Genomic DNA, 71,808 nt, shown 5'->3' on the forward strand with positions numbered 1-71,808 from the left:
TGATGATGATGATGAATTACTATGTGAAGGTGACTCGGACTAGATGAACGTGTTGATTTAGCTGGATCATGTTTCTCTTTAGTTGTAAAAACTATGTTCATTTATGAGATAACTATGTTTATGTTTATTGTGAGAACTACGATTAGTTGTGAAAAACTATTTTCATTTGTGAGAGAACTATGTTTATTGTGACAATTATGATTCTTTGTTAACAAAACATGTACTATGTTATTTTCATTGAGTTTGCGTGCATGGTTGCGGTCAATGTTTGCATTTTCAGTTGGAGTCTGAGGGACAGCATTCTCGAAAAAGAATACAATAGATTAGAAAATAGATTCAATTCGAAATTTCCAATTTTGTAATGGATTCAGTCATGGTCACCTTGACGTGGTGGAAGTAACGAGTCCTTTTCCTTTAGGTTCTCTCCCAAATAGTCCGAATTTTCCTCCACGGACCTAAAAGATCGATCATACGAAAAAAGAGGAAGTTTGGAAGAAAAACTGCCGCGCCACTCCGCGTGGCGCGGTAGTAGTTAGCTGCCGCGCCAAACGCAAACAACTTTCAGTAGGTTCTCAGGGTCTGGGCAGGGGGCTGCTGCGCCCGGCGGAGTGGCGCGGCAGGGGTGAGCTGCCGCGCCACACATATACAAGTTTCAGTAGGTTTCGGGCTGTGGGCGGGGGGCTGCCGCGCCAGGCGGAGTGGCGCGGTAGGGGTGAGCTGCCGCGCCACACGCGTACAATTTTTAGTAGGTTTCGGGGTCTGGGTGGGGTGCTGTCGCGCTAGGCAGAGTGGCGCGGCAGGGGTGGTCTATCGCGCCAAATGCCTACAAATTTCAGTAGGTTCCGTATGCTGGGGGCTGCCATGCCTGTCCGCTTGGCGCGGCAGCGGTGAGGTGCCGCGCCAAAACCGCCCAACTTTCAGTAGGTTTTTTGGGTTGCTGACTCTTGCTGAGTTAGCTGACGTGGCAAGCACTTTCAATAGGTTTGCACAATCCAGCTAATGAAACTAAAATAGCCTTTTTTGTTGTGATTTTTCTGAAACTAGTTTGAATCATGAAATTATTCCCTCTCTCCCCTAGTATGCGGTAGCCGACCAGTACGAACATTTACGAAAAAGTACACGAAGCACAAGTATGTCACGAAGCAAACATATACCATTGTACGGATAGAAATGAAACTAACATCTAACTTAGTCTTTTACACACGTGACAGTTCCAATAGTCTTGCACACATAGATAGCATAAATTGCAATATAGTTATGCAGTATTGCACACCTAGTGCATCAGACTTGAGACATGCAACATTCATTGTCGTCGCCGCCGCTGAACTGGAGGGCTAAAAGGATCTCTTAGGAGACGCTCCCTCCTTGGATGCGTGGGCAGCACATTGGCGCTGCCAACGTCGGTGTGATCCCGGGAACGACGCCGGCATGGCATCCGGGTACGAGGTGCAGGTTCCTATGGAATAATTGGGCAGAAAGCATGCCGGTGTATGACACTTGAGAATTGAACTTAACAATCCAGAATTGAATTTGGGGAAACTAGTGAATGTACCTGGCTGGACTCTCCCTGCGTCTGAGTCACAGGTGGAGCATCGATCATGCTGGAAATCTCCACTTCCTCACCATATGTAGGGTCGTCATCCTCGGACTGGTTACCTTCAGAGTCCTCGCTTGCCTAAGGGGATGCAGGTGCCTTGCCTCGTGACCTCCTGCTAGGACCTGCAGAAGTGGATGGTGTTGCAGCCCTGGGGGGAGTCGCCAGTGGAGTCGGACGTGATCCTGAAGAAGTACCCTGGCCATTGCCCCCGTGGTGCACATCTGTGGACGACATGCAGTTCATCCTCATGACCATTCACCTGCAGCTTTTCCGAACCCTTTGCAACATGTAAGCAGCATATATTCACGACTATGATATTGATAGGGTTATGAAGGTAGTATGGGTATCAGTGGAAATTAGGTTGGGCTTGTACCTCTGTGAACTGACGAAGCACACCATCACCGGATCCGACTGCGCGCTCCATGACCACGCCCGCCTCGTTTGCAAGCCTTGCAAGCTGCTGTCCTTGTACGCATAGTTTTCATCCCATTAATGATCAATGTTACGATACTATGATTACAAACTAAAATCTTACCATGTAGTCGTGTAGAGGTGCACGCTCAGGCTATGTCCCATAGTGTGTCATCGTGTCATACACGTCAACTATGTCATCGGACGAGTCAGACGGTGCATCCTCAATGGGCACATTACTCCAAAATGGTTTCACTTTAGTTCTTGTCGAAGCACAGTACTATCGTATGTACTCATTGTTTGGTCCTGCTCGCCAGTACGGCCCATCTTCAGGATCGCATCTTTGCCTATTCTTCCACTGGATGAGGTACTGAGCATGCTTCACCCTCCAATCATTCTCCTTATACCTCTTCCTGCGATCGATCCTGCATCACAAATTAGTGAAGTATTAGTATAACATCTTAAGTACGTGTATCGAATGACCTCCAGTAGTTATTGATTCCTGCATACCTGTGCAGCTGCTGCGAAGTTGATAATTCCAAAGGAGGGTACGGTTGCATCCTCCCAAACTGCCGCATCACCCTATGCGACATATGGAACTCTACGACGTAATACAAGATCATTGGAGTCGTGCACCTCCACAACTCTCTATCTCTGTAGCACATCGGTGAAAATACGATCTAGCTTAGCTGCTGATGGTCGTACGGTTTCTATTCAACCTTTAAAAATTTGTACGCAATACTTATTTCATATGTCATTATACGAATAGAGCTTAAAAAACTCTGGTGAGCAAATTACCTAGTGCTGCTGTGGCGGATCCACTTCGGATTAGCTTGATTAAACAGGGTTAAGTCGCCTAACATGCGGCACCCATGCCTAAGCCAAGTTAACACAAAGTGCCGTCGGATTTCATCCGATTTAACCACTTTGAACAGGATCGAGTTTAGCAAACTCACACGAGGGTGAGTGGTTCCAGAGAGTACAACAAGTCCACCCATGTTAACAGATTAACCACTGGATTTAATTGTGAAAAGATCATCAGAGTTTTTACAAGATTTCTGAAAACAACATAGAGTAAAACACTAGCGGAAGCAATCGTCGGGGTCGGATGTCCTGGTGGGGCCAGCCGGGACATCACTGATCCCTCTCCTGGCCGTCCGAGGAGGGATCCCACTCGACCGTCCAGCCTGGTGGGAGCTGGGGCGGCCAAGCGCCAGCAAGAGAGGGGTCGGGAGCAGCAACTTCACCTGAAAAAAAGGAGCCACAACAAGGCTGAGCTACTAAGCTCAACGAGACTTAACCGATAGGAGTAAACTACTCCTCACTTCTAGACATGCAGGGCTTTCTGGCTGAGGGGTTTGGTTGCCAAAAGCACTAAGTAAAAACCTATTTTCAAGTTTTAGCTCCGGTTCTACGTTCATTTACCAGTCTAGGTTTTGCAACCTATTCTAAGCAATCATAGAGCCAAACAAGATGAATATATATCAACAAAACCATGTCATCATCAGAATCCTTATTTACTCAGGGTGATATAGCGATCAAGCAATCTCAAACTGTGAGAGGCAGACGAATCGATTCGAGTTCTTTAACCATGCATGGTGAACCTAGCCTCACGACATCCACGTACCCGGAGGTCGCTTCCTATGTCGGCCTTCCCCATCAATCCCCTAACCCGTGTCAGGCCCATTTCCTTTGGTGCAAGGTTCCACAGACCCGGTCTCTGCCGTTCTGGGGCCACGCATGCCACCACGTGCGACATCCAGCAGGGGAAACTCCGTTCCAAGAACAATGGGGCAACCGCTCACGTCTAGGTTCAATCCGGTACTAGGCTTCCTCATCCCATACTAAGTATGAGGCTAGTACTTTCAAACACTTGATCACGAACACCACCACTGTCGGTCCTTAGCAAGTTCTCATAGACCGACGGGGCAACCATCCGACCACCAAAGAGTTACCAAAACCCTGCCCCGTCCATCGTCCTTATAGTTATAACAGAAAGGTAGACATCCAACTCCTACAACTCGCGAGTGACAGGAAATCACTCGGCTTTTACCGTTTCCTAGTTAAGCAATGCAACTACTCGGTCCAACAGCTAGTGTTCAGATCATGGGGATAACTAAGTCATGCATCTAGGGTTTCAAACAACTCCTATACGTAAATGCACAAACATGTTACCGAAGGCATGCGCAAGTTTGGAAAACAACGCAGGGTTTTCATGCAACCGGGGCTTGCCTACAAACAAGGAGGAGGGAAACTGCTCTTCTGCTTGGACGGCTTCGACTTCTGGAAGCGGAAGCTCTGCTGCTGCTTCGTCTTCTAGCGCCGGGTACAACTCGTAGAAGCCATCGGCGAGGCGCAGCTCTACACGAATGCAATGCAAGAGTTAGCTTAGATGGTTATTTCAACAGCAACACTGGCTCGCCTGAGCCCAGAAACTCGCGACGAAGAGCAGGAGGGTGGGGAGGTTCGAGAGAGCTGGTGAAGATCAAAAGGCAAGGGTCGGAAAGGAACTTATGACCTGATCCTCGAACTAGAGGACGTGGTATACTAGGGGTCCTCAGACGCAAGCGCTGAAGGGTTCCTAAGTTTTACACATACACCCTCGGGTTAAAGAAAAGATCACAGCCGAGCCCTCGGGCGAGGCGGATAAGGGTCGACGGAACAGACAGGGTCGGGCGAGACGGAACCGGGGTCGGGCGGATAAGAGGGGTCGGGCGAGGCGGACTGGGGTCGGCAGCTTACCTTCTTCCTAAAAGGAAAGCTTGGGGTTGGGAAGAAGCAGACTTGGGCGAAGGGACTAAGGCTTTGAGCAACGGCTAAGACCGGCAGTGCTCCGGCGGCGGCGGTGCTTCTTGCAGATCACGAGAGAGCTTTTGCGCAGCACGGAGGAGCAAGCGGCTGGGTGACTTGGGGAAACTGAGGGGAGCTGAGGGGAGAGTTCCCCAAGAACTTGGCGTGTGGCGCTAGAAGCTTGAGCAGGGAGCAAGAGAATGGCTGAAGGCAACAATGGCGGAGGGAACTCCGGCGGTTGGTGCATTCCCTTTTATAGCTGCTGGAATGGGGAAGGGAAGCGGCGCGAAGGCCGGGGAGAAGCAATGGAGTGCTCTGCTGGGGCGGCGATTGAGCGAAGAGGGCGGTGGTGCAGGACTCAGGGATGACGCCAGCGGTCATTGGGTTCTGCCGTCAGGGCGGCGCAGGAGCGGGTATGCCGGTGGTTGAGATTTGGCGGAGGCGGGCGTCGTCGTGCGGAAGATTTGATAGAAGCGACTGGTTTAACGGCGCTAGAATCGTGGGCGCATAGGTGAAAAGACATGCAGCCGCGGGCGCGCGGGCGAGCGCGGAGCAACAGATTGTCGGGAGGCTTCTGACAGGGCGGGGAAAGGAGCTGTCGCTGCCGTGATCGGGGTTGGCGATGGAGGAATCGTCGTGTAGCGGAGACCAGGCGGCGCGACTAGGTTCGAAGTGACGGAAAAGACGGGTGACATCGGGCTCTGCGGCCGGGATCTGGCGGTGTGATGATGGGCGCGGGAGGCGAGGCGCTGCAGAAAGGTTGCAGAGGGGCTTCCGCCGCCATTGGGGAAGGGGGCGCAAGGATCCATTCGGTCGCGAGCCAGGGACAAAACTGAGCGGCGGGCGTCAGAGAAGATGAGCCACGTGGCGGGGAGATTCTGAAGCGGGCATGCAACTCGAGTGCGTCTGTCGCGGAAGATCTGGGGGAAAAGATCTCGCGGGTCCACCGGGCGGATAGAACGGACGTTTGAGGAAGACTTAGAAGGATCCGACGGTGAGCTGAGTTTGTCGGGGTCGGGATCGAAGCGAAGCGGGGAGGGGTTGGGTCTCAGGGGTCGGGATCGGGTGGAAGGCTGAGCACTCAGGCGCGGCAAAACAAGGCAGATGATCAGGGCTAGGATTTAAGGTTAACCCGGAAGATTAAGGGTCGGTCGCCACAGCTGCGTGACAACATCCAACTCATTTGTGTAGGCCCTGTAGCGCCTATCAGGATTGTCATGAACGGGCTGCACATGCTTCCACACATGATAGAATGTGGTATGAGCATCATTTTGATGCCTTGGCTGCAATTGCAAGTAAGTCCAATTGGTCATATGATACAATAGTTTTGCGAACATTAAAGCAGAAAAAGGAATTCGCCGTTGTGACTTACATCGACGCGAAGACGGCAAGGTTGACCCACGGGTATTCGCTCCCAAATCTAGATCTGCAGCATATAGGTGCACCCTCCAACATTTGAATCCCTCGCAGTGCGCCTGCAAGCCTCACATAGCTGCTTGTTCAGCCAGGCGAGAACCGCTGAGCCCCAACTGTAAAGGGCTATGTTGTCCCAATGCTGACCCAAAATTGGGAGAACCATCCAAGATACCGTGTTCCCGGCTGCATCAGGAAGGAGGAATGTGCTCACAAAGTGCCATAGCCAAACACGAGCGTATCGCTGCACAACCTCATCATTTGCTCCCCGCGGGCAAACATTGAAGTGCTCCCTCAACCATGCGGAGCTCACACCGGAGGTCTTCTTGGAGTTGTCTCCATCCTCTGACTCTGGCAGCCTAATCCCAATATGCATTGCTACCATGTCACGCCAATTCTTGTTCTGTATAATTCCCATCACTGGATGCCCCTCAAGTGAAAGACCGAGTATCATAGCAATGTCTTGCATCGTGATGGTCATCTCTCCGAACGGGAGGTGGAAAGTGTGAGTCTCCGGATGCCACCTGTCGACCATAGCGGTCAACAACGGTCCGTCCATTGGAGGGACACCTGCGACAACCTGAACCGCAATATCCAAAAATCCTGGTCTCTGCAGGTACTCCGCATCACACTTATCCCACCTAAGTAGTGAGTGCACTCTAGCCCTGAGTGGTTTCAAATCCTGCAAACATTATAAGATTATTACTTACTTACAAGGAAATAGACATTGATGAAAAAGGTGGTTTCGAACAAAAATGAGAAGTCAATGCATTTGAGAATAAGGTGCTCATCAACTATATGAATAAAGGGCTACTAAAATGGTAAGTAACACAAATATGATATAAATGACATTTTTAGTATGAAATTGTTTACATTGTACACAACAAACTGCAATGGTGTTTATCATCACTGTTTTGTAGTTGAAACTTAATGTCAGCTGAGAATTACACAAGCAAATATTAAGGACATTCTTAGCATCAATTTATAATAATTTCGTAACGACTATTTTCAAAATGCAAGTGAAAACGTATGTTAAGCACTATTGCAACAAAAAAAGTATGTTAAGCACTATTGCGACAAATTAGCAAGCATTGATAAGAACAGTTCATATGAAAATCTTGCAATTCTCATCCTAAGGTATACATTCATCAGCATAAATTAGCAAGAATTGTTAAGACCTGATGTAGTACCTCCTGTAGGTCGGCGAGGTGGTGGGCACGGTACTGCAAGTCGTACGTGGACTCAAGAAGTGGGTACGCTGGGGCCGCCATCCTAAAGAAACAACAAACAAGATCGTTAGTAAAAAGCTTCATTATATGGTAAGTACAGTAACAATGATAATTTACTACAATAAAAAATATATAATGATAACCGTGCAAAATACGAGCAACGCGTCTACCCTATTGTTCGAAGAACGCGGCCTATTACTGTTCGCCCTAGATTTCGTGGCCTTAGAATTTCTATTGCGGCATGTGCAATTCCTAATGATCTTGTGGCACTTCGAGCAACGATTTTCTGACTTGTCCACATCAAAATCACCAATGCCATAATCTACAGAAAGCCTCCCTTGCAACACGTCCATGTCGCCTGTCAAACGCTTCTTCTGCCTCCTTCCTACTTTATTTCTTATCAAATTAGGGTTGGGCACGTACCCAACCCCTTCATATGCCGGCCATTGTGACGAATCAAGGTAAGGTTGAAAGCTTGATTCCCAGTGCTCCCTAGAGTACAACAGTGACATGTACAAGGGACTTTCATAGTTAAGACCTCTTGCCTTACAAGCTGTAATGAAGTGTGAACATGGAAGGTGCAACAATTGAGGAACGTTGCAGGTGCACGAAACTTCGTTCAGATCCACTCTGTAGTGTCGGAATCCATGACTCTCACCCCCAACGTTAGTACTACCGCAACTTCTTATAGAATACACCATCCTTTCTGGCCCGTACGGTTTTGCTAAGTAGTGCATGGATCTAAGCTCAGCCTGTGATAAATATTCATCTGCAACCTTCCCAATTCTATGACCTTCATCCAACATTGCACTTGCCTTTTTCCATCGGTCCACAAAGTAGGCGTTGCATTTTTCGAATGAGTATTCAATAATTCCAGAGACGGGCCTACTTTGGATGCCTTTGAAAACAGCGTTTAGTAATTCTGAGTAGTTCGTGGTCATAATACCCCAACGCATCCCTCCCTCATCGAAAGCCTACGCCCATTTATCCTTATCCTCCATTTCACCCTTCAACCATTCTTTTGCGTCATCGTTCAAGTCCTTCACTAGATCTTCTAACTTCTCACTAAATTCTCTCTCCATATGAATCTTGCATAAAGTCTTCAATTTTCCAATCACGTGGTCGCTCTTCTGCCGACGCGACATGTTGGCAGCAAAGTGCCTCGTGCACCACCTATGCACAAGCGGTGGAAAACCATCCATGTGGTCCTTCGCACAATTTAGGAGCCCATGGTGCCTATCCGATATCATACACACTAGCCGTGAAGGTCCAAATACATGTCGCCGAACAAGTTTCATAAACCATGACCAATTCTCATTATTCTCACTCTCGGCCAAGGCAAAAGCAAGAGGCACAAGCTGCTGTTCTGGATCTACACCAACTGCCATCATTAATGTACCCTTATGCTTTCCAGTCAAGAATGTACCATCCACAAGTATCACAGGACGATAATGTTGAAATGCCTCACTACATTGAGGGAAGCACCAAAATACCCTTTGGAGTATATGCTTGAAAACTCCATTGTCAGGATGCATCATGCCACATGAGTCAATGAACCATTTAACCCTGGGATTATAGTAGGCTATAGCTGTGAGTACCCTACGAATCATGCTATACGACTCCTTCTAGTCCCCCCAAAGCAGGGCAACGGCGTGTTGCTTTGCCCACCAAGCCTTTGAATACTTGACACGGTACCCACTAAAGGCAAAGATGAACTCCATGAGGGATGGCACCGATAATGCCTAGGATATGCTGCCCAAGGTACTTTGCTGTGCACTGGACGTGCACTCGCTTTGGCTGTGACGAACGACAAGTATGCGGTTGCACAACATTTGAAATTTTCCATTGTCCGGTGCTTGATATTAGCCGAGACCATACATGCCAATGGAATCCTTGCTTGCACATCACATTGTACCTTAAGTTCTTGTCAGAGTGAACTACGCTAAAAGGTCTATGTAACCTCACTGCGTAGTCAGCTAAGAAAAAACTTCAGCTTCTCAAGACTATTGAACTTCATTCCCTTCTTAATCACTGGACTCTCACCAAAGGGCATCCCTTCGGAATTCACCATACTAGATTCACATATGGCTTTGTGGACCATACTGATATCCTTATCATTAGAAACGGATGGCAGTTCGACATCACGTTCTTTTAACAACCGCAACTCGTTCTGGGTGTAAGAAAAACAATCATCCATACGACCAATACCTTCTACATCATGCACGGTTGCGGTGTCAAACTGCAGTCCATCCTCTTCATATTCTACCTCCTCGTCCTCATTTTCATGCCCACCACTCTGAGATAGTGACTCCTCCTCTGCCTCGACACCTACTACCCCATCTTCCTTGAATTCACTATTTTTGGAACCCATAGAGACATTATCATCATCTATATTTGCTTCATCCCTCTCAAAAATGTTATTGGGAAAATCATCATTAGCAATAGCCAAGTCAAAAGCACATTCTGTTTCACCTAACATGTGATGCAACATTTCTGACTCCTGGGTACCATTACGATTCACTACCGCCACTTCCTCCCTCAAGACGACATTTGGCCCAGGCATACGAACAATTTCAACTATAACCTCCAAACATGCAACATTTGCTTCGTGAACTACATCCTCATAGTGCTTCCAATTTGAATCGGATGCCAAGTTCATGAGAACATAATGAGCTCTAGCTTTCCCACCATCAAAACGACCTCTCAAACTCATCTCATCCACTCTACATCCATACTTCCTCATTGCACGATCAACTAAATTAGTAAAACTTGGAGGACCCTCGAAGAATTCAAATTACTCATTCATATTCTCTAACTCCCCATTTTGTTTTACAATACCACCATAAAAAATCGAACTAAACGATCCATCTACAAAATACAAACATTTCACCATGTCATATACACTACACATTGCACATATTCGACATATCAACTCGACACATTCCACATATTGGACAAATTGCAAATAAAAAAAATATACATGCCATGTAAACTACACAATTGGATGAATACATACCTAAATCGAAGCATTCAACAAGTTCTACACGTCAATATCGCGGGCAGAGACTCAATTGCGTCTGAACTACGCATCATCTAACACAAAACACCATTGCATTTCATTCAAAATTGAAATCATCAACCTAACCCTAAGTCACCTAAACATCCTCCGATCTACCAAATGCAACAGTAAAATACGAGAAAATTAGGGGGATACCTTCCACACGAAGTAGGGATCAATTTCCTCAACTTTCCCCCACCGAAATCGTTGGATTTTGGGTGGATTTGGGGGTGGGGCGGCAGGCGGCGGCAGCAAGAAACTCGGGCGCGGGTGTCTGGAGGAAGAAGAAAGGAGGGAGGAAGGAAGGAAAGAGCCGGCACGCGTGTGTAGGTGGGGCGCTGCCGCGCCAGGCGCGGCAAGCGCCCGCCCACGTCAGCGCCCAGCTGGCGGCGCGCGGCGCCGCGCCAACGTGGCAGGGGATCCGCCGCGCCAGTGCATGTGGCGCGGCAGAGGCTTCCTGCCGGGTCTGGCGGTCTGGCGTGGGCAAAAGGGTTATGCGCCGCAAATAAAGTTCGGCTGAGGTTATTTTTAAAAATAAATTTAAAAAAGTTATAAAAAATTCTCAGGCTCGGCCGCTCGGCTTTTGCTTCTGAGTTTTTTTTTGAGAGGTTTTCCTTCTGAGTTTTGACGGGGGTGGCTTGATGGGCTGGCATTGTTCAAATTACTTGTGCTACATTGAGTCTGGGTCTGGCTGGGCCCAATATTTCCGTTCTTCTTGAGCCGTAGAAAAACATTTCTTGGGTCTGCCGGGCCTTTCAGTTTGGCAGCGTAAAAACTTTGAAAACCCTCCCAACAGGAAAACATTCAGAAGCTGATGCCAATTGTTTGGTACGAAATTTAGCGTGCATCCAAAGATTCTTCTTATTTCGGTTGAATTTGTAACCACCGAAATAATTGGATTAGAGCGCCGTCTGTCTCAAACGCTTCTAGAAAATGATCAGGGCAGATGCCAATTAGGTGTCTGAGACTCCGATTCATCAGTTTTAAGTGAACAATATCAGATTGCTGATACCTCCTTAAGCGCAACATAACAGAGATAAAACCACAATTAGCACGTTGTTAAGTAACCTCCTTAAGCACAATGTACCGACAGATAAATTTCACCTAAGTTTCATCAACTTTTCTGTAAAATTATTAGGGATGATATGATTGATTTGTTTCATGAATTCCATAACAGTATATCACCTCTCCATGCTTTAAACTTCGGAACAATAATTCTATTACCAAAAAGCAGTGAAGTGAGAGAAATTCAACAAAACAGACTAATATGTTTTCTAAACGTTAGATTCAAAGCTTTTATAAAGGTTGCCACAAATTGACCTACCTTTGTAGCCCAACAATACATGATTGCAGCGAATGAGAGAAAATGGTGGTGATCCTAAAAAATGGAGGATCATCAAAATGAGAATTGAGAACAGATGGGTGGAAAGGAAAGCATTTATTGGTGACAAGCTAGCAGAGTCTAGAGTGCCATAACTTACTAGTTGCTGTTGGAATATTTGGGATGGTCAATATAATAATTCTCGAATTCCAAATAAATACCAAGGCCGTGTATGAAAAAAGGTTTGACAGAAGAGGTGGAACCTTTTGTTCGACCTAAGGTGGAGGATGAGTGGATGACCTTTAGTCTCAAGGCCATATATGGCCTTATCTCGCCTGAGCTTGGGCGAAGGGCGCGAGCATATATGTGAATAGTCTATCGAAATCCGATCCTTACCTTAGGGGGAAGTGCAACTTGTTAGATGCGAGCCTAGAATCTCTAGATGCATATCTAGTCGGCATCACGATAAACATGAAGTTCTTGGGATTTCTGGTGTGAACCGAGAGCGAGAGAGAGAGAGATAGGAATACCTTCACCCCTAGGGGTGGTAGCAGCGGAGCTGCTGGCCATCTCTCATTCGCGTGATGGAGTCTGCGCAAGGCAGCGACGCGCAGTGCAGTTGCGTCACCGGCGCGGCGACGGTGGTGCTTCCCGTCGCTACTGCGCAAAACCTAGATCGGTAGGTGTGTCAGTGGGGCGGCTGGCAGCGGCGAACCTCGTGAGCCGAGCTGTGGTCTCCACCCTGTTTATATAGCACAGCGCGACAGGGGCCCACCACCCAATGCTAGGGTGGGCGCCCCCGATCAGGGCGCGGATCAGGGTCCTGATGGGCCTTTGGGCCCATTGGGGAGGAGATCAATCTAACATTCTCCCCCTTGATCTCATCATTTACTTTTAACTTTACACTTTTCGCTTTTATTAGTTTCATCATAGATTAATGTGTAGAGCATACCTCATCGTCACAGCTTAATTGCTGATAGAATCAACAGCTACAACACACCTCTCTATTTTGAGACAATTCTGTTTCTTTTGGGCCCTTTACAATCTAGGAATCATAAGCTTTTCTTTAAACCCATGCCGGCTAAATGTTCTCTGAGCACATTGGGTGGTAAGCCTTTCGTAAGCGGATCCGCAAGCATATCCTTTGTTCTTATGTGCTCGAGACTTATAGTGCGATCCTGAATTTTGTCTTTCACAACATAAAACTTTATCTTAATAGTTTTGGAAGCATTGCTTGATTTGTTGTTGTGAGCATAGAATACTGCTGGCTCATTGTCGCGGTACATTTTTAATGGTCTATGAATACAATCGACCACTCTCAATCCGGGTATAAATTTCTTTAACCACATCGCCTGCCCCGTGGCCTCATGACATGCTATAAATTCTGCATGCATCGTGGATGACGCAGTTACTTTCTGTTTTGAGCTTCTCCATGAAATAGCTCCTCCTGCGAGAGTGAACACATAACCAGACATGGATTTTCTATCATCTCTATCTCCCGCAAAGTCTGCATCTGAATACCCTTTTATCTCTAGGGAATCAGATCTCTTATATGTAAGCATGAGTTCTTTTGTGCCTTGCGCATAACGCAATGCTTTCTTTACCATCTTCCAGTGTTCTACACCTGGATTACTTTGATATCTTCCAAGAACCCCGGTGACAAAAGCTAAGTCAGGGCGAGTGCATACTATAGGCTTCCGACAGCTGAAGCATATGGAACTGCTTTCATTTGATCGATCTCGTATTGGTTCCTGGGACATTGAAAATTCCCAAAACTGTCGCCCTTGACTATGGGAGCAGGTGTGGCCTTACTCGCATGCATATTATACTTCTTTAGAATCTTTCCTAAATATGCCCTTTGCGATAATCCAAGAACCCCATTCTTTCTGTCTCGGTGAATTTCTATACCCAAAACATATGATGCTTCACCGAGATCCTTCATATCGAAGTTTGAGGACAAAAACTTCTTTGCCTCTTGTAGTAGACTGATATCGCTGCTCGCAAGTAAGATATCATCCACATACAGAATTAGGAAAATGTATTTTCCATTTTTGAACTTTGCATAGACGCAATTGTCCTCTATGTTCTCTTGAAACACAAATTTCTTAATTATATCATTAAACTTTAGATACCACTGTCTAGAGGCTTGCTTTAATCCATAAATGAATTTCTTTAGACAACATCTTGGTCAAGTAAACTGATATTGGCCTACGCCTTCACGGCCTCGGCGACATTATCATCAAGAACAAGATAGAGAGATACGTAATCGGTGTCCTCCGATTTCCAACCGTTGGGGTTGTACTGCACATGCCAGTTACGGTCTGCCACAGAGAACCTGCAAGACTTGATGCTCCGGCCATTGACAACACTCTGCTTGGAGCGCGAGTAGCAGACGATCTTGAGCACGTGGCTTCCACTCATGGAGCCGAAGATGATGGTGGAGGAGGAGGAGGCTGAGGTCGGTGGGGCGCCATCGCCGGTGGTTGGCGAGGATGTCGGCATAGAGTAACGTATGCGGCGTAGTGAGCGGTTGGGTGGGTGCGGAGGCGGCGGCGTCAGAGGTGGTCGAGGGTTTTGCGTGGGATCTCCCGGGGCAAAGAAGGAAAGTATGGAGTTAGGAACAGAGGAAGCAAGTTTGACTCCCATCCACGGTCGAATGTATGATGTGAGATGCAGATGCGACGGCTAGGTGCTGCGTAAGATTTGGTAGGATTGATTTTTCACTGATTTTTTTTTTGTTCTGTTCTTTCTCAAACAAATGTAAAGTGGTATTTCTTTTTAATAAATCTCATTGATATGTCATTATTCAGGTCTCTGCATAAGGACAAGAAATTATCATAGGAAACGGATACAATCTACTTCTTATCATACTTTTCCTATTTTCTTATCATCCATCCAGACATGAATCAACCTAGTGGTAGGCAACAAGCAGCAGAGTAGAGCTGAGACTTGGGCCACACCATGTCCGGCCCTCTCGTGCCTCGTGTCGCATCATGCCTAGACTTCTAGGCACGCACGCTAGACATGTCGTGCGGTACCAGCATGGCATGTCAAACCTCTTACTAGGTCCAAGAACGGTCCTCGCAAGTCGCAATACATATGTTTATTTTTTATTGGTGCTCATTTGTCTAAAATTAATAAAGGAAACAAAGCATATTATATAAATGTTGTAGATAAATGTCATGACTACCAATGGCTACAGATGTCCATGCAGCCCGTGGCCTGCTCGCTCAGCATGAAGACTGAAATTTTTGGCCTGGCCCGGCACGAAGGGCTCCGTGCCCATGCCAGCTCGCCCTAGTAGCTTGTGCCGGGCGTGGACCACCACCCAACACGACAGGCGGCCTGACCTGGCACGGTTTTAGGTGGCCGGCCCGAGGAGGCCTATTAACTCCACCATAGCCCACGTATAGCCACCCAGTTCTCCTATCTGATCCTCATTTCCTCATCCAATTCCTCTCGCTCCTTCATACCTTCTCCAGCCGACAGCCGCTCCTCATCCTCCTCCATTTGTCTCTCATCCCTCCCGGTGGCCTCCCCATCCCCCTTCCCTCCGGCTAATCCTCTCGTTTGGCCTCCGCCACCCTCAATGCTCCCCACCTCCCCGACAGTAGGTGGCAGCAACGACGAGCAGGTTGGTCGAGGTGCGGCACACAGAGGGCTACTACGGCCGCAGGGGGCTGCCAGGAGCAGCGATGTGCAAGATGGTAGGTGGCGGGAGCGGCACACTAGGGCAGTGACGGGGCACGGGGGCATCAGTGGTGGTGGCGGCGTACTAAGGGTAGCGACAGCAAGCCGAGGTGGTGGCGCACAGGGCAACAGTGGAGAGCTAGTAGGCAGTGCACGGGGCGGTGGCACCGATGCAGGCCGTGTGGGCCGCGTCGTGCCCTAGGCGGCCCAGTAGACTACCATGCCTCGGGCCGCCCGACAACCTATCGTGCCCATACTTGGTGTCGGTGTTTAGACTCAGCAACCTACCGAGGGGGTACCCGAGGTAGTGTTTTGTGCATGGGGCTTACCGAAGATCAGGAACTTGAAGGTGAACTCGAACACACAATTTAGGTAGGTTCGGGTCGCTTATGTCGCGTAATACCCTACATCCTGTGTGTTGGTTGGTTTGTATTGATTGATGAGATGTTTGGAGGGGGTCCCTGCCTTGCCTTATATTGCTGGGGGCAGGGTTACAGGTCAGTTGTTGTACAAGGGTACTAGTAAGATTCGACTAGAGAGTCCTACTCTAATTGCTACGAGTAGTTTCCTAATCTTTGAGTAGTCCTTATCCGCCACATGGACCACGCCGTCTTGCATCGTAGTCTCCATGTCTGATATGTCTTGGTGTACATCCCTATATTGTATGACTGCCGAAGCCTCCCGGTGGGCCTATAGATGTATGGCCGACAAGCCCGAGTACTTTTTAGTCAAATGCAGCAGTCCCGAGTATTTCTGTAGACGTCGCCAATTAGTTTGTGGTGCTCCTTTTGAGTACTCCATTGGATTGAGTATTCAAATGTGCTCGAGTACATGGTATTCAAGTATCCAAGTCATGGTATTCGAATATCCAAGCTATGGTATTTAAGTGACCAAGCCATGATATCTAGGATTGTTCTATGGTATTGAAGCATCCAAATGATAGAAAAAATCTAGAGAGAATAATTCTAGACCATCCAAGTGACGGTATATTTGGTGCTTGCTTTGGATGAGTTAGAAGGAAAAATGCACCATCGGATGTTCTGATGGCCCACCAAACCAAGTGTTGGACTAACCATCAAAGCAATTGGTACAACGGGAAAAATAGGGAAAAATCTTGAGTGCACCAGATGATCCGATGGGGGTCATTTTACAAGCGTCGAAGCAATTTGCTGAGGAGGCAGAGGAAACCATATAGCACTGGATGTTCCGATGCTCTATGTAGTTAACCATCGGATGAAGCATATTTACTTTGAAATCACACAGAACGTTTTTGGCCAGAATGCCTTCAGCACCGGATGATCCGATGGCACCATCAGAGAAAGTGTCGGATCAATGATGTCAGGGGGATCCAATGGCTATGTGACGTGAATAGTCGCACCAGATGATCCGATAGGGCACTGGATAAAGTGTTGGATAAATTTCTAAGGAATTTGGGCACGGGGAGTCCAACGGCTAGTTGCACCGGATGTTCCGATGCAAGCTAAAAAATAGACCATCGGAACATCTGATGGTATCCTTTTTACTAGCCAGTGGAGCAATGGCTCTTTGAGCCCTTAGGGCTATTTATACCCCACCACTCACCCATTTGGAGTTGCTAGAGTGTCTAGGGATGCTTTGAAGACCAAGACTCATCAAGAACACATCCAAGCCACCAAAAGTGCTTAAGTAATTCATCAAAGGCTTACCATAAGCTTAGGAGAGGGATTAGTTCTTGTATAGGCCTAGAGAGGAGTGAGTGCAAGGTGTGCCAACCTTATGATCAGGTTCTAGAGTGAACCATCGTTGTACAAGAGGTGTGCTGGTGCCTTGAAGCCTTGGTGGCTCACCAGCAAGTCTTCGACCCTCTGGCTTGGTATGAAGCGGCGTCGACAACCTTGTGTGGGGGACGTGGAGACCTCCTTCCTTCGTGAAGAAGCTCCTTAGTGGAAACAGCATCAAAGTGATCGAGGAACTTGGGCGTGTGCCTTAGTGGCCGAGCCTTTGTGGCAAGTCAATGGGTGCCTTGGGAGAGACTTGGTGACCGAGAAGCAATACTCTTATGTGAGTGCTTCAACAACCTGGACTACTGGTGGCTTAGTGCCTACCGATACCACGGGAAAAATCCTTGTGTCAAGAGTTTGCTTCCTCTCATCCCCTCCTTACATTTTCACATTTCATACTTGCAACTTGTGTGCCTTTACTTTCCTAGAGTAATATCTTGATAGGATTGGTTATAGGTTGCAAAACTTATTTTGGGATGAGAGTTTCATACTAGATCAACTATAGATTGCACATCTAGATAGCTTGATCTAGTTTATGTTTTGATGCAACTAGTGGAAGCCATAGGTTAAGGTTTTTAAGTTGCCTAATTCACCCCCTCCTCCTCTTAGACTACAAGCACCAATTCCTTACAGAGTCGCAAGGAGCAGGGGAAGAACTGCAAGCGTGCCTCCTAAAGCCCAAGTTGTGGTGCTTGTCTGCTGAAGCACCTAGGCGTCATCTAGGCCCTTTCGTACCTTTATTAAGGGTGTGTTTTGGTGATAAATGACAACCTTATGCTTGTGACTAACCCGTGTGTTTTGAAGCGGATATATCATTGGTTATCTCGTCACGAGTATAGTAGAATGTGGACCCCTAATTTGAATTGCAATAACGGACATGGAGCTAATGCGACAAGGCTAAGGATCTTTCTAGAACTAAGTGTCACAAAGAGATGAAGGACACTTAGTGTAGCTCATGGACCATACTATTAAGAGGGGTTTCGATGATAGTAGCTTGATCATGTAAAGCTAGCCATGAAAATGATGCACACTCAATACTCTTTGGCACTTGGTAGCTTAAACAACTCATGGAAGAACTCAAAAAGTGAAGAAATCGTTGAAGAACTCAAAGGAGATTGAATTGGATGAGTTATACAGATAAAGGCACCGCCGGATGATCCGACACCCTGTTTTTTAGTTGCATTGGATAAATTTTCTGGGATTGGAATTCCTGAAGGAAGGCATCCTTTGTTTCGATGCTACCATCAGATGAATTGGTACAGAGCATCGGACAAAACATATTTTCAATTCCAGCTGATAGAAGATTTTTGAGTTTTGGGCCTTCAGCACCGGATGATCCAACGTCCTGTGGACGACCGTCGGATGAATGCATCGAAGGAAGCATATTTTCAATTGAAGCTGACAGAAGGTTTTGAGCCAAACTCCCTTCAGCACCGGATGAGCTCAAAAACAATGAAGCAAACACCGGAAGAACTTTTCACTGTTACTTTTCTAACGGCTAGAATTTGGTCATGTGAGTGACTGGATGTTCCGACACCCCGAGGATGGAGACCGGAACATCCGACGAGTAGCAATAACAGCAAATTCTTGTCTCATGGAAACCATGGACCTATAAAAAGTTTAAACACCAACATGACATGTATATATTTATTTGCTAGAGAAAACTAATAGTATATCAGGACATGAACAGGTGTGAGGTGCTAGGATTATAGAGAAAATTCAACTTAATTGTGTATAACGATCAATTCATACAAGTGTGAACAATTTCCCAAATCTTTCATACATAAGCCCATCAGAAGTGAGCAGTGAATGAAACGAAGTCCTACTACCTGAAACTGCTTGAACCTTTGCACTGAACAGAAGATGTCTTAAAGGAGCTAAAAGTAAAATTAATCTCTGTAACCTGAAATTGAATTAGCTCCAGCATCTTACGAATGAATGATTACAAAAACTTCGATGTTACTGTGCATGCTCTGCATATGACATTACAATAAGTCCTTATTGCACTATTGTTAAAAGTAGAAGTATTTGATACTGCTAACGAACAATAACCAACAGAGGTACATCGCATACTTCTGAGACCAAGACTACAGGCATAACTACTAAAACTAATACTTGAAAGGACTGCACTATCCCGCGACCCCAGCTTCCGCCACTCTACTGCCGTGCTGGGTCCAGATGATGTCAGTGATATATCAGTTATGGGGAATGCTAGTACATTTTCTTTAAATAAGCATAACTCGCTCATCAAGTGTCCGTTTAATTCCGTTTGTGTCATTGTGTTCCTAATGATGAGATCTACAAAAAACAAGATCGATATATTTTGATGCTGTTTTATACACGATTGGCAACTTATGGACAAACTGTATAACAACTTATAAATAAAATATGGTATTATCAGTCAACTTATATGGAGTAACTTATATAGAGAACATGTTATAACTTACATATGGTATTAATTATAACTCACATAAAGTCAAGCTTCTTCGGAGTTAATGTATCCATATATACAGAGACAAATGAGATCCTCAAATACGTAACTATATTGGATGAAAAAAATGTAGCAAGTTATGTATATAATATGTTGATAGATTTATACATAAATTGCTACACACTTCATATATAACCAGCTATTATGTACCCAATATAAGTTGCTAGAATATAAAAAATATATTAAAAACATATTCATCATGGATCTAGTTTTATAGACGTCATCAAAATGAACGCTGTGGTGCAAATGGAATCGAAAATAGACACTTGAGAAGAAAGTTATCATGCTTTAAAAGGGGAAAGGAAAATAAAAAGTACGTGAGCCAGCTGCAGCGAAACAAATGGGCCGCAGTAGGCCGCGCAGGCCGCGCACTCTGGAGCAAGCGCGATCGAGCACGCGCTAGCTTTTTCCTACTTGAAAACTTAGGCATGGCCACTATAGTTTCCTTTCTGGGTAGCTGTAATTGTCTTCACTAAAACCTTGTGCTCATGTCCCTAATTTTCTTCTCTTGTATCAAGGGTAGCAAGCTCGGATATTAACTCCTTGACAAGAGCAGGGCAGGTTTGGGTTAGATGGTCAAAGCCATAGGTCGCCATGACATCTTCCAGTGTGCCAGGGGATTTCAGAAACTCAATGCAAGCATCCTTTAGTCCCTGTCAGTTGTGTTGTTCAGCCAACACCAGTGTGGTTTTGCGGCCATGCTCACTTCTAGGTAGTTGCACAACGTCTCCTCGCAAATCAGCTTGAGCCTCTGCATGTCATACCTGTCCGCTACTTCAAGCAAATGCTGAGCCATCGCAGCCTCCTCTTGCACCTCCATCTCCGGCAACGAGTCATTGTATATGAAATGAAGCAGAATCTTGAACACCTCAGGCAAGAGATCATCAATCCGGATGCAATCCCCTGTGGCGGTGCCCTCTCTCATGGCACCAAGGAGCTCTGCCTTGAAGACCGGCGACCGCGCAGCAAGAATATGTCTCTGCCTTCGTGATGAAGTTATACACGCCCAATGCTCTGCCTTGGACCCGAAACTCGTACAGGTTTGTGGATACCGAGTGCGACAGCACCGGCTCGTCGTTCTGATCCATCAGGCTGAACTTGGCTCGCGCCTTGACTGGCTTTGTAGCACTCTCTACAAGGGAGATGAATATGGCTATGTAATCGGCGTACTGGGAACGCTCGCCATCGGGGAAGTAACAGATGTGCCAGGAGCGACCTCCAACCCTGAAAGGGCAAGACTTGATGCACTTGCCATTGGGGGTGTCCTCCTTGGTGCGGGAGTATCCCTCCACGTGGAGCAGGTGGTGCTCTGTCACCGTGCCCGCGATGATGTCCGAGGCAGAGCAGGGCTCGTCGACGTCAACCGTTGCGGATCCTGGCGCCGGCATGATGCAGGAGGTGGAGCAGTGGCTGGTGGCGAGGGTTTTGCAGCTGGTGGTGGTTTCAGGTAATTTGGGGGCAACAATTATATCCAGATATGCAGGTGGGTCTTTGTGGCGGAGCCACTTCGGATTAGCTTGGTTAGGGTAGGAGTGTCGCATGTTAGGCGGCTTAACCCTGTTCAACCAAGCTAATCCGAAGTGGCTCCGCCACAGCTGGTATCAGAGCGGTGTTTAGCATTACAGAGAACACAACAAGCCCTACACACTTTTTCTGAAAAGATAAAAGTTGCCAGAAACTTTTGAAAAATCTCGTACGATCGTTAAGGATGGCTTTAGTACGAGAGGCCCTAGGGGATTTTGGGGTTGTTTTAGGTGACTAATAATTACTTGGTTATCTTGCTAACCCCTCCAGCACTTCGCCACGTCTATCATACGTGTGCCGAGTTCCGCATCACGAGCATGCGAAGGTTGATAGGGAGTTCTATTCAAAGGACCCTATCCTCGTGGTTGTTTTCGCCCACGTCTATCATACGTGCGCAGGTTCCGTATGTGCTTCATACGAAGGTTGGTACGGTTCGATTCCAACGAACCTATCAGCACGGTTGGTTCGCCACGTTTGTCATACGTGTGCCGATTCCGCATCACGAGTATGCGAAGGGTTGTATGGTTCCATTCAAAGGGAACCTATGTCCACGGTTGAGTGCGGTCCATGCAGCCTTAAACGCATGGGTGCCGTTCCTATAGTGAACGGTAATGTTTGGGAACGCTTTCGTGGGTGCTGGCACGGAAGGTTCGTGTGTTGGTGTTTTTCTGCAGGTACGCTAACCGCGATCTTTAGGAGACGTTGTTAGAACCGACTAGTTATTATAGGGAGAGACGTAATGGTTGCCTTGTCACCAGGCACTGACCGCGTAAGACCCGAGTTTCGGGCAGTTGTTTTTGGTTAAGAGTAAGGTAGGCCGTGCATGCGTCATACCTAAAAAAGTTGTACGGTTCTTTTCTCAACAGCAACCTTGTTCGGAAGAGTTCTTTTAGATCTAAGGATTTCTAGTTTCTTTTGGTTGCTCTCGGTCAAAACCGTATGCTTCTTTATCCGACCCCTGATCCTTGGAGTCTATCTCACGTGGTTTCGGTTTTCTTGGTTCCAGATGGCTATTCCCGGGCATGTTCTTTTTGGAGCGGACGGTACTTTCCAATCAACGTGTCTGCATTTCGAGGGATTCCCTGCGATTCTATGGGATACGTTGAAGTGGTTTGGGTACCAGTCCCCACCCTTATACGCCGGACGGTTATATCTGGAACAGGGTATCCAGACGTGCCAAGTGCAGGCGGTGGTACCTCCTCCCCCTGCGCGGCCCGACTGGCCCTCTTTCGGCATCATAGCCTATGGCCTTGGTCCTGAGGATACATGGGAGTCTGCCGCCCTCCAGCTTCTCACGCAGTTCTGCCAGCTGCATCCCTTGGAGATCACGCTCGACCCGATCGGTCTTTTTCCAGTCAGGAACCGGCTGGACCCGGCATGGCTTGACCGCGTTGGGAACATTGAGGTGCTAGCCACCACATGCGCCATGGTCACCATATCCACCAATATCAGGTGCATGGCAGCTCTTTACCGGTTGATAGAGCTTCAAGGGAGAGCCATGACCCTCTTCGCCCGGACAGCAGCAGATGTTCACGGGTACCTCCAAGCGGCACGCAGAGGTATGGTAGGCCAAACCTACCAGCTCATTCAACGGGGTATCCAGATCCACGACATGCAAGACCGGATCTCCGAGCTTGAGGGAGAAGTCGCCGACCTCGTGGACGGCATGATAGAGCTATCGGAGGAGAAGATGGAGATGGAAATGGAGTTGGCAGTTGCCAATGCCCATCTGGAGGAGCATCAAGCTGAGCTCGAAGATATGCATGCCCTCAACATGCAGCTCGAAGCTCAGGAGGACCCTGAGGAAGACGAAGGAGCGTCCAGCATGGATATTGAGGAAGATGGCGCCCCTTCTCCTACTCATAGTGTCCATTGGTAGATTGCGGGTTCTCAGGGGATCATTCCTTGTTGTACTCCTCGGCAGCCTAAGTTTTTGAAAGGTTGTAATAGGTTAGCCTAGAGTTGAGTACTCCCTGTGATTGGAACACCATTGTATATAAAGTCGATTCTGGTGTCTGGCTTTTTCATCTTTGTATGGTGTGGATGCTAGGTTAAGTAAGTTGCGCCATATGCTGTTTTTGGGGAGCCTGTTCAGTTGGCCGACCCCAGTTTGTGAGACCGAGTGCGCCGACCCCTGAGGCAGTTTCCGCCTCGTCCGACCCTTTTTGAGTATAGATTGGTGCCAACCCCTTTTTCTCGGTAGGATCACCTAGCCCGACCCCTTGGCTTGAGTTGGATCATAGGAGTCTGTACATGACCTGTTTTGCCTAAAGATGGAGTACCAGGTCAAGATAGATGTTGTCTACCCTGAGGACGAGAAAAGTGTGTTTTCTCTATGAGGACGTGTGTTGCACCAATGGCAAGAGTCGCGTTGAAGGATTTAATTTATACATTCCCTTTGTTGGAATACACCTAAGGTTAAGAAATTAACGGAGCTTTTAACTCTTGCAGATAGCGCACCGCACCAGGTCTGGATTTGTTCCCGGCAGTAGCGATCAGCGATAGGATCTTCCCCCACCCCCGCCCCCATCGCCACTGGAGGCAATCCTAGCAACTCAAACGGAGCTGCTAAGGCATCTGGTACAAGGGCAACAGCAACAGCCACATGGTGGAAGAGCTCAACAGCAGCCGCATATCGCTCGGTACGAGGACTTCCTGGGGACACAGCCCCCTTTGTTCCAAAAGACACAGGAACCGCTCGATGCTGACGCCTAGGTTTGTACGATCGAATCCAAGTTTGAGCTTCTCACCGCTCCGTGCCCCGACAACAACAAGGCTCGGTTTGCAGCCCAACAGCTGCGTGGCTCCGCACGGCTTTGGTGGGATCACTACCATGCCATGCTGCCGGCTGGCCACGTGGTCAGTTGGAATGAGTTCAAGACGGCGTTCAAGGCGCATCACATTCCAGAAGGTCTCTTGGAGCGCAAGCTCAACGAGTTTCTGGCCCTCACCCAAGGAACCCGAGATGTGCTGCATTACGCTCAAGCTTTCAACGACCTGTGCCGTTATGCTGGCTACCATGCGGACACAGACAAGAAGAAGCGGGATAGATTCCGCCGAGGACTGAGCTTGGAGCTCAGGGAAAGGTTGAACCCCATCAAGGTGGACACCTACAATGAGTTGGTCAATCTGGCCATTTCCCAAGAGGATTGCATGCAAGCTCTCAAGGCCGACCAGAAGAGGAAGGCCTCTGTGGCATTTCCGAGTCAGCCGACTCGAAGGTTCCGGATGGTTCCTCCACAAGCCCCTGGCCGACCCCAGCAATCAGGAAGGTGGATTGCCCAACCCCCACCAGTAACAGCGCCTCGTTTTCCAGGCTTCCAACCGCAGGTGCCCCGGCCGACCCTGCCAACACCACCCCGCCCGGCAGCCAGTAACCGTTGTTTTACCTGCGGCAATGAAGGGCACTTTGCAAAGGACTGCCCCAGGAACAAGAATCAACAGCAAGGTCAGAGCCCCATGGCAGCCAGAGGAAGAAGGCCCAAGGTACAAGTCCGACAAGGCCGACTCAACTACACCAGCTTGACCGAGCTCCCCGAAGGTGCGCCAGTAATGACGGGTACTTTCCTTGTTTTAAATCAAGCTGTTGTTGTGTTGTTTGATTCGGGAGCCTCTCATAGCTTTATCGGGAGTAAGGCTAGGGAAAAATGTGGGCTGGATGTCGGTCACACTAAGGAGCCTTATGTGATCGTCACTCCTGGAGGAAGAATAACGTCGGATCAGATTGTTATTCTTGTACCTCTCCAGCTAGGCCCCACCCTCTTCAAGGAAAACCTTATCATCCTTGACCTAGAAGGCATAGATGTCATCCTTGGCATGGATTGGATGGCACGACATCATGTGGTTCTAGATGCAGTAGCCCGATTCCTCTGCATCAGCTCACCCTCCCATGGCAGTTCTACCATATCCTTGACCCATCTTGAGTCTGCGCTTCCTTATGCCTACCCTCTATCGGGAGCCCGTCTAGAAGACCTCCCTGTTATCTGTGAGTACCCTGATGTGTTTCCGGAAGACTTGCCGGGTATGCCACCCGATAGAGAAGTGGAGTTTTCCATAGAGTTGATTCCTGGCACCGCCCCTATATCTAAGAGACCCTATCGGATGCCACCCGCTGAGTTAGCCGAGTTGAAGACCCAGTTGCATGATCTGTTGGAAAAAGGCTTCATCCGACCCAGTACGTCATCTTGGGGTTGCCCTGCCCTGTTTGTGAAGAAGAAGGATGGCAGACTACGTATGTGTGTGGATTACCGACCCCTCAATGCTGTGACCGTCAAGAACAAGTACCCCCTGCCACGCATTGATGTCTTGTTTGATCAGTTAGCCGGAGCAAAAGTGTTCTCCAAGATCGATCTTCGTTCTGGTTATCACCAAATCAAGATTCGACCCTGCGACATACCCAAAACAGCTTTCTCTACCAGATATGGACTGTACGAGTACCTAGTCATGTCCTTTGGACTCACCAATGCACCCGCTTATTTCATGTACCTCATGAACTCGGTATTCATGCCCGAGTTGGACAAGTTTGTAGTGGTGTTCATTGATGATATTCTAGTGTACTCGAAGAACGAAGAAGAGCATGCCGACCATCTTCATATAGTTCTCCAACGGCTAAGAGATCACCAACTCTATGCTAAGTTCTCCAAGTGTGAGTTCTGGCTAGATAGTGTCAAGTTTTTGGGACACACTATCTCCAAGGAAGGTATCGCCGTTGACCCCAGTAAGGTGCAGGAAGTCATGGAATGGAAGCCTCCTGCCTCAGTGCACTAGATCAGAAGTTTCCTTGGACTGGCCGGCTACTATCGGCGTTTCATACCGGATTTCTCTAAGATATCTAAGCCGATGACTGAGTTGTTGAAGAAAGAGGTCAAATTTGTGTGGGACAACAAGTGTGAAGAGGCCTTCAAGACCCTGAAGCACTTGCTGACCACAGCCCCAGTTTTGGCTCAGCCCGACCCCTCTAGGCCATATGACGTATACTGTGACGCCTCTGGCACTGGACTCGGATGTGTTCTTATGCAAGACAATCGAGTCATTGCCTATGCCTCACGGGCGTTACGACCTCATGAGCTAAGCTACCCAACCCATGACCTGGAGCTAGCAGCAGTGGTACATGCCTTGAAGATATGGAGACACTACCTAATGGGAACCCACTGCAACATCTACACCGACCACAAGAGCCTCAAGTACGTCTTCACTCAAGCCGACCTCAACATGCGCCAGAGAAGATGGCTGGAGCTGATAAAGGATTATGAATTGGAAGTGCACTATCATCCCGGCAAAGCCAATGTGGTAGCCGATGCCCTTAGTCGCAAGCACCATTGCAACTGCTTGTTGTCAACCGCCTACACCAAGACTCTGTGTCACGAGATGGGAAAACTCGGTTTGGAGATTGTTCCTCAAGGAACCATTGGTCACATCATCCTTGACTCAGTTTTGGAAGACCAAATCCGGTCAGCACAAGTGAGAGATAAGGAAATACAACGGATCATCAGTAAGATCTCAGTAAAGGATGAGGGATATAAGCAATTCCGACAGGACAAAACGGGAGGTGTGCATTATGGAAACCGACTAGTTGTACCCGCCGACCCCGAGCTGAGGAAGCAAATCCTAGATGAAGCTCATCTCTCCAAGTTCTCGATCCATCCTGGCAGCACTAAGATGTACCATGATCTCCGTCAAACCTTTTGGTGGAGTGGATTGAAGCCGGAAATAGCTCGGTATGTTTCAGAGTGTGACACCTGTCAACGCGTCAAAGCCAGTCATTTGAAGGTAGCAGGTACCCTACAACCGCTACCTATTCCCTCTTGGAAATGGGAGGACATCAGCATGGATTTCATAGTTGGATTGCCCCTTACATCACAACGATATGATTCCATCTGGGTTATAGTGGACCGTTTGACCAAGACAGCACATTTCCTTCCGGTTCGCACCACCTACACCGTCAAGCAGTATGCAGAGTTGTACCTCGACCGCATAGTTTCCCTACATGGTGTACCCAAGACCATCATCTCTGATCGAGGAGTTCAGTTTGTGGCACGCTTTTGGGAGCAACTACAAGCATCCATGGGCACCAAGCTTATCCGAAGCTCAACATATCATCCTCAAACCGATGGCCAAACCGAGAGAGTCAATCAGATCCTCGAAGACATGTTAAGAGCTTGTGTTATCCACTATGACAAGAATTGGGACAAGTGTCTGCCCTTAGCAGAATTCTCCTACAATAACAGCTACCAGGCCAGTTTGAAGATGGCACCGTTCGAAGCCCTGTATGGCCGGAGATGCAGGACACCTTTGAACTGGTCCCAACCAGGAGAGAGACAGGTCTATGGCCCTGACTTAGTGGCAGAGGCTGAAGAGCAAGTAAAGGTGATTCAAGCTAATCTCAAGGCTGCCCAGTCTCGACAGAAGAGTTACGCCGACCGGCGGAGAAGACCCCTGCAGTTCGACCTTGGTGATCACGTGTACCTTCGAGTCTCCCCGACCAAAGGAGTACAACGGTTTGGAGTAAAAGGCAAGTTAGCTCCCCGCTATATTGGCCCTTATGAGATTGTGGAGATATGTGGACCCGTTGCTTACCGGATCCAACTCCCAGAACAGCTATCGGCCATACACGATGTTTTCCACGTATCTCAACTGAAGAGATGTGTTCGAGTTCCAGCAGAGATCTTAGAGCAAGAACAGCTTCAGGTAGAGCCCGACCTGACCTATGCCGAGTACCCAGATCGAGTTCTTGACCAGAAGGAAAGGCACACCCGACGTCAAGTGATAAAGATGTACAAGATCCTCTGGAGAAACCACACCAAAGATGAAGCAACATGGGAAACGGACGAGTATCTGAACAAGCGCTTCCCAGGTTTTCTACCTCATCAAGGAGGTAAGGACAGCACACCCCCCCCTTGATCCCTGAATCTCGGGACGAGATTCTTTTTAAGAGGGGTAGGCTGTGACGACCGACCCCTAAAGCCTTCCAAGTTAATCTTAATCGGAGCCCTTGATCCTAGCCATCTATCTTGTTTTACCGCGCCGAGTGCTCAGCCTTCCGCCTGGTTCTGACCCCGGACGACCCGACCCCTTCCCGTTTCGCTCTTCTCCCGACCCCGGCAAGCTCAGCCCACCGTCGGATCCTGCTAATCTTCCTCAACCATCCGTTCTATCCACCGGTGGACCCGCAAGATCTTTTTCCAGATCCTCCGCGACAGCCGCACTCGAGTTGCATGCCCGCTTCAGAGTCTCCCTGCCGCGTGGCTCGTCTTCTCCGATGCCCGCCGCTCAGTTTTGTCTCTGGCAAGTGACCAAGTGGGTTCTCGCGCCCCCTTCCCCAATGCCAGCGGAAGCCCCTCTGCACCCTTTCTGCGGAACCTCGCCTCCCGCGCCCATCATCACGCCGCCAGATCCCGGCCCCAGAGCCCGATGTCGCCCGTCTTTTCCGTCACTTCGACCACAGTCGCGCCGCCCGGTCTCCGCTATACGACGATTCCCCCATCGCCAACCCCGACCGCGGCAGCGACAGCTCCTTTCCCCACCCTATCAGAAGCCGCCCAACAATCTGTTGCTCCGCGCTCGCCCGCGCGCCCGCAGATGCCCGTCTTCTCACCTGTGCGCCCTCGTTTCTAGCGCCGTTAAACCGGTCGCTTCTATCAAATCTTCCGCACGGCGACGCCCGCTTTCCGCCAAATCTCAACCACCGGTCTACCCGCTCCTACACCGCCCTGACGACAGAGCCCAATGATCGCTGGCGTCACCCCCGGACTTCTGCACCACCGTCCTCTTCGCTCAATCGCCGCCCCGGCAGAGCACTCCATTGCTTCTCCCCGGCCTTCGCGCCGCTCCCTTCTCTCTCGCCCGCGCTGCTTCCCTTTCCCGTTCCAGCAGCTATAAAGAGGAGCACACCAGCCCGCCGGAGTTCCCTCCGCCATTGTTGCTTTCAGCCATTCTCTCTCAGTTTTCTCCCAGTCACCCAGCAGCTTGCTCCTCCGTGCTGCGTAAAAGCTTTCTTGTGATCTGCAAGAAGCACCGCCGCCGCCGGAGCATTCCCGGCCTTAGCCTTTGTTCGAAGCTTTAGTCCCTCCGCCCAAGTCTGCTTCTTCCCGACCCCAAGTTTTCCTTTCAGGAAGAAGGTGAGTTGCCGACCCCAGTCCGTCTCGCCCGACCCCTTCTATCCGCCCGACCCCGGTTCCGTCTCGCCCGACCATGTTTGTTCTGCCGACCCTTATCCGCCTCGCCCGAGGGTTTGGCTGTGATCTTTTCTTCAACCCGAGGGTGTATGTGTAAATTTAGGAACCTTTCTGCGCTTGCGTCTGAGCCTTCCTAATATACCACATCCTCTAGTTCAAGGATTAGATCATAAGTTCCTTTCCTACCCTTGCTTTTTGATCTTCACCAGCTCTCTTGAACCTCCCCACCCTCCTGCTCTTTGTCGCGAGTTTCTGGGCTCAGGCGAGCCAGTGTGCTGTTGAAATAACCGTCTATACTAACTCTTGCATTGCATTCGTGTAGAGCTGCACCTCGCCGACGGCTTGTACGAGCTACACCTGGCGCCAGAAGAAGAAGGTGTAGCCGAGCTCCTGCCCGCTGAAGCCGAAGTCGCCCCAGAAGTCGAGCAATTTCCTTCCTCTTTGTTTGAAGGCAAGCCCCGGTTGCATGAAAATCCTACGTGTTTTGCCAAACTTGCGCATGCCCTCTGTAACATGCTTGTGCATTTACGTATAGGAGTTGCGTGAAACCCTAGATGCATGACTTAGTCATCCCAATGATCTGAGCACTAGCTGTTGGACCGAGTAGTTGCATTGCTTAACTAGGAAACGGTAAAAGCCGAGTGATCTCCTGTCACTCGCGAGTTGTAGGAGTTGCATGTTTACTCTCCTGTTATAACTATAAGGACGATGGACGGGGCAGGGTTTGGTAACTCTTTGGTGGACGGATGGTCGCCCCGTCTGTCTATGAAATCTTGCTAAGGCCCGACAGTGGTGGTGTTCGTGATCAAGTGTTTGAAAGTACTAGCCTCATACTTAGTATGGGATGAGGAAGCCTAGTACCGGATTGAACCTAGACGTGAGCAGTCGCCCCATTGTTCTTGGAACGGAGTTTCCCCTGCTGGTTGTCGCACGTGGTGGCATGCGTGATCACAGAACGGCAGAGGCCGGGTCTGTGGAACCTTGCACCAAAGGAAATGGTCCCGACACGGGTTAGAGGATTGATGGGGAAGGTCGACACAGGAAGCGACCTCCGGGTGCGCGGATATCGTGAGGCTAGGTTCACCATGCATGGTTAAAGAACTCAAATCGATTCGTATGCCTCTCACAGCTTGAGATTGCTTGATCGCTATGTCACCCTGAGTAAATGAGGAATCTGATGATGGCATGTTTGTTGATATATCTATACCCCTTGTTTGGCTCTATGATTGCTTAGAATAGGTTGCAAAAACCTAGACCGGCTAATGAATTTAGAACCGGAGCTAAAACTTGAAAATAGGGTTTTACTTAGTGCTTTGGCAAACAAACCCCTCGGCCAAAAGCCCTGCATGTCTAGAAGGAGGAGTAGTTTACTCCTATCGGTTAAGTCTTGTTGAGCTTAGTAGCTCAGCCTTGTTGTGGCTCCTGTTTTTCAGGTGAAGTTGCTGCTCCCGACCCCTCTCTGGCTGGCGCTTGGCCGCCCCAGCTCCCGCCGGGCTGGATGGTCGAGTGGGATCCTTCCTCGGACGGTGAGGAGAGGAACCAGTGATGTCCCGGTTGGCCTCACCAGGGATGTCCGACCCCGACGAAGTCTTCCGCTAGTGTTTTTCTCTGTTGTTTTTTTTGAATCTTGTAAAACTCTGATGTTGGATTTTATGGTCGAACTAAATAGGTAAATTTGTCTAGCCCAGTGGACTCATTGTATTCTCTGGAACCACTCACCTTCGTGTGAGTTGCTAAACTCGATCCTGTTCAAGTGGTTAAATCGGATGAAATCCGACGGCACTTCGTGTTAACTTGGTTAGGGCAGGAGTGTCGCATGTTAGGCGGCTTAACCCTGTTCAACCAAGCTAATCCGAAGTGGCTCCGCCACAGTCTTTTTGAGTCAAAATCAATCCAGTTGAGCCGTGATACTAAGACCCCACACACACCGCGCGCCCCTTAAAATAAAGTAAAATATAGAGGGATAATTGTATTAATATAGCACGTTACGTAACTAGTTCCCTATGTACAGTTTAGACATTGCGTATATATAGATTCATATGAAAAGATATTTACTAGAAAAATTAAAATAACCTATAATTTGGGACGGATGGAGTAGCATTTTTAATATTGTCAATGCTAATTAAATATGTTTGCTCCAGTGTGGGATCAAATTTGATGGGATGACTGCGAGCTGAGCATAGCTCTATTTTGGTCCCTTAGAGCAGTCAAACAAAACACATTATAACACATCAAACAAAACACATTATAACACATCAGCAGGTGTGTCATTACACCTAGCGAGTGGCCAAAAAGAAAACTTACCACCGCTGAGCTCAGACTGCTTAGCGAGTGGCAATGTTTAGGGCATAGCTTTCTCCAGTAGACCGATGTACTGCTTTTTTTTTAAAATAGACCGATCTACTGCTCTGGCGGCTGTAATGCCCCACGAGATGCCCTGTAACGAGCTAGGGATCCAGTACTTGCAACTCCGAAAAAATCATTGCTATTCCTACTGAAAAGAATTCGTGCTCCTCCCTGAAAGCTGCATGAACCTTTGTACTAAACAGAAGATATATTAATGGACAACTATCAGGTCAGTTTTGCAGCGGGCGATGCTGAGAATTTTCTTCCCTGGTAAGTGGTAATTGGTGGTACCGAAGCCCTTGCTTATTAAGGAATGTGATAATCGAATTCGAACCCATGGGCCATCGGTGGTGCCGTGGTGGGGCTCTTTCCAAAAGTCTGATGTGGGGCCATCTGTTTATTTGCTTACTAGTATTAAGGAATTGATTATTGAAGCTACGCAAGCATTTGTTCGAAGTCTGATGTGGGACCATCTGTTTATACATCCACAGGTAGTGCCTGCAGCGCGCGGCCAAAAAACATCCACAGGTCCACCGGCGGAACCACGGGTGCTTTGCTCGGCCGTTCTCCATGTCGTTTGCTGGCGTATCTCTCATCGGCGGCGGCGGCGAGGCGTCGGGTTCCGACTGGGACACCGCCGCCGATCATCGGACAGCGGGTACCACCTGTTCGTGGTCCGCGGGTACTCGCGCACCAAAGATGACACCCCCAGTGGTAAGAGTATAAAGTCCCAACGATTCAGAGTCGGAGGCTACCGGTGGCTTATCGAGTACTTCCCTAATGGCTTCGAAGACGACAATACAGACTACATCTCGTTCTACCTCTCGCTCGACGAGGACCGTCGTCGCGCCGTCGAGCATCATCTGGCGTTGCAGTGTGAGTTCAGCTTCATTGATCAGGTTGAGAAGCAAGAGGCGTCGCGCATCCGTGCGTCGCCAAGTTGGAACGTCTCTGGTGGATTTTGTTTTGGCTACTCAAGCTTCGTGACAAGAAGCCTCTTCGAGCGATCAAGGCATCTAAAGAACGACAGCTTCACGGTAAGGTGCGACATCATCGTCATCACGAATAGTGCAAGCACCGAGCGTTCTTCTTCGGTTGTGGTGTCACCACGAACAGGTATTCAACAGCATCTCGGTAGCCTCCTCCTCTCCGGTGACGGTGAGGGCGCCGACGTGACGTTCGAGGTCGGCGGCGAGACATTCATGGCGCACCGCCGCGTGCTGGCAGCCCGGTCTCCGGTCTTCAAGGCTGAACTGTTTGGCGCCATGAAGGAAGGCACGACTACGAGCGCCCTACGCATAGATGACATAGAACCACAAGTGTTCGGGTTATTGCTTAGTTTCATCTACAACGACTCGGTGCCAAAGATTAGTGACGACAACTACGACGATGATGTAATGATATTGTGGCAGCACTTGCTCGTGGCGGCAGATTCTTACGATCTCGAGAAGTTGAAGCTGATATGCGAAGATAATTTATGCCAACACATTGAAGCAACCACGGTGGCAAGCATCCTTGCGCTGGCTGAGCTACACAACTGCCAAGGGCTGAAGCGTGCATGCTTGGACTTCCGCAACTCTCTCCGGAAGGAAGAAATAATCCTGACCAGAGGCTTCGTCTGTTGCTTATTAAGCACGACGCCTCTAAAGGTAATATTGAATGATATTGATTATGTTGTCGATTTCCTTTACATATATGTTGGATCCTTAGAGATATATACAGTTTTTTGTTATATATATGCAATGTTACCTAGCATATTTATCCCTTTTACTACAATGTACCAAGTAGTTATCAATTGAAGATAGATGATAAGTACTCTAAAAGGGCTTGACATTGAAGTTCTTCGAAGTTTCTATGTTTCAAGTTTTTTAATGCGTGGAAAAAAAAATTAACAGGGGTTAGTGTACGTTGAACTTTGAACAGTATTCCGTTGACCGTTATACTGCCTGCCTACAACAGTGCAACTAGTACTACTAAAATACTTGAAGACATGAACAGGATCCCGAGAAAGAATTCCACTTTTAAGTGAGATTAAAGTAGCTATAAAAGTATAAAGGTAAAGTTAATCTCAGTGCAACCTGAAACTCAATTGGCTGCCAGCATCAAGTGAAAGAACAATTGACAATAAAGAACTAACTGCATACGCATTAGAATAATCATTTCTCGCATCAGTGTTACAAGTTCCCTGCAGAGGATAAGACTACCGAAAAAAAACTCAGAGCTCGAAGAGTATATTCGCTACCCTATAGCATTAAGGCACTACGGGAAACAGTAAAGTTGCCGAGTGTTTTCTATTTGCCGAGTGCTTTATCTCGGGCACTCGGCAAAGGAGGTGTTTGCCGAGTGTCAAACTGAAAACACTCGGCAAACATTATACACTTGGCATAAATCCTCTTTACCGAGTGTCAAACTAAAAACACTCGGCAAACTCGTAACCGACACTCGGCAAACAACTGACACTCGGCAAATCTTAACCACGTGACCGGCACATGCGGCGTTTGTTAGGGGAGCGTGCCGGACGTTAGTCCTTTGCCGAGTGTCCGTTGCAGACACTCGACAAAGTTACAAGTTTGCCGAGTGCCGCGGTCGACACTCGGCAAAGACATGTGTTTGCCGAGTGATTTTCTCCGGCACTCGGCAAAACCAAAATAATTTTTCCCTTCACCCTCCACACTTTTTGTACTCCCCACGTATGACATTTGGCACTGCATGTTAGAAGGTGGCAGTTGCACCACTATCTGGTGCTTCTTTGCTGAGTGTATTGGCTTAAACACTCGGCAAAGAAGGCATAAAATGCTCCCGGTGACCCATGTTTGCCGAGTGCCACGACCCCGACACTCGGCAAAGTTTACGTATTTGCCGAGTGTCGAGCCACCGACACTTGGCAAAGTTTTACGTATTTGCCGACCGACACTCGGCAAACGTTAATTTTTTGCCAAGTGTCTGTCGTCTGACACTCGGCAAACTTGCCATTAACCTGGACGCCGTAACCGCCGTTGTCGCCGAGTGTTTATCTTCACCGAATGTCTTTTCGGCCTTTGGCAAAACTTTTGCCGAGTGCGCGATGTTTGACACTCGGCAATGCAAATACCTGTTTGCAGAGTGTTTTTGGATCTTCGCCGAGTGCCTGTGGCACTCGACAACTTTACTGTTTCCCGTAGTGAGGTATTTGTCAATCAGAAACTCAGTGCTCCATGTTTTTCTTCCTGTGATAAGATGGCTCTACTTACAATTTGGAGAACGAATAAGTTGGTACATTGCACTTTCAACGGTGACTCATGTCCGTCCAATTTCCAAAGAGTTTATTTTGCTCAACGCCATTGTAAAAGAGACAGATTTGATCAAACGGGTTAACTGAATCTTCAAATTTTTTGCTCCACATGCAGTGCCAATGACGAATTTCCAGTGCCTCTCCGTCAGGATACTGGCATTTCGCAACTCACTGGTCCCTTTGGATGATATTTTCCAGCTCGCAATCGTTTGCATTGGTATTGAGCAAATTGCCAAAGAAGTAAGAAGAATTCATATTTGGCCAAATTGCATGGCATTAGCCGTTAAACTACAGCTACAGCGCTACATCCATCTAGCTTCTGAGTTCATAACTCAAGAGGCAGCTATGTGCCCAGAACACAAACGAATTTAGATCTGACCAGCAACAAAGAATTAAAGAAATCTCTGACTCCACGTAGCTCTGACCAGCAACAAAGAAATCTCAGACTCCACGTAGTGTAAGTTACACTGTGTAACAGGCTAACAGCTGTACGAGGATTCAAGCTCCTCTTTTATAATTCAATGCACATATCGCCACATGCAGATGCAAACTCACCAGTCCTAGTTGATCCCCAGATGATTTTTGCTGAAGTTGCACTTATGACCAAGAAGAAACACAAACACAGGGATTAGGATTTCATTTTTCGAATTTTTCGGTCCCCGGCGAAAGCACGGAATTTCGCAAAATTTCGGTCGAAATTTGGAATAAAAAGTGAATCTTTCGATGAGAATGAAATTTCGAGCAAACAGTGATTTCGGTCACCATCAAAAGACCGAAATTTCACGAAATTCGCGAAATTTCGGCCAAAATTTTGAACCTGCTATGTTGCATAACCCAGCCAATCATCTTCACTGGCCCCTGATCAAGAAGAAACATAACAGATGTTGCATAACCCTGCCGATCTGCTCTTTCGGACTGATCTGCAACTGCAGTATAGCTTGCAATTGGGATAGGCAGATGCACCTGGCTCATCAAAGCTTGAATAGGTTTCTCGATGCCTTGTGGAAGCTTTATCCCAGAGCACAATGTCTGGTCACATAGGTGTGTTTGGTGGCTCGGCTAAGTCTAGCCTGGCTAGGATCCTAAGCCTGGCTTGTTAGATTGATCTCTTTCCCGATTGGCCCAAAGGCCAATCAGGACCTTGATCTGCGCCCTGATCGGGGGCGCTCACCCTATCAATGGGTGGTGGGCCCCTGTCGCGCTGCGCTATATAAACAGGGTGGGGGACCCGGCTCGGCTCACGAGGTTCGCCGTAGCCAGCCGCCCCACCGACACACCTACCGATCTAGGTTGCGCAGTAGCGGCGGGAAGCACCACCGCCACCTCACCGGCGACCGGACTCGGCACTGCGCGTCGCTGCCTTGCGCAGACTACACCGACAGAACCCGCGATGGCCAGCAGCTCTGCTGCTCCCACCTCTAGGGGTGAAGGTACCCCTTTACTCTCCCTCTCACACTCGGCACTCACCAGGAACACCTTGTCCCTCATGTCTCTCTCGAACCCGACTAGATGTGCATCTAGAGATCCTAGGATAGTCTCTAACAATGGTATCAGACACCTCCTAGAAGCTACTCTAGATCGGGAAAAGAAGTAGATCGAGAAAAAGAAGACGATAGAAAAGAAACAGAAACCTAACCCTAACCCTAGATCTAAAGAAAAGAGGGACGCCGGGAGACTTACCTGTCGTCGCCTTCACCGCCGCACGTCCACCAACGGCGAGTGGCAAAGGCCGGCCGAGCCTCGGGCTCGCCGGGCAACACGTCCACCCGAACCACCGGCGCAACCGCTCAGGGCTCGGGGGAGGGCGCAAAAGCACCACCACAGGACTGCTCGACGGCGGCGCGCCCAACCCTCGGGTGGACGCGCTCGCCGGCGAGGGGACCCGCGGTGGCGCCGGCCCTTCTTCTCCATCTGGATCTCGAACTTTCGGGTTTTTGAAGGGAGGAAGGGGGGAGGCTAGAAAAGAGGGGGAGGAGGGGGCTGCCGCGGCCGTGCGCCGGCGGGGCCATCCCTCCACCGCCGCCGCCGGCCATCGCCGGGCGCGGGAGAGAAAGCCCCGCCGCCGCCGCCACCGCGGCGAGAGCGCGCGGGGGAAAAGATGGAAAGTGGCTAGGGTTTCTGGGGGAGCCGGCGTTCCGCCGGTTTTTGTTCCGCCGAAAATGGCGCCTAGCCGTCGGATCTGGACGGACGGTCGTGATCGACCGGGCCACTTACGGCCCAGGCGGGATGCGGCGGCAGGCCGCTTTCGCGGCCCAGGCCCAGGTTGCGGCCTGCGGGCGCGCGCCGCGCGAGAGGCCGGAGCCGAGCTGGTTTAGCGGGCCGCTTTCGTGGGCCGCGTTTGGCAGGCCGCCGGCGTCGACCGAGTGGGCCGCGAGCGGGAACGGGCTGTGGGCCGTTTTCGCGCATGGGTCGTTTTTCGGGTTTTGCACAGTAACTTCTGATATTTTGTTTTTTCTATTTCCAGAAGCTTTTAATTGATGTTTTTTGCATAGTTTTAGTCTCTAATCTAATTTGAACCAACGGGATAATTTGTATTAGAGATTAATAAAGTTTGTACAGTGTTTTGCTTCTGAAAATAGATTTATTTCACAGTTTCCGCTGCAAAAGTCATATTTATTGCTCCATTTAAATTTAATTTGAACCAACAAGACAATTAAATTTTGTGAGAGCATGATAAAGTTAATTAGATCATGGTGCTGTTATTTTCTGACCAACGTTGTTAATAACTGTATCATGATTTAAAAAGTTCTTTTGATGCTTTTATTTCTATTTCTGCCCAACGGTGATATAGTTTTAAATTGCATCAGCAGTTGTATGTTTTATTTTTTGACCAACGTTGAAAATAAATCATGCAATTGTCGTTATGATCTCACTTATGGATTGTGAATTTCAGGATCATTCAGCTTAATGGCGTGTCTCAAAGAGATACCCATTCTCAAAGGCAACAACTACACAGAATGGAGGAAGAAGATTGAGTTCTCCTTCGTTTGTGGAGAAGTTGACTGGGTGCTGACCACACCGCAGCCACAAGCTCCACAGAAGCCAGTGAGGGCTGATGGTGATGATGATGCTGCATGGCAGCAAAAGGAAAGGGACTATGCTCCACTGGAGTTGGCATACACCCTTGAAAATAAACAGTGGACCACTGCCAACAAGAAATGTATGGCTTTGGTAAAGAATACGATTGAGCCTGCCATTTTGGGCTCGATCGCAGAGTGTGACTCCGTCTCAGAGTACCTCGATAAGATAAGGAATCAGTTCACTGGTTCCTCAAAGATATATGCTACCCAGCTATTCAAGCAGCTGGCCACAGAGAGGTACAATGGCGGAGGGACTGGCATAAGAGATCACATCATGCGGATGTATAACTTGGCAGCACAGCTGAAGCCTATGGATCTTGAGCTCAAGCCTGGGCACATTATGCATTTGGTTTTTGCTTCTCTGCCTAAAGAGTTTGACACTTTTGTTGTCAATTATAACATGCAGCCAGAACAGTGGGACATGGAGAAAATGATAGCCATGTGCGTGCAGGAAGAGGACAGACTTAGATCCTCACATGGTGGCTCATTGCACTATGTGAAGGATAACAGAAAAAAGATTGCTAACCCCTCTTTCAAGGCACGTGGAAAAGCTCCTATGCAGCAGAATCACCAAAAGCCTCTCCCAGTAGACAAAGATCAATGTCTACACTGCAAGAAAAAGGGGCACTTCAAGAAAGACTGTCCCGACTGGTTAAAGTCAATAATGGCAAAAAGAGGTGAGAATACTATTTCTTTTGTAAATGAATCCTTGTATACACAGTATTCGAAATCTACTTGGTGGATTGACTCAGGTGCAACTGTTCATGTTGCAAATTCTTTACAGGGATTCCATTCGACGAGGACTACGCAAAGAAGCGAAAGATGAGTTGAAGTCGCAAATGGAGTCCAAGCAGAAGTTGAAGCTGTTGGCGATATCTCTTTAGAGCTAGTTGATGGTTTCATGCTTGTACTTAAAGATGTGCTTTATGTTCCCTCATTACACAGAAACTTAATAAGTATTTCACGTTTGGACCATGATGGTTATGAATGTCATTTTGGTAATGGAAAGTGTGCCATTTGGTTCGATAATGCATGTGTTGGTGTTGCCATCCTTCACAATGAGTTGTATTTATTATCATTGCGTGAAAAAGTTAATTCTGTGTGTGATGTGAATATGAATGTATCCTCGTCAGAGAAAGAAACAAAGAAAAGAAAGAGAACTCATGAAATATCGTCAAAATTATGGCACTGTCGTTTAGGCCATATTTCGAGGGGGAGAATAGAAAGATTAGTTAAGAATGAAATTCTTCCTCAATTAGAGTTCTCAGACTTAGAACAATGCGTTGATTGCATTAAAGGAAAATTTGTAAAGCAAATTAAAAAAGGCGCTAAGCGTAGCACAGGAGTTTAAGAGATAATCCACACTGATATTTGTGGACCTTTTCCTGTGAAAAGCGTGGATGGTTATGACTTGTTCATAACATTCACAGATGATTACTCCCGTTATGGTTACATTTATCCAATCAAAGAAAGATCAGAAGCATTGGATAAATTTAAGATATTTAAAGCTGAAGTTGAAAATCAGCATAACAAAAGAATCAAAATAGTAAGATCCGACCGTGGGGGGGAGTACTATGGTCGACATACCCCATTTGGCCAAGTTCCTGGACCTTTTGCAAGGTTTTTTGCAGGAAAATGGCATAGTAGCCCAGTATTCGATGCCGAGCGAATCTCAGCAAAATGGAGTAGCTGAAAGGCGTAACCGTACATTGATGGATATGGTGCGCAGCATGATGAGCTATTCCACCTTACCATTGGGACTGTGGATGGAGGCGCTGAAGACCGCCATTCACATTCTAAATAGAGTACCAAGTAAGTCGGTGCCCAAAATACCGTACGAACTATGGACAGGAAGAGTACCCTTACTAAACCATCTGCGTGTGTGGGGGAGCACAGCTGAGGCCAAAGTGTTTAACCCAAACATCGGAAAATTAGATTCCAAAACAGTAAGTTGCCACTTCATTGGCTATCCGGAAAAATCAAAGGGTTTTCGTTTCTACTGTCCAGACAGATTCACAAAGTTTGTAGAAACGAGACAGGTGATTTTCTTAGAGGATGAGATGGTGAGGGGGAGCATGGTAGCTCGGGAAATTGATCTTGAGGAGAAGCGGGTGTGTGCACCTAATCCGATGATTCAGAAACCATACTTCTCACTACCTATTATTCCCGCACCAATAGTTCCTGAGGTCGTGGTGCAAGCACCTGCTACAGTCCCTGATATTGTGGTGCAGGCACCTGCTGTGATTCCACCAGTGGAAACGATGAGTGAAGTTTTGGAACCTGTCCTTCAGGAGCCAACTGAACCCATCATTACACACGAGGAAGAGTTACAACAGCCACCTCTGAACAGTGTGCCACAAGCAGAGGCACAGAATGTGCCTGAAAGTGAGGGGCCTAGAAGGTCTCAAAGGGTCAGAAAATCAGCTATCCCTGATTGTTATAAAGTTTATAATACAGAAGAAATTCATATAGAAGGTGATCCCACTTCATATGAAGAAGCCATGAAAAGTATTCACTCATCGAAGTGGCTAGAGGCCATGGAAGATGAGATGAAATCGATGAGTTCCAACGATGTTTGGGAACTTGAGGAGATTCCTAAAGGAGCCAAAACAGTAGGCTGTAAATGGGTCTACAAGACTAAACGTGACTCCAAAGGGAACATAGAAAGGTATAAGGCGAGACTTGTAGCAAAAGGTTTTACACAAAGAGAAGGAATAGATTATAATGAGACTTTTTCTCCTGTCTCATGTAAAGACTCCTTCAGAATCATAATGGCATTAGTTGCACATTTTGATTTAGAGTTACATCAGATGGATGTAAAGACGGCATTTCTAAATGGGGATTTGGAAGAAAATATCTACATGAAACAACCAAAGGGTTTTGTCATGGAAGACAAAGAGAATATGGGATGTCGTCTAAAGAAATCCATTTACGGATTAAAGCAAGCCTCTAGACAGTGGTATCTAAAGTTTAATGATATAATAAAGAAATTTGGGTTTCAAGAGAATATAGAGGACAATTGTGTCTATGCAAAGTTCAAAAATGGGAAATACATTTTCCTAATCTTGTATGTGGATGATATTTTGCTTGCAAGCAGTGATATCAGTCTACTGCAAGAGACAAAGAAGTTCTTGTCCTCAAACTTCGATATGAAGGATTTTGGTGAAGCAACATATGTTTTGGGCATAGAAATTCACCGAGATAGATTAAATGGGGTCCTAGGGTTATCGCAAAAGGCATATTTAGAAAAGGTTCTAAAGAAGTACAATATGCATGCGAGTAAGGCCACACCTGCTCCTATAGTCAAGGGCGACAGTTTTGGGAATTTTCAATGTCCCAGGAACCAGTACGAGATCGATCAAATGAAAGCGGTTCCATATGCTTCAGCTGTCGGAAGCTTACAGTATGCCCAAGTGTGCACTCGCCCTGACTTAGCTTTTGTCACCGGGGTTCTCGGTAGATATCAAAGCAATCCAGGTATAGAACACTGGAAGATGGTAAAGAAGGCGTTGCGTTACGCGCAAGGCACAAAAGAACTCATGCTTACATATAAGAGATCTGATTCCCTAGAGATAAAAGGGTATTCAGATGCAGACTTTGCGGGAGACAAAGATGATAGAAAATCCACGTCTGGTTACGTATTCACTCTCGCAGGAGGAGCTATCTCATGGAGAAGCTCAAAACAGAAAGTAACTGCGTCATCAACGATGCACGCAGAATTCATAGCATGTCATGAGGCCACGGGGCAGGCAATGTGGCTAAAGAAATTTATACCCGGATTGAGAGTGGTTGACTGTATTCACAGACCACTAAAGATGTACTGCGACAATGAACCAGCAGTATTCTACGCTCACAACAACAAATCAAGCAATGCTTCCAAAGCCATTGAGATAAAGTTTTACGTTGTGAAAGACAGAATCCAGGATCACACTATAAGTCTCGAGCATATAAGAACAAAAGATATGCTTGCGGATCCGCTCACGAAAGGCTTACCTCCCAATGTGTTCAGGGAACACTTAGCCGGCATGGGTTTAAGGGAAAGCCTATGATTCCTGGATTGGATAAGGCCCAAAAGAAACAGAATTGTTTCAAAATAGAGAGGTGTGTTGTAGCTGTTGATTCTATCGGAAATCAAGCTGTGACGATGAAACATGCTCTACATATTAGTCTATGATGAAACGAATAAAAGTGAAAAGTGTAAAGCTAAAAGTAAATGATGAGATCAAGGGGGAGAATGTTAGATTGATCTCTTTCCCGATTGGCCCAAAGGCCAATCAGGACCTTGATCTGCGCCCTGATCGGGGGCGCTCACCCTATCAATGGGTGGTGGGCCCCTGTCGCGCTGCGCTATATAAACAGGGTGGGGGACCCGGCTCGGCTCACGAGGTTCGCCGCAGCCAGCCGCCCCACCGACACACCTACCGATCTAGGTTGCGCAGTAGCGGCGGGAAGCACCACCACCACCTCACCGGCGACCGGACTCGGCACTGCGCGTCGCTGCCTTGCGCAGACTACACCGACAGAACCCGCGATGGCCAGCAGCTCTGCTGCTCCCACCTTTAGGGGTGAAGGTACCCCTTTACTCTCCCTCTCACACTCGGCACTCACCAGGAACACCTTGTCCCTCATGTCTCTCTCGAACCCGACTAGATGTGCATCTAGAGATCCTAGGATAGTCTCTAACATGGCTAGCTCAAGCCTGTCTCCAACATTGCATTTGATCCGTGTTTGGTTGCCTAGTTTAAGTTAGTCTCGACTACACTGGCTCATGTTTGGTTGCCTGCATATTATATTGTGATACAGTGACCACATCTTGGTTGAAGGTTACCACCAATTATCTCTCTTCCTTCTCTTGTTCTCTCTGCTCACTGTCACCAATTATCTTCTCTTGTTCTCTTCACACACCGGATCCTCAATTGTTAAACGCTAGATGAGATAAAAAGAGAAGTACATTCGAAAGTACGGAAGCACTAGCCATTAGCTTCTCGACGAGAAAAACAAGAACGTAGGATTCCAAGCACACGCCGCCGTTGTCCAATCCTTGCGTCATTGAAGGAATACGGCAGTCAAATGGAGCTCCGCCGCTCCTACCTCGCCGTCATGACCTTAAGGTCCACGGAATCAAGATCCCTTGCGGGCGAATCTAGGTCCCGTGCGGCCAAATCGAGGCTCTGTGCCTTCGATATCGATGGCGCCACCAGCAGCAGCAGGAGCACAGCTATCCTCCATGTCACCGCTCCTGTCCTGGACGCTGCCGTCGAGAGCGGAGCCTGCGGCTCGGACGCACCGCTGCTCGATCTTGCCCCTACTCAAGGAAGGGTAGGAAGAGAAGCAGGAGGTGCCCGCGGTGGCGGGCAAGGGTCCAACAGCGACGAGAGGGAGCTCGTGCTCGGCGCCCTTGCCCGCCAGCAGCGAGGAGCGCCACCGCTCGGGGCAAAGCCAGCCGTGCTGGTGAGCCCCGCCGCTCGGGGCGCCGCCGGCCGTGCGGGCTAGTGCCGCCGTGCGGGTGAAGAGGATGAAGAGGCACGACGACGAGCAGAGGAGGACGAGATGCGTTCCGAGGGTGAGGGGATGGGTGCGCCTGTCTTATGCAAGCCTAGCTTGCAGCTTGCTAGAGACGTGGGTTCCTCACGTTTATCTCTAGTCTGGCTAGAGGTTGGTTGTATTGGTGGAGCCTGGCTAAAGGGTCTAACCAGGTAACAAAAAATTGATCGGTTAAAAATTGATTGGTTGGCTCTGGGGAGCCTGGCTAGCCCTTACCTAGGCAACCAAACACATCCATAGAAGCTCAGTAAAATTCTTTTTGCATCATTGTCCAGTCAAAATATATGTGACTCTTGACCGAGTTTCAGAATAGTAGTGCAAACAATCAAGCGCAACAATGGAAGGCTTTCATCTATGTGAATGTGATAGACAATTAGAAAGAATGATAGTTGGTAGTTCATCTTTTGAACTGATGCTTTTTGTGGGGAGGCATGTAACTGTTGTATGTGACCAGCACATTTGGACATCTTTCTTGTACTTCGTTGTTGTTGTATCCAGTAGAAATAGAGAAAGGCTGCACCGGTAACAAGTTCAAAATCAAATTTTCAAGAATCGCAGCAAAATATTACCTAAGTTTTGTTTAATTTATAATGATCACTTAAAGAACTGCAAACTATGCCATTTGCTTATTCAGGATAGAGTAAAAAAATAAGCAAATTACAGAACATGTCATGACAAGAAAATACAGAAATAATATGAGAAATGATGTTAGAAGAGACCTAACAATCAACACTATGGAGAAGTTACTGCTGCAGACAAGTCGTTAACACCTCAGATTCTCTTATGCCAATCTGATGGTACAGTCCAATCCAGAGTTCCTGCAATTAGCTTATGCTCAATCCGCGAAAACCGAACACTAAGCATCATCAAAATAACACTATCAGGTCATCAGTATTAACATGTGTACTCATCATAATTCTTGGAACCTATAGACCTCTATGCATTAATTTGCTAGAGAAAATGAGAAATAAGGGCATGAACAGGTATCACTTGTAGTTATAAGCATGAAGGACTTTGCAGATCTTCTACACAATGTTGGTCACCAGCAAGATTTTTAATAGGATATATGGCTATCGACCGTGAGCATGACAGAATTCACTTTGTAAATCTTTACGTAGCCCAAATCTCTCAACAGATAGACGTTTTAATAAACAAACTGACAAAAGGCATGCGTTTGGTTCAATGTCAATGATCATATTGGCAAGGGTACTCTGCGTCTCTGCCCAAGGGCCAAGGGAATAAGAGGGACAGGTGTGGTTCTGCACACCACACCGAAAGTATGATGTAGAAACTCTAATTTGAACTTCAACTTTGATATAAAACTGTCAACCCTCGTCAATTCAACCACAATCAGTTTAGTTTACACGAAGATCTTCATGAAGTGGCATAGGTGTGCATTTGCTATCAGATTGATCACCATGAAATTAACCAATCATACCTCTTTCATTTATTGCCAAAAAAAAAAGCAGCACAGTAAAAATGCCATACTGTTGGATGATAAAAATTCATCAGCATTTCAGCCCCCAAAAAATGATTGGCATTTCTTGTACATATGACAATAAAGAAACCAAGATTTGATGATGAGCATATAACAAAACTGATTTTTTACAGAACAAAAGATGCATCAAAGGAGCTTAAAGTAAACCTAATAACAATGCAACCCAGAGAAATTGAAATGAGTGCAGATGCAGGCATTAGAATAAAGAACAAGTGTCTACAGGGAATTTCCAGGTTTGCAATAATCTTTTAGCACATGGCATTAGGACAGATGATTCTTGCTGCATCATGTTTGCAAGTTCCCGAGAAATGATACGACCACGAACCAGAAGAAATCGGAGCTACATTGGAAGCTTTTCAGGATGAGACTACACATATAACTACTACCTCCAAAAAAAACTTCTAACTACTATTCGACAACTCAGATACCAATTTCTTCCTAGACAGCTGCAATTATCATTACTGAAGCCTTAGACCTGTGCTCCAAATTACTTCTGCTGAATCAACGGGCAGCAAGCTTGCACATTAACTCCTTCAGAAGAGCAGGGCAACTTTTACTCAGATGCTCAAAGCCATCAGTTGCCACGACCGCTTCCAGCACAGAAGGAGATTTAAGGAACTCAATGCAAGCCTCCTTGAGCCCATGGCAGTGGTGCTGTTCAGCCAACACCAACGTTGTTGCGGCTGTGCTCACGTCTAGGTGCCTGAACAACTTGTCCTCGCAAATCAGCTTAAGCCTCTGCATATCATACCTATCGGCCGCTTCCAGCAAATGCTGAGCCAGCACAGCCTCCTCTTGCCCCTCCATCTCCGGCAGCGAGTCATTGTATATGAAATGCAGCAAGATCTTGAAGACTTCAGGTAGCATATCACCAATCTGGACGCAGGCCCCTGTAGCACTGCCCTCTCTCATCGCGCCAAGGAGCTCTGCCTTGAAGACTGGAGACCGGGCCGCAAGAATGCATCTGTGGCCCCTGAATGTCTTCCCGGCAACTTGGAATGTGACATCGGCGCCATCTTGGGTCAGAAGGAGATCACCGAAATGTCTGTGCATGTCAGACGGAGGCACCGGGGTGAGCGGAGATGCAGCGGCCCGGTCCTCCGTCCGGAGCTGCTCAGAAATGATGATGTCGCACCTGATGGTGAAGCAGTCGTCCTTGAGATGCTCCGATTTCTCCAGTAATCCCCTCCTCACGAACCTGTCAAAGCCGTACCCGGTGGAATCGCCGGAGAACTCGCGCACTTCCGTGGTGTGGGTGTGACATGGCACCGGTTCTCCATCCCTGTCGAGCACACTGAACCTGGCTCGCGCCCTGAAGGGCTCCGGCCGCTCCGCGGCGGCGGTGCTGTCGTCCAGGCAGACGAAGATGGATATGTAATCGGCGCATTCGGGTTGGGCGCCGTTGGGGTAGTACCAGACGCGCCAGGAGAGACCTCCGACCGTGAAAGGGCGAGACTGCACGCACCTGCCGTTGGGGAGCTCCTCCTTGGTGCGCGAGTGGCCCTCGATGTGGAGCAGGTGGTGCCCCGTGACCGTGCCCGCGACGATGGACGAGGCGGATCCCGGCGCAGGCATGGCGGCGTCGCGCGGGAGGCGGAGCGGCGGCCGGCGGCGAGGGGGTGGTTTTGGGTTGGGGAATGAGGACAGGAGAGGGGTTCGGGACAGAAGCGGCGAGGTTGACAGGTGGGCCCGCAGCTGGAGTGGACTCGAGTCGATGCGATGTATATGAAATGCAGAAGACTTCAGGTAGCATATCACCAGTCTGGACGCAGGCCCCTGTAGCACTGCCCTCTCTCATCGCGCCAACGAGCTCTCTGCCTGGTTTGGTTCCCTCGCTTATTTTCAGCATACGTCACATTGAATGTTTAGATACTAATTAGGAGTATTAAACGTAGATTATTTACAAAACCCATTACATAAGTGGAGGCTAAACGGCGAGACGAATCTATTAAACCTAATTAGTCCATAATTTGACAATGTGTTGCTACAGTAAACATTTGCTAGACGAATCTATTAAACCTAATTAGTCCATAATTTGACAATGTGTTGCTACAGTAAACATTTGCTAATGATGAATTAATTAGACTTAATAGATTCGTCTCGCCGTTTAGCCTCCACTTATGTAATGGGTTTTGTAAATAGTCTACGTTTAATACTTCTAATTAGTATCTAAACATTCGATGTGACACATGCTAAAAATAAGCAAATGGAACCAAACGCCCCTCTAAGACAATCCAAATCCAACTTATCCGTGGCTTCCTCCAAAAGATCAAAAAGTTCTTTTGACTTTGAACACTTCAATGCAATAGATGTTGCCTTCCGTGAGATACGCGTGGCATGGGTACTTTCCTCCTCGTATCCTTGTTTCTGAATATAAAATCCTCTCTTTGCATATTTTATCCATCTGTGTTGGATATATTGCGAAGGCAAAATGAAAACATCGTTGACATTGAAGACTTTGAAGGCATGCTTGCACAATATACCTATCAGATATGAATGCCATGTTTCATAAATTTGTATCAGATATGAATGCCATGTTTCATAAATTTGTATTAGATGCTGTATTATTGCAATTTCAAATTTGAATATATATATATACGTACCTATGGATTCGTACTTCCTGCAAGCACATGTAATGGTACTGTCTGCTTTGTTGAATATGATAGTTGCTCCATAATCAGAATGCATATGCATAACCGTATATGTTAGAATTAACCCTTCGGCTTGCAACAACTTACAAGAGAATGAAAATTGTTTGCTAAATTCTTCCTCAAACTCTTTATGCATCCTCCCTGTATATGACTCAGCTGCTTTCTTTAACAGAGGAATATGAGTAACTGGGCTCTTTCGACATGAATTAAAATCTTCATCCAACTTATTATTTTGAAGACTACTGGAAACCTTCTCACATTCTTCAAGAAGTTCCGAAAGACCCAGTTTTCTACGAAATCTTTTCTTAAATACATTATTCATACCTTCGCTCCTTTGGGTCGAGTTCATATCAGCTGTAAATGAGTCACGATACACAGCAGCCCATTTTGCCCTCAAATCATATAGGTTTGCCATCCATTTGTTGTCCTCAAGGTTGTAGTCACATAATAACTCATCCCACTTCTTTTTGAAGTAAAACTCTGATCTGTCTTCATAGACACATCTCCTAAAATCAGGTAGAAACTTGACAGGATACTTTTGAATTACATGGCTGAAATGTTTAGCAACATTAAGGTAAATATGCCATAAACAGAGGTGATGACTTGTGTTTGGAAATACATAAGCAATTGCTCCTGCCATGGCCGCGTCTTGATGAGTGAAGATTGTGCTAGGATGTTTGCCTGACATTGCTCTTAGAAAGGTTTCAAATAGCCAAACAAATGATGGTATAGTCTCGTCAAATAACAGTGCAGCCTCAAAAATGATAGTCTGCTTGTGATGGTTGGTTCTGAGGAATGGAGCAAAAGACATTTCAAACTTATTAGTCTGAAACGTTGTGTCAAATGACACAGCATCACCAAAACATGTGTAATCCATGATAGATTGGCCATCTGCCCAAAAGAAATTAGCTATCCGACCATCTTTCTTCTCTATTTGCATGGCATAAAAAAAGTTGGATCCTCTATCTGCTTATGCTTCAAGTATTCCAGTAGTGTTTCTGCATCATTGGATTCTAAATACTTCTTGCGCTCACGGCCAATCTCATTGTTGCAATCCATCCGTGAGAATGGCACTTTGTCGGCTCCTCCATAAAACTCCTTCATAAACTCAAAAACCTGGGCTGGCTTCATCCCGGATTGCCTCATCTACCCAATTAGCTTCATGTCCGCTTCTTGAACACTTCATTGGGACCTCAGCTTGTCCCTTTTATTTGGACTAGCAAGGTAATGGTTGTGATCAAGTATAACCTTTTGCACCGTCCAAATCCCCTCTTTACTAATACTAAACTGAACACGAGCACCACAATCCGTCCTTGTAGTGTGCCTTGATGCTTCAGTTTCTCGATGACCTTCGTTACTGCAAACCAAATACTTCTGACGTAGAGTCCCATCTCCTCGTCACTTTGTATGGCTCTTTCTAATACTAAACCCAATCTTGCCGGCATAGGTGTTGTACATCTCATAAGCTTTATCCTCTGATTCGAAAGCCATTCCAACTTCAGGAACAATCATAGGTTGCACAACTTCATCAGCCATCTCTTGTACATTAAGTCAAGAATTAATGTGACTTACCTTTGCGATATGAAAAATTACGCTCTCAGTTAAATAAATTATTTGTAATTTAGTTACCTTATCTTGTGCTTCATCTGCTATTTCTTCGGGTATCATGCAACAAACTCTGATGTTATTGTCGGAGTAGTTTTGTGCAATCTAGCATATATATGGTCACAAATCAGTGGAGCTGGAGGTCATGTAACACGGTCAAACACATACGTGAAAACTCATGATGACCAAAGAATGTGAAAAAAAATATGTACCTGCGTTGGCTACATTCCGTTGTATGTTAGGGTAGGCACAGACGACACCGTAAGCAATGAGTCGAGAACGTTGTCCTTCTCCTAGCTTCCTACCACCATTGCAACTGTGATATGTGGGGAGGCTTCTCCTGTCGTGGAATGCAGATTGGTATCCTCCTGGCCTCCTTCTCCCATGACGGCTGCTACAGTTGCGATGCTCGTCGAAGATTTCTATGGCGGCTGTCCTCCTATGCCACGATCTAGGATCGCACAAGGACGTCTTCTCCTGACCTAGGCTACGGCGTCGGAAAACGGTGGTAGCGTCGGCGGCACACAAGGGATGTGGTGGCAGACAACGAACGGATTCTCACGCGGAGGTTTTAACGAGAGGCAGGGCGGTTATCATCTAGCGGAGGTTTCAACGTGGGCGGACGACAGTTTCTGTTTCTCATCTAGCGTTGGTTTCTATTTCGCATCTGGTTTTGACGATGAGCCGAGCGAGCGAGCTAGCGACGGAGCTAGCGATTGAACGAGCGAGCCGAGTGAGCCAGCGGCCCAGGCGTTCCCACGCGACCGAGCCGAGCACGCGCTTTCATTCCCAGCGGAGTTCCCTCGCACGATCGCGCTGGACACCCATGCGGCAGAAATCGGGAGGGAGGCTGCATGAGAGAAGTATGCGGACGGTCCTCACCCAATTTTTTTCCGCATGGATGGGCCACTGCTGGTGCCTGCCTGACTTCCGTTCAGCCCAGACCTCGCCGCTGGCCGCCGGGCAAACGGCAATGAGATGCAAGAAGACAGTTACTTGGTAAAATTTGATAAAAAAAAAACTCTCTCCGTTAAGCGGTTATCATCGCAAATATGGGCTTCGCAAAATCATCATTGAATCATTTCCTCATTTTAGTGATTTCTTTTCCATTTTCCTCATTTTAGTGGTGATTTTGCAAAACTCATGTTTACAATGGCAATTTTACAAAGCCCATCATGTAGGACAGTAAAAATTCAAATTTGTCATCCTTACTGGTGCAAGCGACAAGGATAATGTGGTCTGATGCTGAGCGAGTGAGCAATCTCCAATTTTAGAGACCAGAGCCATTCCTGTAATTTCAGCATGAGATTGTGCACTAGAAAGATTTAGCAAAAGAAAACCTTTTCAAGTCAAATGCCCAGCAAACAGTCTAGAAAACTAATTCGCTCATTTCATGGCGGGGCCAATTATCTCATTTGACCATTGTTGTAAAAAGTAAAACACTACTCCAAGGACTCAATCCTGATGGATTAGGAGCTCACCCACAAGAGAAGGTCACCTGAGTCAGGGCATCAGTTGTCCGAAAACTGGTAGCACAGAGTGTCAAAAGAAACAAAAGGTAACGCTTCAAAGATTTCTAAAGGTCACCTGAATTTGCACCTGATTTGTAACTTGTAAGGAGGGTTCTGCTTTAGCTCGCGAAAGTAACACAAACATGAAGAACACAAGCACAGTAAAGATATTCTATCGACAATACCAGAAACAGCAGTTTAGTTGAACTAGACAGGGGTATCAGTATTAGACTTCACTTTAATATTTTTCATGGTGACACTTCAGTTCAGTTATGTTTGCAACACCAATTTTGGTAAGTATAATTCCTCCAAAAATCCCCTCCAGGTCCTCCAGTCGAATTTCCAACAAGAATGTACTTATCCGAGGACAAACATTTAGTTCGCCCTCCAGATCACAACTGCGTTTTACTAGAAATCTTTCACAATTTATATTCACAAATCAGCTTCCACCTCTCAAGTTATAATTGTTTGGCTGCAGAGTGATGTTATGAAACAGACAGTATACAAACACATATCTTTCCATATCCTCCTGAGCCAACTGACCATAGCTATATCTGACAAGCTTGCACACCATGCTGACAAGATGAAGAAAGTATGAATCTATGATGATCAGCAGAGAATAATAACACAGTTTGGTTCAATCTTATATTCGGCTCCAATTCAGCAGAAAGCTGGTGTTTCAGTCGAAGTCAATCCATGCACCAGAACTGGTATACAATTTGTTATAAAATTAATCAACACGTGAGGTTAGCACATTACGACTTCTAGTATTGCCGGTAAAAGTTCAGATGGTAACAAATAAAATGTTGTTGAATCAAAGATGATAACAAATGAAATATTGTTGAATCAAATTAACTGTGGTGTGAAATAAACACATATAAGCAGATAAGGAAGATGACAATAAAAATGATATTGTAAATACGAAAAAAGCATATCATGACTCGTTGGTAATATACAGCAAAGTTTTCATGTAGAAACAATGGCACAAGAGTGCCTTTAGTTGGCAATTAAATAACATGTAGCAATAAATTCTTGGAAACTACAGACTTACAAAAGCAACGGCCTGCTATGCATCAATTAGCTAGAGAATATTATTTTATCTGAAGGAAAATGGCAAGAGCTCTGCCTCTCAATTAAGAAGGAAAGAGAGTTCATATGTACACAAGGCCCTCATGGATCGCAAACGAGTAGAAGAACAATCAAGGAACTAAGTGATCATGGTGTATGCCCTTTTGTACTGCCCCAAACATTCTTTTATTCTAGAGAAAAATAGTGATACGTCAAGACACAGACACGGATGACTACGAGTACTAGGATTGCTGAAAATTTTCGCTTAGCTGTATATAACCATCACCTTTAGTAGCAAGAATAAACTTTGCAAATCTTCTATACATAAGCCTTTATCCTACTTACCCTGAATGACACATTGTACTGAACAAAGCACTCCCCACATAGCAAAATAAAAGTTAAACTAATGTCAGAAAAAACTGAAATCAATGTGCAATTTTGTAAATGAACTAATTCACATTAGCAAAAATGTTTCTTGAGCAAGCTTGGTCGTTAACTTCTTCACAAGAGCAGGGCAGCTTTTAGCAGATGCTCAAAGGAAGTTCCACAAAATTCATGTACATATGCTGCTCAATTTGTGAAATGAGACAGTAATGACGTATAAACAACACAAAAGCAAATAACAAATAGTCTGTAAACAACTTCTAGGTGTATGTCCAGTGCGCTAAACGCATGCTAAGTGAGCTGGAGACTAGATGAAGTGGATAATCAGTTTTACATGTGGTTAGCAAAGGAACTTTTGCGGCACTCCTGATTTGACACAATCTTGTCTATCAAAAGACTCCAACTGTTCATGCAGATAACAAGTGGTAAAAATTCATGGTTTCATGAAAACCTTGGACTGATGGACCTATTAAAACACTAGCATGATATGCATTTATTTGCTAGAAAAGATAGTAATATATCATGAGATAAACAGGTGCTAGGACTATAGAGTAATTCAACTAACCTCTGTATAACTGTCAATTCATCCAAGTATGAATAACTTTCCAAATCTTTCATACGAAGTCCATCAGCAGTGACTGAAATGAGTTCCTAGTACTCCCTGAATGTCCATGAACCTTTGTACTGAACTGAAGATGCATGCAACATGAATCTGAATTGGCTGCCAGCATCGTACGAAGGAACAATTGGTTAACTTTGATGGTAGTACTAGGCATGCAGGATTATAACTAAAGTAGCTGCATGTGGCATTAGAATAATTGTTCCTTACATCATGGCTAGAATTTACCCACAAAGTATACGTCCACTGAACTAAAAACAAGCCGAGGTACATCGCATACTTTTGACGACGAGACTATACACATATAACAAATTAAAGTAGTACTTGATAGCTTAGGCTTATCCACTAACGTTTTTCTGGGTAATTCCAATATTGTCACTGCCAAAACATAGGCTCATGCTCATAACTTTCTTCTCTTGCACAATCGGGTAGCAAGGTTGGACATTAACTCCTTCACAAGAGCAGGGCAGCTTTTAGTTAGATGCTCAAAGCCATCGGTTACCATGACAGCCTCCGGTGCATCAGGAGATGTCACGAACTCAATGCAAGCCTCCTTCAGTCCCTGGCAGTCGTGCTGTTCCGCCAATACAAGTGTGGTTGCGGCAGTGCTCACTTCTAGATCATTGCTGAGGAACTGGCCTTCAGTACTGGCTCTAAACCCCCCTTTACTACCGGTTGTGCAACCGGTACTTCTATATCGGTGCTAAAGGGGGTCCTTTAGTACCGGATCAAATAACCGGTACTAAAGGGTATGTATTAGTACCAGTTGGGGAGACCAACCAGTACTAATCCATTTTTTCCCAAAAAATAAAGAAAAAAATATGCGCGTGTCACAAGTCACGCGTAATATGCACGTGCGCAGTCCGTGAGGATTCGAACCCACGACCTCCATCCTCGCGTGATCCTTCCTTACCAGTCTACCTACACAGCACGTGTGATGAATGTAGATATACTTTATTTTTGAAGTAAACTCGTGGAAAGACCTTTAGTACTGGGTCCTACCACCACCCAGTACTAAAAGTGATCATTTTGTACCGGGTGGTGTTATAACCCGGTACTGGTACTAAAAGTGATCCTTTAGTACCGGATGGTGTTATTATCCAGTACTAAAAGTTCTAGGAGCATTAGTACCGGGTCGTACCTTTCAGTACCGGGTGGTGTTACGACCCGGTACTAAAAGACCTCCGAGGACTCCCCCCCCCCAATTTTGGACCCCGTACTAATGCTAACATTAGTACCGGATAAAAAGCAACCGGTACTAAGGTAGAGGATGAATGCTCATATTTCTAGTAGTGGATGGTGGCAGGCCCTTTAGCACTCTCTTCAAGGGGAGAGGAAGATGGATATGTAATCAGTGTACAGGGGGCGCTCGCCATTAGGGTAGTACCAGAGCTGCTAGGAGCGACCTCCAACCCTGAAAGGACAAGACTTGATGCCCTCGCCATTGGGTAGCTCTTCCTTAGTGCGCGAGTAGGCTTCGATGTGCAGGACATGGTGCCCGGTGACTGTGCCCGCAACGATGGCCAAGGCGGAGCCGGGATCGGCGACATCAGCGGCACCAGATCCGGGAGGCAACATGGTGGTGGCGATGCGGGATTGGGATGCGAGAGGTGGAGCGGCGGCTGAGCGAGGCGGCAAGGGTTTTGGGTTGGCGGCGAGCAGATGGATGGGGAAAGCGAGAGAAACGACGTTGAAGAGGCGGTGCCTGGGCCCTTGTGGGTCGGCCGAAGAAGTTGCCCGTGAGATGTCTACAGTTTTTATTTCACGAAGGGTGTATTTGGTTGAGATATGGCTTTTAAAAAATAGCTATGAGCTATGGGATGTGGAAAAGCTATTGTAGATTGTGGGTTGTGGAAAGCTGAAAGCCGTTTGGTGAAGCAGGTGTGGCTTTTTGAAAACACTTATGAGCGGACCCCACATATCATTCACAGTCCACCCAACTCAACTCTCTCCCTCTCTCACTGATGAACGGACCCCACTCATCAGCATCTTCTTCTTCCTCCCGACGGTACACAGATCGATAGGAGCCTCGTCGGTGGTCGGGGCCTTGCCGGCCAATCACGCGCCCACCTGCGGCGAATCTCGCGTGCGCACCGGCAGCGAATCGCACTCCCGCATCCACCCGCAACGTATCTCTGCTAGCACCCAAACAACTCCAAGAATCCAAGCAAATCCTCTACGAGAAGAGCACGAGTGCAATGAGCTTGGCCTCCAGGTAGTGGCTAGCCTTGCGAACGAGCTCAGCAATGTAAAGCTTGGTGCTACCGCCGGCGGAGAGGAGGAGGCCCGCCTCGTCCATTCCTGAGGGCCGGGGAAGGGGGCGCCGGCAGAGAGGGAGGAGTGCTGCCGGCGTCGACTTGAAACATTATTAATTTCATTTCAAGTTCTTTCTAGGAATTGCAATGAAATATTACCTATGTTTTGTTTAACTATTCCATTTATTTGTTCAGGACAAGGTAAACAAGTATTACAGAACATCATGACAAGTAAATTACACATGGTTGTCGTTGCTGCAGACAAGTGGTGGACACCTAGGATTGTCTTGTGTCAATCTGCTGGTGCCTGGCCCTCTGAAATTTGCTTATGCTCAGTCTGTCCTGACTGAACACTACCAACATCGTCAAAATAACGATAATTAGCTTTAGTCTTTAGGTGAAGCAAAGTAGTTTCTACATTTGCTGAAGGTGCAAACTTTAGGTGACGTTTCGTTTGAGTTTGCACCTGACCTGTACTTTTGTAAGGCGGGTTACTGCTGTTCTGCTTTAGCTCGTGAAAGTAATGTAACGTTTTAAAGACTTCGTATTTCTAAAGTACACTATAGTTTATTCAAAATCGGGGGTTTATCCGTGTATCTTTAAAAAAATGTGCAGGTTGCACATTAACATACTGAAGCTGAACTATGAGTACGGCACATAATGCAAACTGACAAGGCAGCAACTGGCATTCCAGTAAACTGTCCATTTTTCATTAAAGATGTCTCGACAATATCAGAAACAACGAGCCTGTTCAGCTGGACTTATAAGCCGGCTGAAAAACTGAAACGGCTGATTTGTTGTGAGAGAAAAACACTGTTCGGTAGCTGATAAGCTGGCTGAATAAGCTGAAGCGAACAGGCCCGTAACAGTTTTAGGTGAACAGACAGGGGTATCAATGTTATACTTCAGTTTAACAATTGCTATGGTGAAAAAATACAATGGTTTAGTTATGTTTGCAACAACAATTTTGGTCAGTATAATTCCTCCGAAAATATCCAGATTATCCATTCCAAACCAGCAATATACTTATCCCACGACAAACCTTTGGTTCGTCCTCCTCCAGAACAAAACTATGCTTCGCTACTCAAAACCAGCCTCCAAACCATATCAAATGTAGTGGAACTGGTATACAATTTGTTATAAATTTGATAAATACATGAGATTAGGCCACTATTAGTATTACCGGTAAAAGTTTCAGATGGTAGCAAATGAAATGTTGTTCAATCAAAGGTTACATTTCCTGTATATATGTTACTCAGTTTGAAACTAAAATGTGCTGTGAGATAAACACATATAACCAGATCAGGCAGATGGCAATAAAATGGTATTGTAAATATGGAAAAGCGTATCATGGCTTGGTGGTAGTATTCAGCAAAGTTTTCCTGTAGAACTATGGGACAAGAATGCCTTTAGTTGGCAATTAAATAATGCGTAGCAATAGATTCTTGGAAACTATGGAGATACGAAAGCAACGACCTGCTACGCAGCAATTAGCTCGAGAGAATAGTGATACATCAGGACACGAACTCTGCTGTATAGAACCATCACTTCAAGGAGATTGCACAACTTTTCCTCGCAAATCAGCTTGAGCCTCGGCGTGTCATACCTGTCCGCTGCTTCCAACAAATGCTGAGCCGACGGGGTACCCATGTAGGTACGTGTTTCTGGTGTGAGACGGCAACGGTTTCCCTGCCGGATCGAGCAAACTGAACTTAGCTCGCACCTTGACAGGGCTGGTTGCACTCTCTTCAAGGAAGAGGGACATGGATCTGTGATCAGCATACTGGAGCGCTCGCCGTTCGGGTAGTACCGTACCAGAGGCGCCAGGAACGACCTCCAACACCGAAAGGGCGAGACTTGATGCCCTTGCGGCGTGGTCCTCAATTATTCAGGACACGGTAAAAGAAGCAGCAAATTAAATTACAGAACATCACATGGCAAGCAAACACAAAAGAAAAATCCACAGAGAAGTTGCTTCTGTAGACAAGTGATGAACACCTGGAAATTGGCAGTCCTGGTCAAAGCACCATATGAGTTTACAGGAAGATCTTCATGCAGTGTCGAAGTTATGCAATCTGATACAAAAAGCATACGGTTTATCCGATCATACGTCTTTGATCAACGAGAAAAAGAATCAGCATAGTGATCATTGTGATATTGTTGGATACAATTGATTGGCATTTCTTGTACATTGTTCGGAAACGAAGCAGTGATGATGACAACAAAAATGGTATTTGAAAATCAAACAGTGATCACAACAGCAAAATATGACACATATTATCTTTACATTCATATCAATCTTTGTGAATGATTTGAGCTACACTGTGTACTTAATTTTTTTTGGGAAGGAGAGGAAAGAAAATTAACAGGTCTTCTTGTGACAAGGAAGTACAAAGCAATGCAACGCATGGTGTTGAAGAGAGACCAAAACAAGGAAAAAATGGAAAATTGTATTCAAGAAAAAAAGATATATAGAGGAAAATTAGATTCATATCTTCCTAGCACAGTTAAATCCTGGTCTTCTAATTTTGGCTCATCTAAATATCTTTTGACAATATACTACATATGTCCATACAGAACGCTGTCTCAAGTCTCAACTCAAGAAAATAACATGAAAATGAATACACAATTATTAAGTTCATGGAAACTGAGTTGTTGAGAAATTTCATTCAAATTAACTACTGCATAATTATCACTTCTAGATGCAAAGGGTGGAAAACTTCCAGATATTTTCGTCAGTAGATATCACCGCTGTCTTCAATTGTGCCCCAAGCTTACTGAACCAGCATAAAGCTTTGTACTGTATAGTACAAAATAAAGATGCATCCAACTATCCAAGCAGCTAAAAATAAAGCTAGTGCCAGTGCAATCTGAAAAATAAAAATGCTTACAAGCATCAAGATAAATATGTAAAGGCTATAAAGAACTTGTAAGCAAACTTAATTTTTCTCATGGCATCCACAAAGATTTTTCTTGTATCATAGTACTAGAACCAGAGTGCATAGGTACATTGCATATTTTTTAGGACCACAGTGCAGATAAGTACTAGAACTACTAATTGATAGCAAGGCCACTAATTTTTCCATTCAGTATGGTTGCAGTTGTCATTACTGCAACGCCAAGCTCGTTACCAGAATTTGCTTCCCAGTATCAACGGCACCGGGAAGCAAGCTTGGATATTATCTCCTTCACAAGAGCAGGGCAGCTTTTAGTCAGATGCTCAAATCCATCTGTTGCCATGACCTCCTCCAGCACATGATGAGATAGAAGGAACTCAATGCAAGCATCCTTGAGACCACGGCAGTTGTGCTGTTCAGCCAACACTAACGTGGTCGCGGCCGAGCTCACGTCTAGGTGCCTGCACAACTTATCCTCACAAATCAGTTTGAGCCTCTGCATGTCATACCTGTCCGCCGCTTCCAGCAGGTGCTGAGCCATGACGGACTCCTCTTGTTCCTCCATCTGCGGCAGCGAGTCGGTGTAGATGAAATGGAGCAAGGCCTTGAACACCTGAGGTAACATATCATCAATCTGGATGATGCAACCCCCTGTGGCAGTGCTCTCTTTCATTGCACCGCACAGCTCTGCCTTGAAGACCCGCGACCGGGCCGCGAGGAGAAACCTGTGCGCGCTGAATGCCTCGCCGGCGACTTGGAATGTGACGTCGGCGCCCTCTTTGCCCACGAGGAGATTGTTCAGATGCTGATCCAGGTCAGATGGTGGCACAGCGAGCGAAACAAGCGGTGATGCGGCAATCCTATCCTCCGTGCGGAGCTCGTCGGAAATAATGATGCCGCAGCTGATCGTGAAGCAGTCGTTGAAGAGGTGCTCCGACTTCTCCAAGAACTCCCTCCTAACCAAATCCGGGAAGCCGTACCCTGTGCCGTCGGGGGAAAAGGAAAACTCTTTCAGCCACGTGGAGTTGTTCAATGGCACCGGTTTCCCTGCTCGATCGAGCAAATCGAACCTGGCTCGCGCCATCACGGGCCCTCCGGGACTCTCGTCGAGGTGGAGGAAGACGGATATGAAATCGGCGTCCTTGGAGGACTGGCCGTTGGGGAAGTAGTGGATGCACCAGCGGTGACCCGCCGCACTGAAAGGGCGAGACTGGATGGATCTGCCGGTGGGGAGCTTATCCTTGGTGCACGAGTAGCCGTCGATGTGGAGAAGGTGGTGACCCGTGACCGTGCCCCCGACGATGGCCGAGGCGGAGCGGTGCTCGTTACCACCGAGCACGGCAGATCCCGGCGCTGGCATGGCGGCGGGGATGCGGAACGGCGGCCGGCGAGGGTTTTGCCGCTTGGGCTGGTTTTGTGTTGGGGACACGAAGGGCTTTCTACGGCGAAGAAATGGGTCTTTGAGACGGGCCGCGTACCTGATCCACCACCGTTGCGAAGGCACAGATGGGCCGGGCTGCCCCAATCTAGGCCATTCCGCCAGCCCAAACAGTCTGACAGAGCGCCCGGTCACGTGAGTAGTTTATGAACTTCTGAAGCTTCAGATTCGTGCGGCTGATATCGTCCGTCCAATCCTGAATAGTGCCTTCTTCTTGCGCCGCCGCCTCCAAACCTTAGTGCTGCTGCCATTCGCTGACGTGTCCTCACACTAGCGAGAAGCCGAGGTCGGAGGGGTGGGGGTGGGCAGGAGCGGCTCGACGACGAGGTCGCCACCAGCCATGGGTGGTGGAGGAAGTGCCCCGAATTAGGAAAGTGCGGGATGGAAGGGCGGGCGGCCTGGCAGCTGTCGACCATGCTGGCGGAGGCAGTGGCAAGGGTGGATGAGCGTTGGGGAAGAAGGAGGTGGTGCGGATGGGCCCTACTAGGCTGTGGGCCTAAACCATGGTTCTTATCTGACTTCCACTAATTAGATAGGATAGGACCCCGTCATGTAGGACTGAGGGGCTGTTTGGCTATAGCTCTTCAAGTTTAACACCCGTCGTATTATATGTTTGATGCTAATTAGGAGTATTAAATATAAGCTAATTATAAAACTAATTGCACAGATAGAGTATAATTCACGAGACGAATCTATTAAACCTAATTAATTCATGATTTGACAATGTGGTGCTACAGTAACCATTGTTAATGATGGATTAATTAGGTTTAATAGATTCGTCTTGTGAATTAGCACAGGGTTCTGCAATTATTTTATAATTAGCTCATGTTTAGTTCTCCTAATTAGCATCCGAACATCCGATGTGACACTGTTAAAGTTTAGCATCTCGTATCCAAACACCCCCTGAGCATAAAGCCTTTGAGTAGGCTAAATAAATAAGTACACAATTTGAACATAGCATGAGTTGGATGCTCAATAATTTTCTTTTGAATCACTCTACAAAGCTTGTTTCAAATAAGCAGCCTAACCAAAACGCCCATTTATGGCACAAGAAGTTGAAACTAGATTATGCCCTCACGTCATCATAATAACGAGTATTATAGGAAACTATGCCATGCCTAAAAAACAAGAAGCACAGCTGGCCCCGTTTGGATACCCATAGCACCTATCACATTGTATGTTTGATGCTAATTAGAAGTATTTAACATAAGCTAATTACAAAACTAATTGCAATGATGGAGTCTAATTCGTGAGACAAATTAGCTCATGATTTGACAATGTGGTGCTACAGTAACCATTTACTAATGATGGATTAATTAGGCTTAACAGATTCGTCTCGCGAACTAGCATAGGGGTTCTGCAATTAGTTTTATAATTAGCTCATGTTTAGTCCTTCTAATTAGCATTCGGACATCTGATATGACACTGCTAAAGTTTAGCACCTGGTATCCAAACATCCCCTAAATAGTAGGTATCACTGCGGTTTCTGGATGAACCTTTGTTACCTCTTGTGTACATGCAAGATGCACATGATGGCTGACTGATGGAGCTTGATGCAATTCAGACTATTTATATTTGCTAGGTGGATCGTACTTACTGTTTCCAAGCTTCAATGCGCTAGCTGGTAACTTAGTGTGAGATTATGATATCCTTTTCCAAGTCAGCGATTTTTTTTGCACAAGTAGCTTCAGTATTAGTGAACTGACTGAATCTGCTACATAGGGTGTGATTGGTTGCTCGCACATACCCAGAACCGGGCTCCCCGCGTGCAACTAAGGCCTGATTGATTACCTGGGCCTTTCGCTGGGCCTGGTTCGCGGGTGCAAAAACACCCTCAGAGCCTGGCTCCCGTGGTGCGGACGATTCGACCTTCTCCCCAGAGCCAGGCTCCGCGGGTGCGGCGGCGCGTGCAAGGCGAGCGCGCGGCGGGCGAAAAAGCTTCCGCGCGTGCACGCGGGAAGCTTTGGCGCCTTCGCTAGGGTTACCGGGCGATTTCGCGCCATTCCGCGGGCATAAATGGTGACCCCGACCCTTCCCCTTCCCCTTCCCTCTCGCGCAGATTTGTTCCTCCACCGGCGGCTCGCAGGTTAGGGTTGGACCCTTGTCCCCATTCGTTATTGTTTTTGATCTCCGGAGACCTGATCTACCACCCCATGGGTTTTCTTTGGTTCGCAGGTTGAAGTTGTTGACGGATCTGTTGGCAAGGCAAGTTTTTTGCATCCTTTGTTCGGATTTCATCAAAATCATAACCCTAGGGTTCGATGATCCCACTGACCGGTGCTTTTCTTATGTGACACACGCAGGCCCCCACTGGATCTGAGTTCTTCGGTTGTTCCTAGGTACGATTCTTGAGTTTAAGGACCCGATCTGATTTCTTTGCTGGTTCGTATGTACGATTTTTAAGTTTCCGCACCCGATCTGAGATATTAGGTTCGGTTCTGAGTGATTTCTTATTTTTTTGGTTGCTAGGTTTGCCGATCAGACTCCCCCTCTTCCAGACGCCGCCGATCTGTTCGTGGTTCGGTTGCGGATCTGAGTTCTCCGTCCTCTCACACGCTGTTCTCCCTGTTGCTGTTGTTGCGGTAAAATATCCTAGCCCTTGCCCCTCTGTGCATGCGCATGTTATCCTAAAACCATGTTGTCGATGGTTACTATGTGGTTGAAATGATGGCTACCAGTGTTGTTTGATATGTGAGCATACTCTGAGCACACTTGTTCATGATGTTGATGCGTGTATATGGATATGAGCATGTTTTCCATGTGAATGATATGTTTTTAGATTGGTCTGAGCATTGTTGTTCATGTCAATGATGTCTTTATGTTGATCTTATTATTGTTGTCCATGTCAATGATGTTTTACAATAGTGATCTGAGGCATGTTGTCCATGTCAGTGATGTTTTCATATATTGATCTGAGCTTTGTTGTCCATGTCAATGATGTGTTTAGATATTGATCTCAGCCTTGTTGTCCATGCCAGTGATGTGTTTACATATTGATATGAGCTTCTGTTGTCCATGCTAGTGATGTGTTTATACATTTATTTGAGCTTCTGTTGTCCATGCCAATGATTTGTTTATATATTGATCTGAGGTTCTGTTGCCCATGTCAGTGACCCTTGTTTTGCATGTTATTCATATAGATGGCTCTTGAAGACAAGAGACACATGCTTATTATTCATGCAGCTGCTCTAGTGGCTGCCATGTATGCATTCTTCCTGAATAGGCTTAGGATGGCTAAACCCTCACGTCCTCAAATTAGTTATGCCCCAATGAGTGCTATGGATGAGGAAAGGCAAAAAAACTTGGACAGAATTTATAACTGTAATGATGTAGAGTGTGTAAACATGCTTCACATGAGAAGAGCCCCTTTCTTTAGGCTATGTAATTTGCTTAGGGGCAGGGACTTGCTTAGAGATACCATACATAGCAGTGTAGAAGAGCAACTTGCTATGTTTCTCCATGTTGTTGGGCATAACCAAAGGTTTAGAGTTATCCATCAAAGTTGGAGGAGATCTGTAGAGACAGTAAGTAGACATTTCAAAGAGGTGTTGTATGCAATTGGTGAACTTAGGCATGAGATGATTAAGGCTCCATCAACTGAGGCACCTCTTAAGATTACAAATAGCTTAAGATGGTACCCATATTTCAAGGTAACACAGTAGTATCCATATGACACAAATAATGCATAATTGAATAAAAATTTTGTAATTAAGTGTTGTTGGGTTTATGTAGGATTGTGTTGGGGCTATAGATGGCACTCACATCTATGCTAGAGTCCCAGCTAAGATGCAATCAACATTTAGGGGGAGGAAACACTATACAACTCAAAATGTGCTAGCCGCAGTGGACTTTGACTTGAAGTTCACTTATGTGTTGGCTGGCTGGGAGGGTTCTGCACATGATGCCACCATTCTAGCAGATGCACTAAAGAGAGAGGATGGGTTAAGGGTAGAAAGTAATGAATTAAATTAGTTCCATAAACCTAGTTACAAACTAGTTGACTCTAGGACTAATACCTGTTTCTAATCTTTCTAGGGAAGTTCTATCTGGTAGATGCTGGATATGCATGCCGTCCTGGATTCCTACCTCCTTACATGTAACATCCGAAAAGTCACCAACCTCAAATCACCCGTTAAAAATCGCTTTTAAAATCTTTTTACCGCTGAGCTCCCGGAAATCTAAAATCTTCCCGGCGATTTCGCCGTCCCGGCACCCAAGCCGACAGCTATCATTTTATCCCTACCCATTTTTCTCGCCGCGTGCCGTCGTCAGATGTCGCGCGCGTGCTCCGACCGCGTGCCGCGAACGCCGCCGGTCTCCCCCTTTTCCTTTCTCTTTTTCCTCCCTTTTTCTTTCTTTTTCCTTTTCCTTCTCCTTTCTTTTTCTTCTTTCTTCTTCCTCCTCCTTCTTCTCTCTCCTCCTTCCTTCTTCTTCCTGGCGCCACTCCTCCCGGTCGGCCCAACACCATAACTCCACAAGCAACCACCTCCCTGGCGCCATACTGTCGGTCGCCCGGCCCCCGCGCGCCCCGGGACCCGCGCCGCCCGACCTCGCCGACCCCAGCGCGCCGGCGCGCCACCCGCCGACCCCTCCCCGCACCCCTCTTGCGCCGGTCCCGCCTCCGGCCCCGCTCCACGCCGCCCGCCGCCGGCCCCTACCTCCCCGCCCTGGCACGCCACCGGTGCCGTGCCGCCAAGCTTCCACCGCCGGCCATTGCCGGGCCCCTACCCGCTGGCCACCTCGCCGGCTATAAAAGGGGGGCTGCCCTGGCCGCCCTCTCCCCACACCGTGCCGCACCACCCCCCGACCTCCTCCACCCGCTGCCCGTGCGCCGCCGCCGGTGCCACTCCTCCCGCACGTCACCGCCCACCGAGCCACCACCGGCTGCCCCCTCTCCAACCCCCAACCCCCCAAGGTAAGGGGAAAAATGGAGCCCCCTCCTCTCCCTCCGCCGCCCCCGACCCTCGGCTCGCCGCCGGCGAGGCCCGACTGGCCAGCCGCCGCTGGCCCCATCTTCTCTCTCTCCCTGTCCAAGTTCCTCGAGAAGAGGAAGACAAGAATGCCCAATCTCAAATCAGTCCTAAACCTCCCTTTTAAAGCCCCTAATTCATGTTTAGCTCATCATTTCATGCGCCAAACTTCCTCCAATTAATCCCAGATTTTACCACATCATCCTCCAGAATACTTCCACCAATCCATATCCAAATTTCCCAAAAATACTACTTCTACCTATTTTCCGTTCGTACTTTCTGTTTGGAGCTCAACGGTTAAAAACCAACTTTCTTTTATTTATTTGTGTGTCTGTTTGTGTGTGCCGTAGATCGCAGATTACCCGAAGAGGAGCCCGAGAAGGAGTTTGATTGCGAGCCCGAGCCCGAGGACCAGCAGCACGAGCCGGAACTCCCAGAAGGCTTTGAAGACGGCAAGTCCAATCTCACCCTTTCATGCATACTTAATACCTAGTTTTTCAAACACAACCTATTGGCCTGTTTTCTAAAATGCATATTATTTTATTGCAAGACATGGTTGGATAGCCACCCCTTGATTGTTATGAACATTCCTTGTTATCCTATGGTTGCCTCTAAATATGACCCGCTCTATTTAGGCGATAACCACCGCTAGAATGCTTAGGAAATTGCTACTCGACTACAATCATTATTACAATGGTTTATTCGGAAAATAAATGTGTGTGTGTGTGCAATTGCGAAAATAGTTTTCTGGGTTCAGAGGAAAGGAATGTGTAGACGAGATGGATGGGTGTTTCTTGTGTGAAATACCAGGATGTTGTGCTCCTACCTTAGTGGTTGAGCAATGTTGGGAGATATCCATCTTGTCATGGTTAAAGACCGAGTTGATATGTCATCTTGCCTAATTCCACCATCGTGCAACCACTCGATCGTTGTATGGGCAACGGCTTAGCTTAAATCCCACTAGCTAAACTGTTAGTCTTTAGGGGTGCTGTTGAGCAACGGGAGCCCATGTAAAAGGAGTAAGATCTTGGTGACTTAGGTCCCAGTTATGGTCTCGTGGATGAGCCGTGAACCCCTTGGGTGCTTCCGTAAGGGCTAGCCAGTCTTAGCTTAGGTGGGTAATGGCTTTGTTAGGATCCGCACCGGCACTAAGGTGATCGTGCTACGGTACCCTACTTGTGGGAAAAGTTTACAACCTCTGTAGAGTAATTTGAAGAAAAAGAAATTGGCCGAAAATCAAATTCGGGGCAAATTTGACCGAAATTTGAATTTTGAATTTGAAATTCAGAAAAATTCGGCAAAAATATAGAATACACTAGAACTTAAGGATCAAGAATTTGGAGCAAAACTGGTCCAAAATATCCCAAAGGAATCAAAGAAAGGAATTGGAAAACTGAAGTTTACTGTTCATCGTCCGAAAATAGGAATTCAGAAAAATAGTAGCAGAGTCTGTTTTCAAAATTGATTTCTGATGAATTTTTCAAATAAGTGAATCAGAACAACTACACCATATCAAAGTATGGACTTTGGACTCCTAGAATTGGGTGTTGTTGGCCAGGAACAGTGAAGGGAACGAATTCAAATTCAAGCTCAAAGTCAGCATCTTGTCACTGTAAACGACATCACGGAAAATGGCTAAGTCTGAAAACAGCAGCATATGGTCGACTTTGGAGTTGATTTCAGAGCAATGTAGATCAAAAGGTGTACATGTTCATGAGCAAAATGGAACCCTGGGATGTTGTAGAACACAAATGGAGAGAATTTGGACTGGAAGAAAAGGAATTGGATCACTAAATTGATTCCCCAAATGAGATCGATGTTGCTGTCGGGAGACTGACGAAACTGAATGGAAGGGTAAAAGGGTTCAGTAAATTGCCCAAGAAAAATTCAAATTTGAAGACTTTTTTATGTTTATCCCGGGAGAAGGTTTATAGATGAATTGGAAAGCTCGAGATTATCTACAACTTCGGTTAAGGCACTTGGGGACCGTCGGATTGGAAATCGACCGCATTTTAGCTCTGAAATTTCGGGCGTCAAAAGAAAGGGGGGAGGCGATGACAGAGCAGGCAGGACGTGTCGCCGCCGCCGTCGTCGGTCGCTTGCCAGCGCAACGGCTAGGCCACCTCCTCACCACGCAAGCCTATGGGTAGACCACGGTGGCAACCATGCGCGCGGTAAGACGTTTGTATAATTACCGCTCCCGCGCCACCGTTTCACCGCCGTTCTTTTTACCGCCGCCAGCACCTCTGTCCAAGCCACCGCCGCCAGGTAAAATTCCACCGCCACACCGCAGCTCCCGTCGATTCCCTCCGTCCACACCTCCGCCCACATCCCACCAGCAACCCTAGCAGCTTGTTGCCTAGCTTCTTCGCTGGCACACCTTAAACCACCGCCGCTTCTGTCCGCCATCGCCGCGCCTCCCGCTCATGGTGAGCACCCCCTCGCGCTGGTTCCCTTCCTTCTTGAGTAGTCTTAGGCAGGTCCTTAGGATACTAGGATGGTGTAGTAGCAGTCGTTCAAGTAGTTTGCGCCGTCGTCGTGCGTAGCCGCGACCGGCCGAAGGTGTCGCCGCCTGCCGCCGTGGAGGGAATGGCTCCGGCCATCTCCCGAGGAGCTATTGCCGCGCGCGGGTGCGTGAAGGTATAGAGGTGCTGTCCTGACCTAGCTCCGCCGCCGGTAGGGCACCGGCCGGCGAGTCACGCCGCCCCTGTCGCGCGCGCGCGTTTTGGCGGGAGGAGGAAGAAGCGCCTGGAGCCTTGGGCCCGCGCGTAAGAGAAGCGGGGGAGTAAAGGAGGCCGGGGGCGCGGGCGGTTGTTGGGCTGGCACGTCGGAGGCCCAAGAAGCCGGCGCGGTCGACCGCTGAAGAAAGAGGCCTGAGGCCCAGTAGGAGGCAGGCCGCGCTCGCGAAAGAAGATAGGAAAAGAAGAAGTGGGCCGTTGTAGCAGGCCGAGGAAAAAGAAACGGCCCAAAGGGGCCCGTCAGGGGGAGAATAGGGCCGGCGGGTAAGTGGAACAGGGAAGAGTGGGTCCGCGCCGTGGGCCCAGCGCGCGTGTGAGAGAGGGTAGATTCGAGCTGCGTAAGAAAAGTTTTTCGGGGTGTTTTTCGGGAAAATTTGATTTCCTTTATAGAATAATTAGTTTAAATCCAAATTTCACTATTTAAATCACAGAAATTTCTAGGAGTGTCCAAAATTAGTGAAACCAATTTTGTTAGGCTTGTTTTATTTTCCTTTATGCATTAAAATTTTTACACCCTAGAAAAATAATAAAAATTTGGGTATTTATTTAATGCCTTTCCTTTAAGGTAATTAAATAAATACTTAATCTTTATAAAATGTATAAAATATGGAATAACATTTTCTTAATCACAAATTATTCCTAACCCATAGGAAATTAGGTTTTCAAGTTAGAAAATAATTATCACCTTTGCTAAAAATAAAATAAAGGCCTTAAGTAAGGATTAGGTAAGAAAATAAAATTGAGGGCTAATCTTTTTGGGTTTTTGTGTGTTGACTTGCAACTTTATCATGATAAATTGTATAGTCCTTGTTGGCTTGCAACTTTATCATGAAGGAAAGTTGTATAGTCTTTTATTCAAAAAATTTGCATTCCTAACCCCTGCATGGGTTGTGCTATAGATCCCGAAGCACCAGAAGGAGATTATTTGGAATTTTCAGAAGGATCTTCGGAGTTCGAAGAAGTCTTTGAATTGGTCCCCTACGAAGCCAACCCGTCGGACAACACTAACTTTTTAAGCGAACAAGGCAAGCCCCGGTGCATTTATACCTATCTATTTTGGAGTCATTATTTCATGTGTCCAATTATCGGTTTTTTGCTATATGTATGCACTAAGTCTAGGAGTTGCTTGAAACCTATTCTTGTGTATGATCATGCCTTGCTTTAAGGACATCTTTGCCACTTGTTCAACCCTTTAGTAGATAACCCAAGTCTAGAATTGCTTATTTGCTTACATACTTGGTTTACCAACCTTAAGGAAAACTTTTGAGTCATACATGTTGCTAGATTAATTTGGTTAAGGCCCGATTCGTTGTCTTAACCTTTGATCAAGTGATAAGCATCTGATCACTTACTGGGTATGAGACCAGTAAAGCCCAGTAGGTTAGTAAACTCTATGATCGGGAATACTTCGTACCTGCGCTTGACGTGCTGGAGATTGGCAGGGACGTAGCCTGAAACTCACATGGTGATCGGGCCAGACGTGGGGTCCCATGTGGGGGTGCGTCCCTGGGTTCGGGTAGTCTTATTCCCAATCATTGATTTTGCTAATCGAAAGGTTGTTATGTACGACCTGGACAGTCGTATAAAGCTGGTGATCAGGGTACTCTCCTGCAGGATGTAAATGGATCCGGATCGCCGCAATTCTCGGTTATGAATGCACTTGATCACTGTTGAGCATCGTAGTATAAATTCATGAATAATATATCCTTCTGATAATGTTTGATGTATGACTTAATATCTATGGTTGCTTTTACTTTCTGCTCACCATTTAGAATGGTTAGGCAATAACTTAACCCAAATAAAAGATAAAACTAAGGTATCACTTGTAGTAAGCTTTTTCAGCAAAAGTTGTATCAGCCAAGTACACCAAAAGCTATCATATGCATCCAAAGAACGCTATTATATTGGTTAGTCGGGTAAGACTTGCTGAGTACCCCGTACTCAGGGTTATCCCTTGTGGCTATCTTTTAGAAGCTCCGCAGGAGTCCACAGAGGAGGAAGCCCCGAAGCCCTAGGGTATTGTTATGAGTCTCACAATACCCTTAAGAAGAAGTTTTTAAATGCTCATCTCCTCCTGAACTATTTATGCTTAAATCTTAGAACTCTGTCTAACACTGCACTGCTAAGTTTGCTTCAATCTATGTTCTGTAATAACTCGTACCTTTTATATGTATGTAAAAATGTAATATTTGTTGATGTTATCCCATCGCGGATACTATTCCTGATGTATGGCTACGAAACACAACGTGGATTTTTCGAGGAGTCCTAGGGACACTCGACGGACGACCGGATTTATACTGTGCATTTCGAATAATTGCTGCGTCGGCAGCAATTAGGCGCATTTAAACCAGTTTAAGTTGGACGGTTCCGCCACACATAGTGCCAAAGTTGGAATTTTAGGGTAACTAAACAGGGCCTGAGATGCGCGTGAGTTGGTGATTCCAGGCTAGGGAGCTGCGAATTTGTGATCGGCGGAGAGCGCCAGGTTGGTGAAAAGAATTAACTTTTGTTTGGATCCCTCTACGATTGCACAATCCAGCTTTTATAGTCCAGAAAGCTTTCAATCAAATAGGTGGATGGCGCAAACTTTTCTTCAGATTGTTGCAATCCAACAATCACTTGGATCATGCAATCTAGCATAGATCGAAACAATCCGGATTGTGCAATCTAGCATTGATCAAACCATGATGGTGGGCTCCCCTGTCATTGGGAGGGACACGGAGACACAAACAAAACCACGGAACTACGGAAGGAGATATCGGGAACCCAGATCGGGAGAAGGCCGGGCATGGCTGGAAGATGTTGCGGATAGCAAGCAGCTGAGGCCAATTGCGGAGGGGGCGGACTGTCCGTAGATCTGCAATGCGGAGAGCCTGCCGGCCCCGGTTGCCTGGAGACGCGAGGCGGCATCCAATTTCACGAGCGGTGGAGGACTTCCGTTGACGAGCTGAATCGAGCCTGGATTGAATCGGAGGTAAAGAAGTTGAGATTCAAGTACGGAAGAACGCAATCCAGTGCCTGAGGAACTCGCCACTGCCGAGATTGCCGCTCGATTCGGTGCCGGCCTCATATGGGTGCTGATTTTTGTTGCCAATATTCAGTTTGCCAGGATTTTCACGAGTTGCCGTATGTGGATACTTCACATCCTTAAATGCAATTATCTTTTTCTTCAAAACAAAATCAGGACCAACATAGTGGGCTGTCACACAAATATATCCCAACTTTTGGTTTGATGTCCAAAGATCAGATGTGAAGCATATGCGAGAGTTAAGATTCTGAAGTTCACTTCGTAATTCTATCTTTGCTTTTTCAAACTTAGCAACACATTCATTACGAATCATTTGTTGCCCTATGCATCTAAATGTGGGTTGCAATGACTCCATCCAAGGCTCAAAGCCTTCATCATCAGACTTATTGAATGCTACATCAGCTCTAACACACCATGCAATAATCAAGTCATGACTTCTCTGCTAATTAAAGTTGAACGAACCATCTATAGGCTTTTTCTTCATTGTAGCGACAAATTTGTTCGTATCATCACTAGGGACTATGGGGCAATGCTCTGCAATGTGAGTTCGAAAGCTGTTTGTACCTGATTTCCTGTTTGCAGTTAACTTTGTTCAGTAGTACTTGCAAATTGCTTTTAGGACACCATCTATCTCGACAAATTCCGGCTCATAATACTCCTAGACTTGTGCCCTTCTATTTGGTGTTTGCGAGGAACTGTTGTTAGTGCTCTCACTAGTACCAGAGGCCTCTAACCGATGAGAAGACATCTGTTTCAAAAAGGCATAAATGATAATCAAGAATAATATCATGCATATGAATGGCAATACATTGAAGAAAAGGAAGATACAAATAGGTATGAACAGCACAAAGTATAACGAGATAGGAAATTGATACTCGTAGTAATCAGTAACAAAGTATAAATTCACTTATTATGCAAATAGTTGAAACATACAAACTAAATAAATTCACTTATTATGAGCTTTATACATGCGATTTCTAAAATCATGCAAAGGGCTTTATATAAATAGCAATATTCATGCAGCATGCTACATCTTGCTCAACAAATTCAGATCAAAATGATCCATTGATAGCTTCCAATAAGAGTTATTTGCCCAGGTCATGGGGACTTCATGATGAAACCATCTCTATGATCAAAATTCAGATCAAAATGATCCATTCAGCAGCAAGTACCTTGCTAATACTGTCAAACACTACTAGCAAACAACTATGCACTGGGAACTATGCACGGTGACAATTATGCATGGGAACTAACAGGAATACGAGATTAGGAAACAAATCATTAAGGAATCGGAGAGGAAAGGGAAGAGCACCTTGATCTTTTGAAGGGATCTCTCGCCGGCGGCGTCGGCAGGAGTAGCGGCGGCACCTCCCCCGCAGATCTGGCAAGAAGAAGAAGGTCAAGGGGTGATGCAGAGGAGATTGAGGAGGGGACTGGAAAGGGAGAT

At 46.8% G+C, this 71,808-nt stretch overlaps 4 protein-coding genes across 4 annotated transcripts; 1 reads left to right on the forward strand and 3 right to left on the reverse strand.

The window, feature by feature from the left end:
- Positions 1–20,406: 20,406 nt before the first annotated feature.
- Positions 20,407–21,148, reverse strand: LOC117835413 (BTB/POZ and MATH domain-containing protein 3-like). The gene is made up of 2 exons (XM_034714770.1): positions 20,813–21,148; positions 20,407–20,739 (listed from the first exon to the last, which is right to left on the reverse strand). Exons 1-2 carry the CDS (start codon positions 21,146–21,148, stop codon positions 20,407–20,409), a joined length of 669 nt encoding a protein of 222 aa, XP_034570661.1.
- LOC117835414 (uncharacterized) lies at positions 21,147–38,981 on the forward strand. The gene is made up of 4 exons (XM_072290454.1): positions 21,147–21,207; positions 32,609–33,453; positions 35,211–35,292; positions 37,969–38,981. The coding sequence occupies exons 1-4, from the start codon at positions 21,147–21,149 to the stop codon at positions 38,979–38,981; spliced, it is 2,001 nt and encodes a 666-aa protein (XP_072146555.1).
- A 6,458-nt stretch (positions 38,982–45,439) lies between these two features.
- LOC117835415 (BTB/POZ and MATH domain-containing protein 2) lies at positions 45,440–46,998 on the reverse strand. The gene has a single exon (XM_034714772.2). It carries the CDS (start codon positions 46,770–46,772, stop codon positions 45,699–45,701), a length of 1,074 nt encoding a protein of 357 aa, XP_034570663.1. The 5' UTR covers positions 46,773–46,998; the 3' UTR covers positions 45,440–45,698.
- An 11,219-nt stretch (positions 46,999–58,217) lies between these two features.
- On the reverse strand, positions 58,218–60,194 carry LOC117837901 (BTB/POZ and MATH domain-containing protein 2). The gene has a single exon (XM_034717712.2). The coding sequence runs from the start codon at positions 59,545–59,547 to the stop codon at positions 58,441–58,443; it is 1,107 nt and encodes a 368-aa protein (XP_034573603.1). The 5' UTR covers positions 59,548–60,194; the 3' UTR covers positions 58,218–58,440.
- Between the last annotated feature and the right edge of the window lie 11,614 nt (positions 60,195–71,808).

The sequence above is a fragment of the Setaria viridis genome, chromosome 9 (genome assembly GCF_005286985.2).
Source record: "Setaria viridis chromosome 9, Setaria_viridis_v4.0, whole genome shotgun sequence".
Classification (NCBI taxonomy): domain Eukaryota; kingdom Viridiplantae; phylum Streptophyta; class Magnoliopsida; order Poales; family Poaceae; genus Setaria; species Setaria viridis.

Coding starts and splice junctions, on each gene's coding strand:
- LOC117835414 (XM_072290454.1), top strand. CDS start 21,147: ATGATGCAGGAGGTGGAGCAGTGGCTGGTGGCGAGGGTTTTGCAGCTG. Junction 21,208..32,608: donor GCAGCTGGTGGTGGTTTCAG/GTAATTTGGGGG, acceptor ACGACAATACAG/ACTACATCTCGTTCTACCTC. Junction 35,293..37,968: donor GCTCGCAATCGTTTGCATTG/GTATTGAGCAAA, acceptor TGTGAATTTCAG/GATCATTCAGCTTAATGGCG.
- LOC117835413 (XM_034714770.1), bottom strand. CDS start 21,148: ATGCCGGCGCCAGGATCCGCAACGGTTGACGTCGACGAGCCCTGCTCT. Junction 20,740..20,812: donor AGCCGGTGCTGTCGCACTCG/GTATCCACAAAC, acceptor TCACGAAGGCAG/AGACATATTCTTGCTGCGCG.
- LOC117835415 (XM_034714772.2), bottom strand. CDS start 46,772: ATGCCTGCGCCGGGATCCGCCTCGTCCATCGTCGCGGGCACGGTCACG.
- LOC117837901 (XM_034717712.2), bottom strand. CDS start 59,547: ATGCCAGCGCCGGGATCTGCCGTGCTCGGTGGTAACGAGCACCGCTCC.